The 72,089-nt window shown below is 45.9% G+C and overlaps 1 protein-coding gene across 1 annotated transcript; it reads left to right on the top strand.

Moving 5' to 3' along the window:
* Positions 1-19,310: 19,310 nt before the first annotated feature.
* Positions 19,311-64,226, top strand: CDK8 (cyclin dependent kinase 8). Its single transcript, XM_040426187.1, has 13 exons — positions 19,311-19,597; positions 29,247-29,322; positions 31,943-32,053; positions 40,571-40,711; positions 52,415-52,472; positions 54,729-54,860; positions 56,720-56,863; positions 57,852-57,921; positions 58,208-58,280; positions 59,792-59,889; positions 60,610-60,688; positions 62,335-62,493; positions 62,961-64,226. Exons 1-13 carry the CDS (start codon positions 19,470-19,472, stop codon positions 63,084-63,086), a joined length of 1,395 nt encoding a protein of 464 aa, XP_040282121.1. The 5' UTR covers positions 19,311-19,469; the 3' UTR covers positions 63,087-64,226.
* The last annotated feature ends 7,863 nt before the right edge of the window (positions 64,227-72,089 follow it).

The raw sequence follows: 72,089 nt of genomic DNA, 5'->3' as shown, positions 1-72,089 counted from the left end.
ATGGCTGACATAAGGGGCTGATGGCTGACATAAGGGGCTGATGGCTGACATAAGGGGCTGATGGCTGACATAAGGGGCTGATGGCTGACATGGGGGGCTGATATGGGGGGCTTATGGCTGACATGGGGGGCTTATGGCTGACATAAGGGGCTTATGGTTGACATAGGGGGCTTATGGTTGACATAGGGGGCTGATGGCTGACATAAGGGGCTGATGGCTGACATAAGTGGCTGATGGCTGACATAAGGGGCTGATGGCTGACATAAGGGGCTTATGGCTGACATAAGGGGCTGATGGCTGACATAAGGGGCTGATGGCTGACATAAGGGGCTGATGGCTGACATGGGGGGGCTGATGGCTGACATGGGGGGCTGATGGCTGACATGGGGGGCTGATGGCTGACATGGGGGCTGATGGCTGACATGGGGGGCTGATATTGGGGGCTGATGGCTGACATAAGGGGCTGATGGCTGACATAAGGGGCTGATGGCTGACATAAGGGGCTGATGGCTGACATGGGGGGGCTGATGGCTGACATGGGGGGCTGATGGCTGACATGGGGGGCTGATGGCTGACATGGGGGGCTGATGGCTGACATGGGGGGCTGATATTGGGGGCTGATGGCTGACATGGGGGGCTGATGGCTGACAATGGGGGCTGATGGCTGACATAAGGGGCTGATAGATGGCTAAAGGTTGGGGGGTTGATCTGAGGCATTGGGGGGGGGGGGCTGATCTGAGGTCTGATTAACATTGGGGGTCTGATTGCTGGTCTGACCTGAGGTGTAATGAAAAATATTTTTTCTTATTGTTCTACTCTAAAACCTAGGTGCGTCTTATAGGGCGAAAAATATGGTACAGTGCAGCAGAGACAAGGTGCAGCAGAGACCATAGTCAGTTTATATAGTTGTTATATAGTGTTATATATTTTAATATGCACCTTGTGATTTGTTATGCGCGTGAATAAGTCAGCGCCGACTAGCACCCCTAAGCACCGCCTACCCCCTAAGCAGGCGATGGTGATGATTCTGGTGACAGATTCCCTTCAAAGTAGCTCCAAACCAGAGCTTCCCTTTACACCCCAAGCCTGTCGTACAGTTATGCAAGACAAGTAATTTCCAATGTTATTCCAGAACAAGATCAAACAGAATCATCTTGTACGGTAAAAAGTACGGCTTTTTTTTTTTTTTTGGAACCAATTTATATTGTGGACTTGTACAGAGCCTCCTTTGTAGGAGCTTCACTATAGCAGATAACAGCGCACCTGTGGCTTTCTTCTCTGCAAAAAAGACATTTGGACTAAAACATAAAAGAACGAAGGAATCCTACAGCGGAGGCATCGAGGCAACTGATCTATGATTTATAAAATAGCTTTGTTCATGATGTATTATCCAGACCTCATGCTTTTAAGACAAAATAGCTGGATACCTCAATGAAGTAACATCTGGCAAGGCGTGGCGTCAGGTCAAAGCACAACAGGATTAAAGTGCTGAAAGGTATTTTTTAACATCAACCAAGATGAACGTCTACAATGTGACAACTCAAACAGGAGCAATTCACTTCTGTGTTCTTTGACACCATTTTAGTTTACATACAGGGCCGGACTGGGCACTTGAAAGTTAATCCACACTCTCTCAGCCCCCTCTCTCATTGTAACGGGCAGTGTGTGTAGACCCACTGTACCAACCAACCCATTTGGCTTTGGGTTATCGCTAACAGCGTTATATTGGTTTTCACCCTTTAACCCCTATACAGGGATCTGGTCTTTACTGCAGGGGAGTCACCAGGCAGCTACCTCTTTAGATAGTCCTGGTGTAGTTAGCGCTGACCCACGGGGGTCAGTGACACTGATGCAAAGCACTGAGGTATCAGGCAATATTCGTAGTCAGGAGACAGGTTGAGGCCGGGGCTGGCAGAGTTCAAATGTATCTGGGAAACAAGTCAGAGGTCAGAACAGGGGGCAGTGGGTCAATACGAGAAACAGGCTAAGGTAAGGGCAGTTAGCTGAGAATCAGAGTTTGGTTATCAGGCAGGAGTTGGGTAAATGGGCAATCACACAGGATAACCCAGCTTCACCGGTTACCTAGAAACTAGGAATCTAAAGCTCAGGCACCCTCCCAATTAAGGCGAGAGTAAGCGCATGCACCCTAATAGATAGGCCAGAAGTCCTTGCAGAGAAGTTCAAAACCATAGCTCAAAAACACAATCTTTAACATTTTTTTGGCAATGTAGCTAAAAAAGGGATAATTTTTTGCAGGGTAAGTTGTGTTTTTCAATGGCACTATTTTGAGGTATATATAACTTTTAGATTTCACTAACCCTTACTGGAAAGGGATGGAAAACAAACATCAATTCCTCCTAGGGAAAGGAACTTGAATGAAGTATAATAACTTTCTCAGGGACATTTACGGCTTTAACGCTACACAGAAAACACAAAGGAATAAGCCTGACTAGAGTTGTGGAGAAACCCATAGTGTGGGCCATACCATCAAGCATTAGGGCTCACGCTCATGAACGTATTTTTCTTCTGTTTCCATACCGTTTTTTTACAGGTCCGTATACGGAACCATTCACTTCAATGGGTCCACAAAAAAATGGAAATTACTCAGTGAGCATTCCGTTTCCATGTCCGTCCCGCAAAAAAAATAGAACGTGTCCTATTCTTGCCCGTTTTGTGGACAAGCATTGTTACAATGGATTCGCGGGAAAAACGGATGCAATACGGATGTCAACAATTTTTTTTTATTTGCGGATCCGTGTTTTGCGCAAAATACATACGGTCGTGTGTATGACTACGAACTATTATGTTGGAGCGTGTCAACTGCTGTATGGTGAAAGGATGAGCCCCTGTGTGTTATGGTAAATAAAGATAAAGAAACACAACTTTATTTAAAGTGCTGGAACTTCTCTTTTTATTCGGTCATGTGCATGAGCCCTTAGTCCTAATGACACCTGATTGTAGAGATGCAAGTGACAACTGTGTGGTTTATGGTTTTGCGTTTGTGGTATGTTGGCCCCCCTTTAATAATTTCACCTGTAGTGCCTGTACCAAGGCTGTGATCATAAACCTTGCTGCACACGTTAGGGTCTGTTCACATGAGTGATATTCACAGCGCACACCCTACCCTACCCACACCCAGTATAGACCAATTCACACTGGCTTGGTACAGGCACTACAGGGGAAATTATTAAAGGGATTGTCCCATGAAAAATATTCTACAGTTTTCAAACCAGTCCTGGATCTGAATACTTTTGTAATTGCATGTAATTAAAAATTTAGCATAGCCACAGAGTTATTCAATAAAATCTATCTGCTACTTATTATTTTCCTTATTTTTCCGTCCATCTTGCTGAGGTGGTTGCACATGCTCAGTTCTATCCTTCAACGCCGTGGGCCCTATCTACTGTTAGAGGCTGTGACAGTTACAAGGAGAGAGCTGCAGAAACCCTTTTAAATCTGTTGGGCTCTGTAGACCCCACATTATGAGCATAATACAGCAAAAAGTCACTTTTTTGCTCAAAGTCCCATTTTCTGGCTCAGAGGGCTTGATAAATTCCACCCCCACTAAGTCTCTAAGGCCAATCTTTTGTTGGTCACATTTGACTTTCAAATACAAAAGCTGGTGTTCAGTCACACTGAATATAAAAAGAAGTATGACAAGATATACGTTCTTCCGCCAGTGATATGGTCCTGACCTTAACCCCTTAAGGACACGGCCATATTTCACCTTAAGGACCAGGCCATTTTTTGCAAATCTGACCAGTGTCACTTTATGTGTGAATAACTTTAAAACGCTTTTACTTATCCAGGCCATTCTAAAATAGTTTTTTCCTCACATGTTGTACTTCATGACACTGGTAAAATGGTGTAAAAAAAATAATAATTTTTATTTATAACAAAAATACCAAATGTACCAAAATTTTTTAAAAATTAGAACATTTCCAAGTTTCAATTTCGCTACTTCTATAATACATAGTAATACATCAAAAAAAAAGTTATTACTTTACATTCCCCATACATCTACTTCATGTTTGGATCATTTTGGGAATGACATTTTATTTTTTGGGGATGTTACAAGGCTTAGAAGTTTAGAAGCAAATCTTGAAATTTTTCAGAAATTTTCAAAAACCCACTTTTTAAGGACCAGTTCAGGTCTGAAGTCACTTTCTGAGGCTTACATAATAGAAACCACCCAAAAGGTATTCCCCATTCTAGAAACTGCACCCCTCAAGGTATTCAAAACAGATACAAACGTTGTTAACCCTTTAGGTGTTCCACAAGAGTTATTGGCAAATGGAGATGAAATTTCAGAATTTAAATTTTTTGCCAAATTTTCCATTTTAATCCATTTTTTCCAGTAACAAAGCAAGGGTTAACAGCCAAACAAAACTCTATATTTATTGCCCTGATTCTGTAGTTTGCAGAAACACCCCATATGTGGCCGTAAACTACTGTGCGGGCACACGGTAGGGCATAGAGGGAAAGGTGCGCTGTGTGGTTTTTGGAAGGCAGATTTTGTTGGATTGGATTATTTACACCATGTCCCATTTGAAGCCCCCTGATGCACCCCTAGAGTACAAACTCCATAAAAGTGACCCCATCTAAGAAACTACACCCCTCAAGGTATTCAAAACGGATTTTACAAACGTCGTTAACCCTTTAGGTGTTCCACAAGAGTTATTGGCAAATGGAGATATTGGCAGTTTACGACCACATATGGGGTGTTTCTGTAAACTGCAGAATCAGGGTAATAAATATAAAGTTTTGTTTGGCTGTTAACCCTTGCTTTGTTACTGGAAAAAACGGATTAAAATGGAAAATTTGCCCAAAAATAGCTGTTTTGGCACTGTTTTTATTTTATTTTTTTGACCGTGTTCATCTGAGGGGTTAGGTCATGGGGTATTTTTATAGAGCAGATTCTTACAGACGCGGCGATACCTAATATGTCTACTTTTTTAAATTTATTTATGTTTTACACTATATTATCCTTTTTTAAACAAAAAAAAATAACATTTTATTATCTCCATAGTCTAAGGCTAGGTCTACATGACGACATTTGTTGCGCGACATTTTGTTGCACCAATGTCGCGCGACAATTTTTATAATGGCAGTCTATGGTATCGCACTGCAACATGCGACTGTCGCAGAAAATCCATTCGAGATGGATTTTTCTGCGACTGTCGCATCGCAGCATGTTGCATGTTGCAGTGCGACACCATAGACTGCCATTATAAAAATTGTCGCGCGACATTGGTGCAACAAAATGACGCGCGACAAATAGGGCACAACTACACTGCAACATTTGTTTCACCAATCTGTCACGCAACAAATGTCGTCGTGTAGACCTAGCCTAAGAGTCCGTTTTTTTTTTGTTTTTAGCTGATTATCTTAGGTAGGGGCTCATTTTTTGCGGGATGAGAGGACCGTTTTATTGGCACTATTTTGGGGGGCATATGACTTTTTGATCGCTTGCTGTTACATTTTTTTTTATGTAAGGTGACCAAAAAATAATAATTTTGCCACAGTTTTTATTTTTTTGACCGTGTTCATCTGAGGGGTTAGGTCATGGGGTATTTTTATAGCGCAGATTCTTACGGACGTGGCGATACCTAATATGTCTACCTTTTTTATTTATTTTAGTTTTACCAAAAAAAAATTGTTTTAGTGTCTCAAGTTTGAGAACCATATTTTTTTTTTCGATTGTCAGTGGCTAAATGGAATTAAAATTGGGGAAGGGGATTATAAATTTAGTACTCCATGGAAGTGTGGTACTCTCTGAAGCAACCAATAATGCAGAGGCCCAAATGATCAGGGCACGTGTCACACTGAGTGGTGGTGTCCTTTCGTATCCCCCTCCTGTGACACACTCTGCACCTTTTTTGGGTCCGTCCCTTCTTTCTAGTATGGGGGACCACACCTGCAAAGTGTTGGCTAGGGACGATCCGGGCGCCTCCAGTTCCCGAGGTACTTCGGCCTGGTCTTTCCCGGTCAGAAAAGATCAGGGACTTGAGGACTGCCTCATAGAACTGAAGGAATTTCCCTGTGTTGCCAGCACTCCGGGACAGCACAAAAGTGTTGTACAAGGCAACCTGTACCAAGTAGACCGCAACTTTTTTGTACCATCCCTGGTTTATCACGACCGGCGTGCCGATCACATACGTGATGCAAAGGGAGGGAAAAGGGAAGGCCCTTCCCAAGGGAGAGGAAAAGGTGGTGACCCCTAACTCACCTTGAGGCTGGCACCTGACTGCCCTGACGTCCCTAGACGGGTTTCTCACCCGTACGCCGATCACGTGCCTAAACCCTGGCTTTCCCTAAGATGAGCCCTAAGTAGTGAATAGGGCGGTGGGGACACTAATCCTCACCACTAACACTAAAGGAAAACACCAAGGAGAGGACAGACAAAACATATAATCCCAAGTGGGCGACAACAGCGGACAACAAAAGCCCAACAGGGATCCGGAGGGTAACGCTCTGGAACGACAACCAGGAATCACAGCTACACAGCTCCAGTGGGTCAGTATAAAAGTCCAGGCAGGAGCTCTATATCTGGCAACCAGAGAAGTGGGAGATGGGAATATAAGGAGGTTGGGAGTGACGGACAAGAAACAGCTGAGGAGAAGAAGCTACGGATCCCTGAGTGAGACAAAAAGGATTGCAAGGCAAACACAGAAGCTATCATTAAGAAGCAGTGCGATCTTTAGACATAGAGCGCGCAGCCACCCGCTGCGACTTCCTGACCCCTCGTGACAGTACCCCCCTTTCCACGAGGGGCCTCCGGACACTCAGGACCAGGTCTCCCAGGATGAGAGGCATGGTAAGCCTGAACTAACCTGTTGGCGTTTACCTCTGACGCTGGAACCCACATTCTTTCCTCGGGACCGTAACCCCCCTAATGCACCAGATATTGAAGAGAGCGGCGGACCCGACGAGAATCAACAATTTTGGATATTTGAAACTCCAGATTACCATCAACAATAGCAGGAGGGGGTGGCAGCGGTGACAGTTCTAGAGGTGGAACATACTTTTTGAGTAACGACTTATGGAAGACGTTATGGATTTTAAAAGTCTGAGGTAGCTCCAGGCGAAAAGCCACGGGGTTAATGATGGCTACTATTTTTTAAGGTCCAATGAACCTAGGACCCAGTTTCCAAGAGGGAACCTTTAACTTAATATTCCTAGTAGATAACCACACAGTCATTCACTCCTAGGTCCGGACCTGGCGACCGTTTCTTATCAGCCATGCATTTATATTTACCTCCCATATTTCTCAAGTTAGCTTGCACCTTCTGCCATACAGATGAAAGAGATGACGAAAACCGTTCCTCTTCGGGAACCCCTGATGACCCCCCTTCTTTGAAAGTACAGAATTGGGGATGAAAACCATATGCACCGAGAAATGGTGACTTGCCAGTAGATTCCTGACGTCGATTATTTATAGCAAACTCAGCTAACGGTAAATATGATGACCACACCTCTTGGTTTTCAGACACAAAACACCTTAGGTATGTCTCAAGGTTTTGGTTGGTACGCTCAGTCTGTCCATTCGACTGAGGATGGAAAGCTGAGGAAAAGGACAAGTGTACCCCCAAACGGGAACAAAAAGCTTTCCAAAACTTTGAAATAAACTGGGTTCCTCGATCCGAAACAACATCGGAAGGGACCCCGTGAAGCTTCACGATTTCACTGATGAACACCTGAGCAAGAGTCTTAGCATTAGGTAGTGCGGGTAACGCAATACAGTGTACCATTTTGCTAAACCTGTCTATTACTACCAAGATAACTGTTTTACCCGCAGACAAAGGTAAGTCAGTGATGAAATCCATTAATAGATGTGTCCATGGCCTATTGGGAATGACAAGTGGCAATAAAGACCCTGCTGGACGTGTATGAGAGACTTTCGCGCGTGCACAAGTAGAACAAGTAGACACAAAATCCATTACATCCTGACACAACCTTGGCCACCAAAAACGACGAGACAATAGCTCCAAGGTTGCTTTACTACCCGGGTGCCCAGCAAGTGCCGAATTATGATGTTCCTTTAATAATTCGAGACGCAGGTTTAACGGTACAAACAATTTCTCTGAGGGGCACGAGACCGGGACGTCCCCCTGGGCCTCTAACACCTTCCCCTCCAGAACAGAGTGTACAGCCGAGACAACCACTCCTCTTTGTAAAATGGGTACCGGATCACCCACATTACTCCCTCCAGGGAAACTACGAGATAATGCATCTGCCTTGGTATTTTTTGCCCCAGGACGATAGGTGATGAAAAAGTTAAACCTGGTAAAAAATAGCAACCACCTAGCTTGTCTAGGGGTGAGACACTTAGCTGATTAAAGGTACAGAAGGTTTTTGTGGTCCGTAATCACCGTGACGGGGTGGATTGCCCCCTCTAAAAAGTGACGCCATTCTTCAAACGCTAGTTTATTAGCTAATAGTTCCCTATTGCCAATATCATAGTTCTTCTCCGCTGCAGATAGTTTTATAGAAAAGAAAGCGCAAGGACGCCATTTGCCAGGAGACGGACCCTGAGACAGTACAGCCCCCACTCCCACCTCTGACGCATCTACTTCAACAATAAAAGGCTGGGAGACATCAGGTTGGATTAGTACCGGTGCCGAGGTAAACCTCTCTTTTAGAGAGGAAAATGCCATTTTGGCGGCGTCAGACCATTTAGAAAAATCAGTCCCCTTCCTAGTCATGTCAGTAAGGGGTTTGACAATCACAGAATCATTTTTTATGAACTTTCTATAGAAATTTGCGAAACCCAAGAACCGTTGCAGTGCTTTAAGGTTCTCAGGAAAATCCCAATCTAAAATTGCCTGGACCTTCCTAGGATCCATACGGAAACCTGAAGCAGATAATAGATATCCCAGGAACTGTATTTCCTGAACGGTGAAGACACACTTTTCAATTTTCGCATATAATTTATTCGTCCGTAGGACCTGCAGTACCTGTCTGACATGTACCTCATGTGTTTTCAGATCAGACGAATAAATTAAAATATCATCTAGGTATATCACCACAAACCTGCCGATAAGATGACTAAAAATATCATTAGCGAAATGTTGAAAGACGGCAGGAGCATTGGTCAGACCGAAAGGCATGACTAGATTTTCATAATGCCCCTCAGGGGTGTTAAAGGCTGTCTTCCACTCATCCCCTTCCTTGATACGAATCAGATTGTAGGCCCCCTAAGATCAAGTTTGGAGAACCACCTTGCACCCGCAATCTGATTAAACAGGTCAGGAATGAGAGGAAGAGGGTATGGGTCTCGGATGGTTATCCGGTTTAGTTCGCGGAAATCTAGACAAGGACGCAGGCCCCCATCTTTCTTTTTAACAAAGAAAACTCCCTGCAGCCACGGGTGAAAAAGAGGGTCTGATGTGTCCCTTAGACAGACTCTAGGAGATATAATCTTTCATGGCTTGTCTCTCGGGACCCGAAAGATTATATAACCTGGTCTTGGGTAATTTTGCACCGGGAATCAGGTTAACCGGGCAATCATAAGGACGGTGAGGTGGTAACTTCTGACAACCCTTTTTAGAAAAAACGTCCTCAAAGTCCGAAACAAATGTAGGTAGAGTAGCTATGGAGGCAACTAAGCAATTGCTATTTAAGCAATTTTCTCTGCAATGCTCACTCCACTCCAATATCTCCCTGGCCTGCTAATCCACCACTGGATTGTGCGCTACCAACCAAGGAAGACCCAATACCACAGGAGAGGGAATGCCCTCCAGAACGTAACATGAAAGACATTCGTTATGGTGGTCCCCTACCCGAAGGTGTAAGTTATGGACAATGTGAGTGAGGTTTCTCTGAGACAGAGGAGCAGAATAAATGGTGAATATAGGAATAGGTCTCTGTAGCGTACAGAGAGACAAACCCATAGTGCGGGCAAAATGGGCATCTATCAAATTTACCCCTGCTCCACTGTCTAGAAAGAAAGAAATAGTCTTAGTCTTAACACCAAAAACAACAACCGCTGGCAACACAAATTGCGATGTTCGTATGGAGGAAACGTATACCCCCCGACTGACATCCTCCACACAGCCTGGGGTTAGTAGTTTTCCGACGGTCTTTTTGTTTTTGAGTAAGGAAGGACAGACAATAATGAAATGACCCCTCCCCCCACAGAAAAAACAAACCTTACGCCTACGGCGAGCCTCAGGAGGACGGACCTGACGAGTAGTTCCTCCTAGCTGCATAGGCTCGTCTAAGTCCGTACAGACTAACTGCTGCTTGGAAGGGGTTACCAATTGCTCAGGATTTTTCAATCTGTCCCTAAGACGTCTATCTATTCTGATAGAAAGGGACATAACAGCATCCAGGGAAAAGGGAGTCTCATACAGCGCAAGCGCATCCTTAATCTTTTCGGATAACCCAGAGCAGAACTGACTCCTGAGAGCCGGGTCGTTCCACTGGGTATCCGTAGCCCACCTACGGAACTCTGAGCAATACTCTGCTGGCCGCTCTCCCTGTAGGAGTCTCCGTAACTTCGTCTCAGCCAGGGCGACTCGGTCAGGGTCATCATATATGAGACCCAAAAAATTCATCCACTGACCGGAGAGCCTGGGAATCAGTGGGTAAAGAGAAATCCCAAGATTGCGGGTCCCCCTGAAGCAGGGAAATAACAATCCACACCCGCTTTTCTTCATTACCAGAGGAGTAAGGGCTCAGCTTAAAATATAACTTACAGGCCTCACGGAACGTCACAAATTTGTCCCTTCCCCCAGAAAATCTGTCAGGAAGAACAACCTTGGGTTCCGCAGCAACCTGGTTACCCATAGCAACTGCTGGGCTTGCGGTCTGCTGCAATTGCTGGAGGACTGACGCCTTCAATCCTGCCACCTCCAAAGACAGGCCTTGAAGTTGCTTTGTCAAAGCAGCAATAGGATCCATACTGGATTCTAAATAGGAAGAAAGAAAAAGTAATTTTTTTTCTTTCTACCTACACAAAATAAGGGCCAGATATAATATCACGACCGGCGTGCTGATCACATACATGACGCAAAGGGAGGGAAATGGGAAGGCCCTGCCAAGGGAGAGGGAAAGGTGGTGACCCCTGACTCCCCTTGAGGCTGGCACCTGACTGCCCTGATGTCCCTAGATGGGTTCCTCACCCATACGCCGATCACGTGCCTAAACCCTGGCTTTCCCTAAGATGAGCCCTAAGTAGTGAATAGGGCGGTGGGAACACTAGTCCTCACCACTGACACTAAAGGAAAACACCAAGGAGAGGACAGACAATACTGACAAAACATATAATCCCAGGTGGGCGACAACAGCGGACAACAAAAGCCCAACAGGGATCCGGAGGGTAACGCTCTGGAACGACAACCAGGAATCACAGCTACAGTGGGTCAGTATAGAAGTCCAGGCAGGAAGCTCTATATCTGGCAACCAGAGAAGTGGGAGAGGGGAATATAAGGAGGTTGGGAGTGACGGACAAGAAACAGCTGAGGAGAAGAAGCTACGGATCCCTGAGTGAGACAAAAAGGATTGCAAGGCAAACACAGGAAGCTATCATTAAGAAGCAGTGCGATCTTTAGACATAGAGCGGGCAGCCACCCGCTGGGACTTCCTGACCCCGGGTATAACGGAGTCAGACGTGGCTCTTGACATGGTTTTGCACATGGCATTATATGCCTTGGGGACTTGATCAGAGAGATTAACTCCTCCCATATACCGATTGTAGTTGACGATACAATCGGGCTTGAGGACCGTTGCCACGGTACCTCGCACAGGGACAGGGGTGATGTGGACAGTACAAGAACATCCCTCTTGTCCTTAAATCTGATCAGCAACAGGTTTCCACTGGTAAGGGCATGGGTCTCACCCCTGGGGATAGGTACCTGGAGGGGGTGGGCAGGGAGGCCGCATTGATTTTTCCGCATGGTCCCACAAGCGGACGTGGATCTGGCAGCGAGGGACTGGAACAAGGGGATACTAGTATAAAAGTTATCCATGTACAGGTAGTAACCTTTTTCTAGCAGTTGGTGCATAAGGTCCTACACAAGTTTCCCGCTAACGCCCAGAGTGGGGGGACATTCTGGTGGTTGAATACGGGAATCTCGCCCCTCGTACACACAAAACTTTGTACTGTAAGTGTACCCTGAGGTACTCTCACAAAGTTTGTACAGCTTCACGCCATACCTCGCCCGCTTAGAGGGAACATATTGGCGGAAAATCAGTCTCCCCTTGTAAGCAATGAGAGACTCATCAACCACGACCTCCCTTCCAGGTACATAGGCCTCCAAAAATTTGGCCCCAAAGTGATCGATGACCGGCCTGATTTTGTACAGGCGGTCATAGGCAGGATCACCTTGGGGGGGACATGCTGCATTATCTGCATAATGCAGGCATTTCCAGATGGCCTCAAACCGGGTACGTGTCATGGCCGTACTGTAAAGTGGGGTTTGGTAGAGGACGTCCCCACTCCAGTAATGCCTGAAACTGTTTTTTTTTACTAGGCTTATGTGAAGTACGAGGCCCCAAAAAGTCCTCATCTCGGCTGCACTGACCGAAGTCCAGCCACCGGCCCTAGCCAAGAAGGAGCCCGGGTGTTGAGCAATGAACTGTTGGGCGTACAGGTTCGCTTGCTCCACCATCAGATTCACAAAGTGGTCACTGAAAAAAAGACTAAAATAGTCATATTCAGTGAAGCGCACTGTGGAAATCTGGATTCCTGGTTGGCCAACAAAATCACGGGCTCATAACGCTCTGGGGTATACCAGACAAGTTCACCGGTAGGGGGCTCCGTTGGACTTAACTGGTGGGCCAGAAAACTAGTACGAGCCCCAGAGCTGCTCGTATTAGTCCCCTTGTTCCGCCTGATGGCATCTCCGCCGCCTTGGGGGCTCATCATCATCGTTAGATGATGAGGATGACGCGGATGACAAAAGGAAAGTGGGGTCATCCTCGTCCTCACTGGGACTCTCGGAGTCGGAGGCAAGCTGGGCGTATATGCCTCCTCGGCCGAGAACATCCGGCGGGCCATAGGGGAGTGTGTGCGTGCGTGTGTGGAAATCTTTATTTAGTGTGCGTGTGTGTGGGGGCACGGGTGTTTGCGTAATTATTCCTCCAACTAACAAAAAAAAACTACATAAAAAAAAAGCCCCCCCAAAAGAAAAAAAAAAGATTCAAACTCGCTGATCAGCCGTCCGAAGATGATCAGCGGTGGGGTGTGCGATGTGCTAATAGTGTCGGCCACAGTCAGCGTACGAAAAAAAACTGCTTGCACCCCAAAAACTGTGTGTGTGGGGGGGGGGGGGGGGGGGGAAGCAAGCTGCAGCACCCCTAGGGGTCTAGGGTCACACAGACACCCGATTAGGGTGATGCAACAATCAAACATTCCCCCCCCCCCCCCTAAACTTTCCCTGAATATCCCTGCCTAACCTAACCTTTCCCTAAGTACCTTTTACTGCCAGATGGCATTGTGGAGGGTCAGAAGGGGGTACTGGGCACAGATGGGGGGTTGCTGGGCACAGATCCGATGCAGGCTCCTCTCTCCTGGACACAGAAAAGAGGAGAGGAGAGCTGCAGCAAGTTAAACCTCCCCCCCGTGCAGCCAATCAGAAGCGATCCTGAGAGGTGATGTCACCATCACCTCTCAGGATCGCAGGATGGTGATTGGTGGTGTATTATCACACCACCGATCACCATCCTGTTCCGGGTTATCGGGTCACCAGAGACCCGAATAACCCAGAAACGCAGGGGGGGGGGGGGGGTGTCACAGGACCCCCCGCGCATTGTCCCAGGGTGCCTGCTGATTGATTTCAGCAGGCACCCAGTTCCTATCACTGCCCGCCGCGCGGCGGTCATCGGAAATACACATGATGTACCGGTACGTCATGTGCCCCCAACAAGTTAAAGGGATTGTCTCATCTGGGACATTGATGACATATCACTAGTATATACCATCAAAGTCAGATAGTTGTGGGTCCTACTGTCACGGTCACTCCCAGGCTAGGTGTCAGAAGGTCGGAGAGGCTGTCTGCACGTGATGTCATCTGACAGAATCTTTTCATTTCACTTTGTTGTTGATGGTAATGACCACACCTCTAGTCAGGTGCAGAATAGTGGTCATTGCTATTTACTGTAAGTCTGGCTACTCCCTTCCCTCCTTGTGGTGTATAGCTTAATTTGCAAGTGGAAGAGCTGGTGTGTGGTTCCCCTCCGGTGTTTCTGCTCTTTCTTCTACTTCAGAAGTTAAGTGTCTCATTCCTTTGTATTGTGTTGTTTCTTCTGCCTTCTGGTATCTGGTCTGAGTCAAAACCCCTGTTCCTTCACTTCAGCTTAAGGAACAGGTCGTCTTTGGGCCCTATCACTACCTCAGGGTTATCAGGCTTTAGGTTCCAGTGAATGAACATGACCTTTTCCTCTCCCTAGCTTCTAGGCCAGATGCCTAATCCCCCCCCCCCCCCCCCCCCCGTGTTTGGTGTGGTGTTCCCTCACACACCTCGCTGTGACACCTACCTCTCTGACCGACTCCTATTTAGAGAACTGGGCCCCCCAAAGTGAAGGAGCACATGCGCAGCGTGCTCTTAGCTCATTGCTATGGGAGTACAGAAAATAACGTGACTATGATGCAAGCATGGCCACCTCTCCAGCACTATAGGACTGCCGGTAATAGACGAGCCAGCACTTGTCTACTTTTTGACCTCCCATAGCGGAGGGTGGCCCCGCATGCACGGCTGCTCTGATTTCTTTGGGGGCCCTGTTCTGGAGCTAGTAGTGACTCCCAGAGGTGGGACCTGCACCTGACATTGATAGTATATCCTAGCGATATGCCATTACTGTCCAAGGTGGGGTCTTCTCCGGGCTTTTTAATATTGATGACCTATCTTCAGGATAGGTCATAAATATCAGATCGGCGGCAGTCCGACATCGGCGCCCCCCGCCGATCAGCTGTTTGAGGAGACGGCGCGTGCTGTCTCCCTTCTCTTTTCCTGCTCTGCTGTTCCAGACATACAGGGAGTGCAGAATTATTAGGCAAGTTGTATTTTTGAGGATTAATTTTATTATTGAACAACAACCATGTTCTCAATGAACCCAAAAAACTCATTAATATCAAAGCTGAATATTTTTGGAAGTAGTTTTTAGTTTGTTTTTAGTTTTAGCTATTTTAGGGGGATATCTGTGTGTGCAGGAGACTATTACTGTGCATAATTATTAGGCAACTTAACAAAAAACAAATATATACCCATTTCAATTATTTATTTTTACCAGTGAAATCAATATAACATCTCAACATTCACAAATATACATTTCTGACATTCAAAAACAAAACAAAAACAAATCAGTGACCAATATAGCCACCTTTCTTTGCAAGGACACTCAAAAGCCTGCCATCCATGGATTCTGTCAGTGTTTTGATCTGTTCACCATCAACATTGTGTGCAGCAGCAACCACAGCCTCCCAGACACTGTTCAGAGAGGTGTACTGTTTTCCCTCCTTGTAAATCTCACATTTGATGATGGACCACAGGTTCTCAATGGGGTTCAGATCAGGTGAACATGGAGGCCATGCCATTAGATTTTCTTCTTTTATACCCTTTCTTGCCAGCCACGCTGTGGAGTACTTGGACGTGTGTGATGGAGCATTGTCCTGCATGAAAATCATGTTTTTCTTGAAGGATGCAGACTTCTTCCTGTACCACTGCTTGAAGAAGGTGTCTTCCAGAAACTGGCAGTAGGACTGGGAGTTGAGCTTGACTCCATCCTCAACCCGAAAAGGCCCCACAAGCTCATCTTTGATGATACCAGCCCAAACCAGTACTCCACCTCCACCTTGCTGGCGTCTGAGTCGGACTGGAGCTCTCTGCCCTTTACCAATCCAGCCACGGGCCCATCCATCTGGCCAATCAAGACTCACTCTCATTTCATCAGTCCATAAAACCTTAGAAAAATCAGTCTTGAGCTATTTCTTGGCCCAGTCTTGACGTTTCAGCTTGTGTGTCTTGTTCAGTGGTGGTCGTCTTTCAGCCTTTCTTACCTTGGCCATGTCTCTGAGTATTGCACACCTTGTGCTTTTGGGCACTCCAGTGATGTTGCAGCTCTGAAATATGGCCAAACTGGTGGCAAGTGGCATCTTGGCAGCTGCACGCTTGACTTTTCTCAGTTCATGGGCAGTTATTTTGCACCTTGGTTTTTCCACACGCTTCTTGCGACCCTGTCGACTATTTTGAATGAAACGCTTGATTGTTCGATGATCACGCTTCAGAAGCTTTGCAATTTTAAGAGTGCTGCATCCCTCTGCAAGATATCTCACTATTTTTGACTTTTCTGAGCCTGTCAAGTCCTTCTTTTGACCCATTTTGCCAAAGGAAAGGAAGTTGCCTAATAATTATGCACACCTAATATAGGGTGTTGATGTCATTAGACCACACCCCTTCTCATTACAGAGATACACATCACCTAATATGCTTAATTGGTAGTAGGCTTTCGAGCCTATACAGCTTGGAGTAAGACAACATACATAAAGAGGATGATGTGGTCAAAATACTCATTTGCCTAATAATTCTGCACACAGTGTACAGCAGCGGACAGGAAGACAGAAGGGAGACGGCACGTGTGCACTGCGCACCTCGTCTCCTCATAGAATTGATCGCGGAGGTGCCGAGTGTTGCCCCCCCCCGCCGATCTGATATTGATCACCTATCCTGAGGATAGGTAATCCATATGAAAAAGCCCGGAGAACCCCTTTAATATCCAGTACAAGTGAGGGCTCATGCACACAAACGTATTTTCTTTCCGTGTCCGTTCCGTTTTTTTGCGGACTGTATACAGAACCATTCATTTCAATGGGTCCGCAAAAAAAAACGGGTTACTCTGTGTGCATTCCATTTCCTTATCGCAAAAAATAGAACATGTCCTATTATTGTCCGCATTACAGACAAGGATAGTGCTGTTCTATTGGGTGCTGGCTGTTCCATTCCGCAAAATACGGAATGCACACGGACGTCATCCGTATTTTTTGCGGACCGCAAAATACATACGGTCATGTGCATGAGCCCTAATACTGTGACATCCATGGCACCACTAGGGCACTGTGGTGTCTGCTGCGGCCAACAGCTAGGGGCCCCATGTGCCACCTAAACCAGTGTATACAATCCATGCATGTGCCTACATTCCCACCTTCACCGGCACTGCCGTCCTGCTGTACAAGCGGAATGAGAAAATGGACCCTAAGGGCGTATTCACACGAGCAGTGTAACAGTCACCCATGTGTGGTATCAGTATTGTGCCCTCCGAGTTCCGTTTGTCCTCCTTTCCGTCACTAGGGCATCATCCGGTTTGCACGTCTGTTCAAGGGGTTTTATGAGACTTTTCTACTGATGATCTTTTCTCTGGATAGGTCATGAGTATCTGATCGGTGGGGGTCTGACACCCGGGACCCCCACCGATCAGCTGTTTGAGAAGCCAGTGGCGCTCGCAGTAGTGCTGTGGCCTTCTCACTGCGTCACAACTATGTACACGGCCTGGACGCAGCTCAGCCCCATAGATGTGAGCGCCGGTGCCTCCTCAGATTGCTGATCGGTGGGGGTCCCGGGATCCAGAAGATAAGTCATCAGTAGAAACGTCTCAGAAAACTCCTTTAAAAAAAGAATGCTTACACCTTTTCAACATTTGCTAGGAACCATCGTTGACAAAGCAGACCGCACATGGATGGCGTCCGCGTTCATACGGGGTCTAGCACCAGAATCAGACCAAAGAAGTGCCCGCCGCCATTTTCTCTGCAGAGACCAATAGGCTGTGCAGAAACTGCCCGTGTGAATTGGTCCATGGACTATACTGGGGTCAGGGTAGGGGGTGCGCTGTGAATATCACTCATGTGAACAGACCCTAACAGGTGCAGCAAGGTGTATGATCACAGCCTTGAGGGTAATTGTATTATTTGAGGAAGGGGCGCTTTGAGAAATCCTAGTCTATGGTACTAAAATCGATTGTCTGCAGACTAAAAACTTCTACCTTAAAGGGGTTTTCTGAGACTTAAAGGGAATGGTCAATCTCACACATATAGGTGGCATATTGCCACCAATGTCAGATAGGTGCAGGTCCCAGAGGTGGGAGCCGCACCTATCTCTAGAACAGGACCTCCAAAGTGGAACGCGCTTGCGCAGCGTCCTCTCCATTCACTTCTATGGGAGTTCCAGAGCCGGCGATGACTTTTTTCAGCAGTCCCATGGAAGTTCTGAATAGCGGTATCTTGGAACCGAACCCGAGTTTTTTTACAGTACAAATTACTTTATGAAGCAATAACTTTGGCTCACCGGAGCCAATACTTTCTAATACTGTACAGAGCTCCTGTGGATGTGTCATCTGAAGTCGCTTTGCTCATCCCTAGTTATGAATGAATTGCTAGCAGTTTACAAGAAGGTCCTGATGGGTGTTACCAGTATAGGTGGGGTTCGGATGTCTGACTCTGATTGGATAATGTCAGACCGGGCAGGGACACGCCCACAACTAGTAACACCCAGCTGGACCTTTACTGCAAGCTGCTGGCAATAAATTCTTATCTTCTAGCAGGAATAATAAAGGAACGGCACAAAGTAGTCATAAGAATACGTCAGGAGGGGGGAAAGGTCCTCTTTAACCCTTCACAGGGGATCGGAGCGTACGCCCTCATCCGTACAGAACAGGTATACGTCTCTTTATAGGAATTTCATCAAACTGGTAACTGTTATCGGTACACGCACCAGACGTATCGGATAACCGTAGATATGGCGCCCTGTGCCGCTCAGCCAAGAACGTACGCCAAGAACCGTTACTGCGGTTTTTGGCCACGTGCCTCAGACTGAAATGGGTTTCCAGGAACATCGGGGTCATTTATGGTGCAACCCATAGGATACAGACCCTAGAGGTAAGTGACCAGCTACAAAGTGATCTCTAAGGTAGGTAGCCTCCTGTTAAACCCTGGGGGCCCCTTGCTTTAGGAGCTCTCAGAGCCTAGGCCCACCGCAGGGCGCTATACAATAACGTCTGGGCCTCGGTTTCGCCCTCCATAGTAAAAAGATCGCATGTTGAGCTGGCTAGACGCTAGTGGCCGCCTACTGGACGTCGGCAGATCCGATCGATTGTTTCAGCACTAATCGCAACAATCGCGCCGGGTTATCACAGGTCCCTCCATCCGCTTCCGCGCAGGGCAGTGGGCGGAGCTTAAGCACTGACGCTCGGTCAAGACAGTGATGGGCGGAGTCACTCGCTCACCAGGCGGAGCCTGAGAGCGGCGTCGCGCGCCGCCATTCGCTGAGCACGCTTGGGGTGGGCGTGGCCTGATCCGGGACAGGCGGGGCCGTCCGTCTTTACGACAGTGTTTTGCGGCAGCGGCGTCTGCTGTGTGCGTGAGGGAGGGAGACCGGCTGCTTCTGCTTCGAGCGAGAAGAAGCTTTGAGGGCTGCGGACCGTGCGGCAGCCTCTCCCCGCCCGGGTGCCAGAATAACGCTACATGTTCCCACCTCAAGATGGACTATGACTTCAAGGTGAAGCTGACAGGCGAGCGGGAGCGGGTGGAGGACCTGTTTGAATACGAGGGCTGCAAAGTTGGAAGAGGCACATACGGTCATGTGTTCAAAGCCAAGAGAAAAGATGGGTGAGTGGTGTGAGGGCCCCTGGGGGTGGCGGGGCCCCCAGCGGTGTGATGTGGCGGCCGGGAGGCTGAGCCTATAGGGTACACAATGTCCTCCAGCCCTCTGTCATCCACAGCTGCCGGGAGGTCCTATTGTCGGGGGGATGTCTGTCCGACCTGTCACAGACCTGCCCTGTGCACCTTAGGGATTATTTTTCACTTGATTGTTTTACATTTTTAAGACCTTTTTTTTTATGTCGATGGTCAATTTCCAATGGTTTAATTTTCAGGTGAGAAGATGTCACTATCCGATCAGCAGCCCAGAGTTTATTCTGTCTGCAGCTTGAGATGTGAATGGAGTAGAAAAAAAAAGTTTCCTGTGTCGCGTGTAATCGTACAGAATATATATTCATTTCAAGGGAGTCGCCAAGAAATTCATGGATAAAGCAGACACATGGGGGTCATTTACGATTGGCTATACACCAGTTTTTGGTGTAAATAAATAATGGGCTCTCACAAGCGGTTCCAAAACGGATCAGTTTTGCCCTAATGCATCCTGAATGGATAAGGATCCGCTCAGAATGCATCAGTTTTCCTCCGATCAGTCTCCATTCCGCTCTGGAGGCGGACACCAAAACGCTGACGAAACTGAGCCAAACGGATCTATTCTGACACACAATGTTAGTCAATGGGGACGGATCCATTTTCACTGACACAATAGAAAACGGATCTGTCTCCCATTGACTTTTTCAGTGGTGTTCATGACTGATCCGTCTTGGCAATGTTACAGATAATACAAACGGATCCGTTCATGATGGATGCATGCGGTTGTATTATTGTAATGGATTCATTTTTTGCAGATCCATGACGGATCCACCTGTGAAAGTGGCCTTACCCTGCTCCCTAGCACCTGCGTCACATCTGACTCCCGCACAGCCGCCGCTGCATCTCCCCATCGTGTGGCTCAAAACATCCGGCGACAGGGGGGCAGCCAATAGGAGGCTGTGATGGGGACAAGCCTTCCCCCCCCCCCCCCCAAGCGTCACCCGCGATGCCACGGAGGCTTGTTCCCGTCGTGGGGGAGATTCAGTGGCATCAGGAGCTATGCGGATGCCGGGGAGTGGGGCGAGTATAACTTATCGGAGGGGCCCCGGCATTGGGGTGGGGGCATTATAGGAGTTGGATAACCCCTTTAACATTTATGCCTCGAAATGGAAGTAAATGTTGATGAAAACTTCCCCTGTCGGCCTGAAATAGGTGCATCCTTCTAGTATATAGCGAAGAAGGACCGGCACTCGCTTTCTTGATATGAAGAGACGTTTATTCAAGGCATAATAGCATCATCAGTGACTGCAGTTTGGAAAAGGCTCCGGCTTGAGCAGAAACCAGTCACTGATGATGTCATTGTGCCTTGAATAAACGTCTCATCATATCCTCAAGAAAGTGAGTGCCGCTCCTTCTTCGCTAGGTACTAGTGGGACGCCTTCCCTGGACGCGTGAACCACATGCAAACCGCAGTGCCGACCCGTCGCCTTCAAATACTCATCGAGGCGCATCCTTCATCAACACGGGGGGGCGCGCATCAAAAACTTTTTTTTTTTTTTTTTTTTTTTTTTTTTTTTTTGCGCAGACCCATTGACCTGTGCATGAGCCCTTAGGGATGAGCGAACCCGTGGAACTTTGGGTTCAGCCGAACTTCAGGTCAAAGTTCGGGTTTGGGACCCGAACTTGACCCTGAACCCATGCCCCATTGATGTCAATGGGGACCCGAGCTTCACTTTATTATTTTCCGTTATAACATGGTTATAGTGGAAAATATGGCAATTTAGGGGTTAAAAAGAAAAAAACTCTCCTCATCCACTTGGTCGCGCTGCCGCAGTGTCTTCTATCTTTATTCAGCAGGACCTGCCAAAGGATCTGTGATGACGTCACTGTGCTCACCACATGGTGAGTGTAGTGATGTCATCGCAGGTCCTGCTGAATGAAGATGGTCGCGCTGCCGCAGTGTCTTCTAAGTGGATGAGGTGAGTGTGTTTTTTTTTTTTTTTTTTTCCCCTAAATTGGCATATTCTTTTGCATTCTGTCTTAATGCTGCTATTATTTTCCGCTATAACAAAGATATAATGGAAAATAATAAAATGGCCCAAACCCTGACTTCAGTGAAAAAGTGTTAGCTCATCCCTGGTCACTATACAATGTCAGTATAAAACCCACCTACATACAGCAGTGGTGGGAGCCTTCCTGGCTCCGGGGGCCGCATGGTCGATTACGATGGCAGTTTGGCCGTGTCCATTCACTGCTCAGACGAATGATCTTTACCTGTAGAGAACTGGATCTTATGGGTTAGTTCCGATGTGCAGATATTTCTCTTCGCTTTTTGACTGTGGCCTGGAGTTCACTAGGATCCATAGTCTGATATGAGGATTGCGCCACATAGTGGTAGTTGACAGAACTTCACTTCATATTTTATACCTTTTTTTTTTTATTATGGCTTGTATGTCATACAGATGGTACATGTTCTGCCCTATAGTAATAGCTTTGGTTATGTAAGTTTGCAAGGTCACATCCCTGCAGGGTCACGTGCCACTTTAGGACACATCGCCACTGAGGAAATAAAAAAAAAATATATATATATATATTTTTTATGGGTACCACACTATGCCAGGGAAAGTTAAAACCCCACAGGCTGGACAGACCCTTTAAGAACTGCACATTGGGCCTCTGGTGAACCCGGTGGTGATTGAACGCAGGATGGGAGCAGTATTGTATGTTATATATATCTAGTGGGTGCTGTGGGGGGGACACAGTGGATGCTTCATCATAGGTACAAAACTGCTGACAGATGCCCTTGAGCTACTGTTGGGTACTGCTGTGAGGGGAGACATTACATTTTCTCCGCTGGCTCTTGGACCTGGGTACGATGAGTCCAGGCCTGTCCATATTGGCATGGTGGACCTGATGAAAACTGGAAGGAAGTAACAGCGGAGCATCTACGTCCTCGGCTTTGCAGTGCGGTACGCTTTGTTAAATGTAATCTTGAGGGCACAGTAGGACCGTTGAGGTGAGTGCGGCCCCGACGTGTCTCCAGGCTGACTTCAGACCAATCTGCCTGGCATCTTCTGGGCAGGAAGTTTGTGGGATAGAGATGTCTGGTCTGTTAATACACCGGTCCCTGCAGATTATCGCAGCTTTTCAGCGCTGCAGAGCGATTTACATCTTGCCTTCAGATCCCTTTGCCTTCTGTTAGTAATAAGGAGACTTTTAGGAAAGGATGTCTCCGCCGCGGAGGCTCTGATGTCTATTTTTACTGCCCCCCTTTCATGACTTTTAATAGCAGCCGTTCTGGGTGGGTTTGGATGGCTTTGACGCAGGAAGATGAAGCAGTGAAGATCTTGTCTCTCTGCCAGGTAGCACTAGAAAAGAATGTAAATTGCTTCAGGTTCCCTCTCCGTAGCCTCAGATGTATAAAGGCGGTAACGCAGAGAATTCAGATTGATTTAAAGCAGGGATGCCCAACCTGCGGCCCTCCAGCTGTTGCAAAACTATAACTTCCAGCATGCCCGGACAGCCTACAGTTATAGGGCATGTTGGGAGTTGTAGTTTTGCAACAGCTGGAGGGCTGCAGTTGGGCATCCCTGATTTTAAGGGATTCTCCAATTTGGGCAGTCACTTCTTATTTAGAAGAAAGCTGGTCAGTGTCCCTCTGCTGACATCCATAGGACTCTGCAGTAGTCCATAGAGGAACCTGTCTTCAGTTTCTGTGCAGCGCCACCACAGGAAAGATGGAGCTTTACAAATGCCCATTCAAATCAATAATTCACTGAACTGCAGGACAGGCCCTCCAGAGATGCCCTTTGTAATCGCCCCCCACTTGGGCTGAGATCAGGATCCCTCCCCCCTCTATGAAATAGGATTTGTTGAGTAATTTACTAGGCGACCCCTTTAAAGGGTTTTTCAGGACTTAAAGGGATATTCCCATCTCTGACCTTATGCCATCAATGGCTCAGATCGGAGTACTTCTTTAAAAGGGTTGTCCAATGCTTTATAAGTGAGTGCCTCTCCTCCAGATAGGCCGTCACTATCTGGTCAGTGGGGGTCTGACTCACCGCACCCCATGCTCATCGGCTGTTCTGCATTAGATCTGGCAACAGAATGGCCCCCGTTTTGCAGTGGACTGAACTGGTTACTGCAGCACTGCTTCCATTGTCCAACCAGCTCCATCCACCATACAATGGATGGTTCTCAGTACTTCCAGTGCCAGACTTCTGAACAGCTTACCGGCGTGTCGGACCCCTGTCAATCAGATAGTGACCGCCAGTCTTGAAGATAGCCCATCACTTGTAAAGAAATGGACACCCCCTTTTAATATCTGATTGGAGGGGGTCTGACTCCTGGCAATCCCTACAATCATCTGTCTTCAGGAGCTGCAGTGCATTGGCACAGCACCATTGGCTGTGTAGTGGCCACTCCTGGTTACTGCAGCTCAGTGCTATTCAAGTGAATGGGTGCAGCAACTATACGGTGTCTGGTTCCTCTAAACGGAGGGGGTACTGGGAATGAGATCCCTATTGATCTGGCATTGATAACTCATCCTATGCATAGGTCAGCAATATTAAAGGGTTATTGCAGTTAGAACAAATTATTCCTTAAACACTTACTCTTACTACCGGCAGCCCCACAGACGGTGAGAACGAGACCCTGCACTGCCCTCTTCACTGACCACGGCAGTGCTGTGCCAACATTGTGGTGTTAGAGGACCATGATATATATATTGTGGCAACCCCTTTAACAAGTGTAGGGTTGTGTGGGGAGCGGATAAGTAAAAAATGAATGTATTGTGTGTGATCGGAGCTACTGTGTGAGGCTGTCAGGCTCTGCTGGTTTAGATAAGGGGTGAAGCCCTTGAACGTGACTTATGACCATTCACTCTGCACTAACCAGCTCCGACCAATACACAATAGCTGATCAGTGCGGGGGCCAGGAGTTGGACCCCCACCAGACTCGTATTCATGACCGGTCCTAAGAAGTAGTCCTGCAGAACCTCTTTGGTATTACGGCACTATCTTGCTGTTTATGTGCGGCAGCACAATAGGTAATACGTCTGAGGGTTTACTATGTCCTGCTCCAATAAAAGCCATAAATAAACCATAGTAGAGCTGTGAGGGTCATCGAAACCTGCGTTTTTCCAAGTGGCTGGATTATTGAAATGCCGTAGGTGGCAGCTTGTCCATTTACAATGCTATAGGCCTATGCTCCGGATTTGTCCGTCCTTACCTTTCCTTAAAGGGGTATTCCGGTTACACAGGAAAGGGGATAACTATTAAAGCGGTGGGCATCCTACCACTGGGACGCCCACAGATCATGAGAACGGGGGCCCCGTACCCCCTGAAAGGAACAGTGCAACTGCTCTATTCGTTTCTATGGGAATTCCGAAGGCAGCAGATAACTGAATATAACCGGAATACCCCTTTATAGAAAGGTAAGGAGTGACAAATCTGGTGCAGAGGCCTATAGCATTGTAAATGAAACGACCACCTATCGCAGGCATTTCAGTAAGGGCGGGTTCACATCACCGGTATGGATTCCATTTATGTTTTCCGTTATAACAGAAAATAACGGAATCCATAAGACGGAAGCCGTTAAGAGGCATTCCGTTTTGATCCTCCATAATACAAGTCTATGGGCAGCATTACGGATCCGTCCGGTTTCTTATGGATTCCGTTATTTTCTTATAGCAATGTTATAATGGAATGCATAACGGTGATGTGAACTGCCCTAATCCAGCCACTTGGAAAAGGCAAGTTTCGATGCCTCTTCAGTTGTTTATGGCTTCTATTGCAGCAGCAGATAACCGTTAACTATATAGGCCTCTTTCACACTTGCGTTGTTGGGATCCGGCATGCACTTCCGTTGCCGGAGGTGCCTGCCGGATCCGGAAAAACGCAAGTGTACTGAAAGCATTTGGAAGACGGAACCGTCTTCCAAATGCTTTCAGTGTTACTATGGCACCCAGGACGCTATTAAAGTCCTGGTTGCCATAGTAGGAGCGGGGAGCGGGGGAGAGGTATACTTACAGTCCGTGCGGCTCCCGGGGCGCTCCAGAATGACGTCAGAGCGCCCCATGCGCATGGATGACGTGATCACATGGATCACGTGATCCATGCGCCTGGGGCGCCCTGACGTCACTCTGGAGCGCCCGGGGAGCCGCACGGACGGTGAGTACACTGCTCCCCCGTTCCCCGCTACACTTACCATGGCTGTCAGGACTTTAGTGTCCCGGCAGCCATGGTAACCACTCTGAAAAAGCTAAATGTCGGCTCCGGCAATGCGCCGAAACGACGTTTAGCTTAAGGCCGGATCCGGATCAATGCCTTCCAATGGGCATTAATTCCGGATCCGGCCTTGCGGCAAGTGTTCCGGATTTTTGGCCGGAGCAAAAAGCGCAGCATGCTGCGGTATTTTCTCCGGCCAACAAACGTTCCGTACCGGAACTGAAGACATCCTGATGCATCCTGAACGGATTACTCTCCATTCAGAATGCATTAGGATAATCCTGATCAGGATTCTTCCGGCATAGAGCCCCGACAACGGAACTCTATGCCGGAAGACAATAACGCAGGTGTGAAAGAGCCCATGCCAAAAGTAAACCTTCACACATGTTGCCTATTCTGCTGCACATAAGTCCTGTACATGGGACCCTCACCGATCTAATACTTAACCCCATCCACAGGATAGGGGATAACTTAACTTAAAACGGTTTTCCAAGACTTTAATCCTCAGGATAGGTCATCTGTATCTGATCGGTGGGGGTCTGACACCGAGGACCCTCGCTGTTCAGCTGTTTGAAAAGGCATCGGCACGGAGGCCTTCTCTCAGCTCACCAAGCACAGCGCCATACATTGTATAGTGGCTGTGCTTGGTATCGCAGCCCAGACCCTTTCACGTCAATGGGGTTGAGCTGCGCCTATGCCACGTGACCGATGAACATGACATCACTGGCCTGTGGAAAAGCAGTGAGAAGCCCACTGTGCTACTGCGAACGATGGTGCCCTCCTAAACAGCTGATCGGCGGGGGTCCCGGGTGTCGGGCTTACATTGATCAGATACTGATGACCTGATAGGTCATTAGTCTTAGTTTTGGAAAACCCCTTTAATGTGACTGGAATACCCCTTTAAGATTTCCTAAGTTGTATTGGCACTAGATGACCAACTTAGAGTAATGCAGAATGTTTTCTTTTCTATTGGGCGTTGTTCAGGCTACGTGTCTTATCTATATGCACCGTGGATGATGAGAGATTAGCAGAGTTCTGCCTGTGAGACCGGGTGCCCTGGAGCTGAGGACACGCCCCCTGCCGCTTGATTGACAGGGTTTCACATCTCAGCCGATCCTGACAATCTTGCGCCTGCGCCACTGCACCGAGTTCTGTCTGCATCCATGCAGTTTTTCTGCAAACCATAGAACATGACCGTGTTTTTTTTTTTTTTGCGGACAAGAATAGGCAGTTTATTATGACCATGAGGGATGCAGACGGCCAGTGTCCGTATTTTGCAGATTTGTGGTTGGTGGACCGTAAAATACCATATTTTTAACCCTATAAGACGCATTTGCCCATAAGATGCACCTAGGTTTTAGAGAAGAAAAATAAAAAAATATTTATAGTTTTTCATCAGACCATGGGAGCCCCAATGTTAATAAGGCCCCTATTCAGACCTTACATCATACTCCCAAGCTGCGTTCAGCGCTCCTCCTGTACTAATGAGCTCTTCAATTAGTATTCGCCCCGTAACAGACACTGACCTTTTCCCCTACTTTGGGAGGTGGGAAGATGTCTTACAGGGCGCAAAATATGGTACATACGGTTTTGTGCATGAGGCCTTATAAGAAAAGTGTTATCTGGTGTGTCCTAGTCTGCCCATACGTATGGATGAGGAGGGTTACATGGTGTTTGAGGTTTCCGTTCAGCACATAGGCCTGTTAACTCTCGACGTGTAAAACGTATCCATACATATAATGGACCGGACGTGTCCCAAAAGCTTTTTTTTTTTTTTTTTTTGTCTGTCTACAAGTATATCCAATTGTAGTTGACTATTCTCCCCAGTGAATGGGGTTTCCCTATACAACCAAATAAAGGGAAACGTGGCGTCTGTAAATCCTCAGTCATTGCGTATTTCCAGCTCTGAGGTCCTCTAGGTAGAGGGGTGTGTGTGTATATGTGTGTATGTGTGTGTGTATATATATATATATATATATATTCACTTGTAGATTTTAATTTTTTTTTTTTTTTTTCCCTTTTAAATGAATGCAGAGCACTTTGCAGCAGGACCTGTACAACACGGCAGTAGTCTGCTGAGAATTGGGTTATTGCCATGGTTTCTTGTGCAGTCTGAAAGGCTTTATTGGTTTTATGCAGAAAGGAAATGTGCAGTAAATGGCGCTGATTGGTTCTCTTTGATTTTGTAGAAACTTCAGAGGCTAAAACTGTAATGGATTTGCCGGCCTCTGAGTAAATCCAGTTTAGCTTCCCCTGACTACTTCCAGTATGCTTCATGCGTCCCCCATCTACACCGTCCTCTTCTTCTCTGGTTATTTAACCGCTCAGATCAGGTTATAGACTCTTTGACCCTCATTACAATGTTATTACCTTTTGTTTTCTGTGTCCCTCGTCCAGATATTGAAACACTTTTTAAACATATGCAAATGAGCTTCTTAAGGTGCCCAGGGGCGGTGTTACTGGGCAACATGCCCAGAAAAACTCCTCTTTCAGCCCTCTGGCCCGCCCTTCTGTCCTATTACCTCCTCCTCTGCCTCCAGCCGGCGGACGTCACGAGCAGCAGGAGAAGTCAGGCTGGGAACTGGCCCGCACCTGCGCACTGCTCTGCCCATTATGGGCAGAGGAACAGCTTTTCATATTGCGCATGCGCCGGCCAACTAAAGACAGCCGACCGGCGCATGCGCAATATGAAAATCTGTTCCTCTGCCCATAATGGGCAGAGCAGTGCGCAGGTGCGGGCCAGTTCCCAGCCTGACTTCTCTTGCTGCTCGTGACGTCCGCTGGCTGGAGGCAGAGGAGGAGGTAATAGGACAGAAGGGCGGTCTGTGGTTTAGCATTTTCCAACCTCTGCAATCCAGATAATCCTAAGAATAAAGGGGTCACAGCAGTACTCCATCATTGCCTCCCTGTCACGTTTTTTCCAGCCATGACCACCCACTGTACAGGTTGAAATAAGTTAGAAAGTGCATCTCCTATGGGTAAGTCATAAGTGTCCAGGTGGGACAACCCCTTTAACCTGATTGTCTCCAGTAGCGCTCTCCAGAAAAATGGCGCAGCTGTAGATAGGTCCTGGAACTTAGGTTTGGATGATGGCGGATGCTAGTGCTGGGTCATTGGCGGAACAAAAAGCATTTGTTATATCTAGCTGTACAGCGGCGATCACAAGGAATATAGCTTAATAGGATGAAAGGATGGCTGATGGCGTTTCGATTTTTACACTTGTCTACAATCTACAGCATGTAGTAGGCGTTCATACTAACCTTACCGTCACTAATCTTACCAATCACTCGTGGTTGGTCTTTTTTGTGTTATTTATACGGAAGGCAGCATGTGTTTGATACGGATATGGCGGAACAGGATGGAAGTGCAGCTCTAATTCTGTCTCTTTTACCTTGTCTTAGGAAAGATGACCGAGATTATGCTCTGAAACAAATAGAAGGTACTGGAATTTCTATGTCTGCATGCAGAGAGATTGCTGTAAGTACAATTCTGTGCTGTACACATTATAAACCGTTATAAGGAAGCCTGCATGGTGATTGAGTCATTCTGGTCTCTGTCCTGACCAAACGCATCCTTCGTATCCTGCCATTATGGCGTATCTGTAGCATATGTCATAAAACTTGGGTGGGGGACCCCTTACTTTTTGTATCAAGAGCCTCCTCCTATCGGACATTTCTGATGTCTTATTGTGAATATGCCGTAAAAATCTATGGTTGAAATTCGACTTTAAAGTGGAGCTGTGTTTTTTTTTTTTTTGTTTTTTTTTTAAGGGGTCTTCTTTTCACAAGCCTGGGGATGGCCTGTCTCCCCCAGTGCCATGCACTTAGATAGGAGAGTCAGGGAGCATCCATTAAGACTCCTCTTAGCCAATTCATTTGGTTTCTGTAACAATCTTTGGCAAAACAGTTCTCAAAAATACAGTATTTTCAGGATTAAGAGACTCACTTTTTAGGGTACTTTCACACTAGTGTTATTCTTTTCCGGCATTAAGTTCCGTCCTAGGGGCTGAATACAAGAAAAGAACTGATCAGTTTTATCCCCATGCATTCTGAATGGAGAGCAGTCCGCTCAGGACGCATCAGGATGTCTTCAGTTCAGTCTTTTTGACTGTTCAGGACGGAGGTAATACCGCAGCATGCTACGGTTTTATCTCCGGCCATCCTGGAACAATTGCCAGAATGCCGGATACGGCATTTTTTCCCATTGATGTGCATTAGTGCTGGATCCGGCCCCGAGTGTTCTGGCAAAAGGATCAGTTTTTTCGGTCTGCGCATGCTCAGACCGCAAAAAATGTGAAAACAATAAATGCTGGATTCGTTTTTCCGGATGACACCGGAGAGACGGATCCGGAATTTCAATGCATTTGGCCTCATGCACACGACCGTTGTTGGGTTCCGTGTCCGTTGTTCCTTGATTTTCTGCGGACCCATTGACTTTCAATGGGTCCGTTGAAAACTCGGAAAATGCACCGTTTGTCATCCGCGTCCATGATCCGTGTTTCCAGTCCGTGAAAAAAATAGGACCTGTCCTATTTTTTTTCACGGACAACGGTTCGCGGACCCATTCAAGTCAATGGGTCCGTGAAAAAACACGGAGGCACACAAGATTGTCATCCGCATCCGTTTTTTTCCTACAATTTTCAATGCAAACTTGACTTAGATTTTTTTTTTCACTTTTCATGTCTGGTGAGCCTCCAAAAATCAAGGAGGACACATGGAAAAAGAAACGGAACAACGGAACCCCGTTTTGCGGACCGTGAAAAAATACTGTCGTGTGCGTGAGGCCTTAGTCAGACGGATCAGGATCCTGATCCGTCTGACAAATGCCATCAGTTTTGACGTATCCGGCAGGCAGTTCCGGCGACGGAATTGCTTGCCAGATCACTCTGCCCAAAGTGTGAAAGTAGCCTTAGTAGGAATAAATCTTGCTGTGTCTTAGTCTGCAGTCAGGGTGGGGTCCAGCAGTGTCAGACCTCACTGACTGCTTCCTTAGGCTACTTTCACACTGGCGTTTTGACTTTCCGTTTGCGATCCGTTCAGGGCTCTCACAAGCGGTCCAAAACGGATCAGTTTTCGGCCTAATGCATTCTGAATGGATAAGGATTCCGCTCAGAATGCTTCAGTTTGCCTCCGATCAGTCTCCATTCCGCTCTGGAGGCGGACACCAAAACGCAGCTTGACTGATCCGTTTTCACAGACACAATAGAGAACGGATCCGTCCTCCATTGACTTTCAGTGGTGTTCAAGACGGATCCGTCTTGGCTATGTTAAAGATAATACAAACGGATCCGTTCTGAACGGATGCAGACGTTTGTATTATCGGTGCGGATCCGTCTGTGCAGATCCATGACTGATCCGCACCAAACGCGAGTGTGAAAGTTGCCTTAAAAGGGTTTTCCAAGATTTTATATTATTTATTTATTTTTTTCACTAAAGTTACTGGATAGGCCATCAGTATTTGATTGGCGGGGGTCCCCAGTGTCGGACCTCCACCGATCGGCTATTCTCGCAGCTTACCAAGCACAGCGCCGTCCATTGTATAGCGGCTGTGCTTGATATTGTCGCTCAGCTCCGTTTACTTGAATGGGGCTGAGCTGCTTCTAGGCCCTGAGATCAATGAACGTGCCTAGGCCAAGCAGAGAGAAGGCCACGGCGCTCACATGTTTCAGGGCAGACTCCCTGGAATCGCACAGTTGTACACTTTCGAAAAACTAATGTTGTGTTAGTGTAAGGATATTCATGCCCCAGCGTCCTTGTCTTCCAGATGGCACCGTCCACTGCCAGACGAGGACTTTGTGGACAAAAAAAGGCTTTTTTGGCTATTAGCAGTGGTGTGTGACTAGCTGCTGTATAAATGCATGTTCTGAGAAGGTACCTTCCAGCAGTTGAACCCTGGTCCACTCTGGGGCAGATGTGTATAAGCCCCCACTCGAAGCCTCGGAGGTATATGGACAGTGTCAGTACAACCCCTTGCAGTTGTCATCATAAGTTTCTTCTAGTTGGTTGAAAGGTTGCACCTATTTCTTACATGGTTTGTGTGATCGTTCTGTTTGCAGAAGTGGTCATTGATACTAATCTCTTCTTGCTTTCATTTGTAGCTTCTACGGGAGCTGAAACACCCGAATGTTATTTCTCTACAAAAAGTGTTCCTCTCCCACGCGGATAGAAAGGTGTATCTTCTGTTTGATTTTGCAGAGCACGACCTGTGGGTAAGAGCCTGTTTTTTGTCAATGCAACATGCAGCCATTGGGGGGGGGGGTCAGGTCTATCAAAACTAGTGCAAAGCTTAGCAACCAAGCATCCTTTTTATTTTTTTATTGGAAAATTAAAGCAGCATCTGTTTGCCTGGGGACAGTTTTGATAAATGTTCTCAATTTTATATGGATGAAATGAATATAAGGCTGGCACAGCAATCAGCTGATCGCTGCAGGTCCGACTTCTAAAATCCCCAGCGATCAGCTGATGACACCCCTGAGGCTGGGCACAGATCGGGGGCTGTCAGATAGGGGGGCTACTCCTTGCTCTCACTATTAAGGCTGGATCCCTATTGCACAGCTGCCTTTTATAATTTACTTGTTGCCATTGGAAACGGGCAAGCAGTCTATCGCCATCCTGCTATCTGATGTGATATAACTGATTATTTGTAACTCTGCGTGTCAGTTGAGTTGCTACATCAGGGAAATTGGAAAAAAAAAATTTTTTTTAAATTTTTATGAAAAATGTCGGATACATGGCACCACACCACTCATCTGTTTTGTGCAGCAGTGGCTATACAGCTTCCTGAGTGAAAGCAGAAGGTTTCATCCACTATGTAGTTTCCGGCACTGTCATACTGCAGCTCAGTTCCCCGGCACGGCCACTACACAGTCTACGGATTCTTGGACGCAGTTCAGCTCTGACGTTACCGAGCACGGCCGTTATACAATGGACGGTGCTGTGCTTGGTGAGCTGAGAAGGCTACGGCGCTGCTGCCTTTTCAAACAGCTGAACCGTTGGGGTCCCCGGTGTAGGATCAGACACTGATGACCTAAGTATAAAAGTATCAGAAAATCCCCCTTTAAGACTAAACCGAGGTGACCAGTGTAAACAAAGCAAAAATGCAAAATCTACCCAACAGACCCTTTTCAGATAAAATTCACACATCCATTTTAAAAAAAAACAAAAATTTTTAAGGCCATGAGTTGAATTACTAGAAAGGCTTGTACGTCTTCTCCGTTTTCTAGCGCAGAAACTGTTCATATAAATGCAGTCTTAGAGTATATTGACGGATTTTGCAGAAATGAATGTAACTCCATCCATGTAGAGCAGAAATCCATGCACGTGCTGCAGTCATGACCCCACTAATATAAAACTGATTTTTTTCAGTTGCAGAAATTTCTGCTACACATGGGCCCTGTGTGAATATACCCTTATCTGCGAGACAGGCGTAGACTGCCATGGATGCAGTCATTCCATAGAGATTAGAAGCGTGCTTCCAGCAGGTGACGGTGTACCTCTTGCAGCATGTTTGCATACTGTATTACTTCTCGCCCCTGATGCCTTGGAAAAGTGCAAATGTCAAAATGTGCTGATACTCGGCAGCCTGCGCTATAACTCCTGTAGGGCCCGCAGCCCGCATCCTGGTGTATCATGTTGCTGCCATAGCAGAAGGGCAAGGCTGTTACGTTGAACTTGGTTGCTCTAAATTGGGCGTCTAATCAGATTTCTTTTTTAAATCCCTTCCGGATGCTGCGCTCCTTGGTGTGAGAAGTGCGTGACCTGAGTGACAGCTCTTCGTTACGTGTGCGAGGCCTTGACCGTGTTATTACAGGTGTCCCTATAATGGAGAATCACGGCAAGTGCCCGGTCTTTTTTTGTTTGAATTGCAGATTTTAATGCAGTTTCCATTTAGTCGTAGGAAGGGTTTTTCTCTTTTTGGCTCGGCCTTCATTGGCTTTTTCCAGTTAGTTGTTTTCCTTTGCTCTGGATAAACATACCAAAGAAAAGATAGGAGAACGGGCCATAGAGGGAGCTCAATGGGCAATGCTCCCCTTTCAGCCAGGCATACTTGAAGCCCTGTCTGACAGTATCGGATGCTGCGGCCAAGCTTCCGGACCTGGCTCACATTCTTAGAAAAGGGATTTTGAAAGTGCACTTCAGAGCCGGCACCATTCCAGCATCTCTCCTTTCATCGGCCTCGGAGCGGATTCACTTTGCTGGTTCTGACTCTTAAATGCATTCTTTTGTGTTCATGCACGATCAGGTGTCCGGTTCATGAACTGTACATTTCAGATATTCTAGGCCACGTTCGTACTGAGACCAAAAAATTGCTTTTTTTTTTTCCTGAAAGTATGTAGAATTTTTATATTGCAATAGATTTTCAGATTTTCCATCTTTCTATTTCTGCATTATTACACACAGCTGCTTTTCTAAATTTTTCTAGTTGCCCTTGGATACAGACAGCCATATTGCTCTACCCTGTTGTCAGACGTGTGACCCAATGGTTTAGCTTTAAAGGGGTTATCAAAGACTAAAAAATGTCCCCCATATACCCGTGTCCCTTACACTGAATATACTTGCGCCGCTGCTGCTTCTCCCTGTGCGCAGATGATTTTCATCCGTGCACAGGGAGAAGTGGCGGTGCGGGAGCCAGGTACGTATATTCAGTGTGGCGAGCCCGGGCATATGGTGGACATTTTTTGTCTCGGATAACCCCTTTAAGGCTACTTTCACACTTCCATTGTTAATTCTGGTATTGAGATCTGGCAGAAATTAACACAGATCTGTCACTGAAAGTCAATGGGTGACTGATCCGTTTTTTAGGCTACTAAAAAAAAAAAAACTGATCCGTCACCATTGACTTACATTGTTTTCAATGTTAGATCTGTTTTTTTTTCCCTTTTGTTTTTATGACCAGACACCAAACCGTAACTTGCAGCGGTTTTGTGTCCATTTGCAAAATGGAAAAAAGACGGAACGGAAGACATCCTGATGCATCCTGAACAGATCTCTTTCCAGATCTTAGAAAGCATGAGAGCTAAACGGAAACGTTTTTTTTTTTTCCCCCCGGTTTTGAGATCCTCTGCCAGATCTCAATACCGGAAAACAACAACGCAAGTGTGAAAGTAGCCTAACTCTCTCTAACCACCCGCAATGCCCTGCTCTCTGGTAAGGCCTCATACACACGACAGCATTATTTTCACATCCCATCCACATTTATTTTACGGATCAGATGTGGACCCAATTTTATTTCGGTGAGGCAACAAAAAATGTGGACAGCACACCGTGTTCTGTCAGCATCTGTATGTCTGTCCCGCAATTTTTTTTTTTATTAAATAGAACATGTCCTAGTCTTGGCCATTTTGCAGACAAGATTAGGCGTTTTGACAATGGGGCCCACAGAAATTGTGGGATGCACACAGCTTGGATCCATGGTTTGCGGGAACCATAAAAAAATAAAAATGTACCTGTTAGTTTTGCACTTCCGTACAATATAAAGAAAGTAAAGTATTTACGTGTTCTGTAGACTTTAACTATGGGTTGTTGGAAATTGTTCAAACCCCGTGTGTGTTCCTGCAAGTAACTTTTAGGACTTGTTTACACAGTGGATTTTCCAGTGTAAAATCTGCAGCAGAATCCGGGGCAGAAATCCAACCGCTAATCCACCTGCTAACACCCGTTAAGTTTCCAATGATTTCCATGTGGAAACTGCGCCAAGATGCAGATTTGTAAAGTCCACAGCCTTATGAATGGCAGTGTGAATTCCCAATGGAAACTGATGTAGATTTCAGTGCTGAAATTCGTGTGAAGAAAATGCAGTGTGAACAAGCCTTTAGTGGGTTTGTAGAAGCACCCCTTATTCTAAAACATTCAGGTCAAGAGATTCTTTTGGAACTAGCTTCAAAAGCCTTTATTACAAAGCCTGTCTCATGTCCACATAGAAAGCTGAGTAACTGAATAGATTATCTTTGGCTGATCCTGAGTTTCTGGATGTATCATAATTCAGAGCTGCATTCTCAATTCTGCAGGTTAGTATTGGAAACAAGCTCGTTTAAAGACGCTGCAGGACAGTTTTCCTTACATTCCTTTACTTGCAGCCTGATGTAAAGATGACCATTCCCAGAATAGAAATTACCATAGTGCCCGTTACCTCCAAATTCCCCATGGTCAGCTAGATCTTTAGGAGAGAGGTTGACCTTCGATAAGTGACAATATGCCATGGAGGGGGTCCCACCTTTGAACCAAAATGTACTGCAGCACTGCAACTAGGACCTGATTTACAACAGTTGCGATGTCCAAAGCAATTTTATTTGAATGTGCTGACAACAAAATCACACAAAAATAAAAAAATGGAAATCAAATTTTTCAACCCATAGAGGTCTGGATTTGGAGTCACACTCAAAAATAAAGTGGAAAAACACACTACAAGCTGATCCAACTTTGATGTAATGTCCTTAAAACAATTTAAAATGAGGCTCAGTAGTGTGTGTGGCCTCCACGTGTCTGTATGACCTCCCTACAATGCCTGTGCATGCTCCTGATGAGGTGGCAGACGGTCTCCTGAGGGATCTCCTCCCAGACCTGGACTAAAGCATCTGCCAACTCCTGGACTGTCTGTGGTGCAACGTGACGTTGGCGGATAGAGCGAGACATGATGATGTCTCAGATGTGCTCAATTGGATTCAGGTCTGGGGAACGGGCGGACCAGTCCATAGCATCAATGCCTTAGTCTTGCAGGAACTGCTGACACACTCCAGCCACATGAGGTCTAGCATTGTCTTGCATTAGGAGGAACCCAGGGCCAACCGCACCAGCGTATGGTCTCACAAGGGGTCTGAGGATCTCATCTCGGTACCTAATGGCAGTCAGGCTACCTCTGGCGAGCCCATGGAGGGCTGTGCGGCCCTCCAAAGAAATGCCACCCCACACCATTACTGACCCAATGCCAAACCGGTCATGCTGGAGGATGTTGCAGGCAGCAGAACGTTCTCCACGGCGTCTCCAGACTCTGTCACGTCTGTCACATGTGCTCAGTGTGAACCTGCTTTCATCTGTGAAGAGCACAGGGCGCCAGTTGCGAATTTGCCAATCTTGGTGTTCTCTGGCAAATGCCAAACGTCCTGCACAGTGTTGGGCTGTAAGCACAACCCCCACCTGTGGACGTCGGGCCCTCATATCACCCTCATGGAGTCTGTTTCTGACCGTTTGAGCAGACACATGCACATTTGTGGCCTGCTGGAGGTCATTTTGCAGGGCTCTGGCAGTGCTCCTCCTGTTCCTCCTTGCACAAAGGCGGAGGTAGCGGTCCTGCTGCTGGGTTGTTGCCCTCCTATGGCGTCCTCCACGTCTCCTGATGTACTGGCCTGTCTCCTGGTAGCGCCTCCATGCTCTGGACACTACGCTGACAGACACAGCAAACCTTCTTGCCACAGCTCGCATTGATGTGCCATCCTGGATAAGCTGCACTACCTGAGCCACTTGTGTGGGTTGTAGACTCCGTCTCATGCTACCACTAGAGTGAAAGCACCGCCAGCATTCAAAAGTGACCAAAACATAAGCCAGGAAGCATAGGAACTGAGAAGTGGTCTGTGATCACCACCTGCAGAACCACTCCTTTATTGGGGGTGTCTTGCTAATTGCCTATAATTTCCACCTGTTGTCTATCCCATTTGCACAACAGCATGTGGAATTGATTGTCACTCAGTGTTGCTTCCTAAGTGGACAGTTTGATTTCACAGAAGTGTGATTGACTTGGAGTTACATTGTGTTGTTTAAGTGTTCCCTTTATTTTTTTGAGCAGTGTATATCTCCTGATCAAAAGTTTAAGACCACTTGGAAAAATGGCAAAAAATCATATTTTACATTGTTGGATCTTAACAAGGTTCCAAGTAGAGCTTCAACATGCAACAAGAAGAAATGGGAGTGAGATAAAAATAATTTTGAGCATTCAATTTAATGAAAATAACGAATAAACTGAAACAGGCTGTTTTTCAGCTGATCAAAATTTTAGGACCACATGCGTTTAAAAGGCCAAATCTGTGCAAAGATGTGGATTTACATGTTGTGATGGCAAAGGCCAAAAAACTCTCCCTTTTTGAACGTGGTCGGGTTGTTGAACTGCATAAGCAGGATCTCTCACAGCGCACCATCGCTGCTGAGGTGGGACGCAGTAAGACGGTCATTTGGAATTTCTTAAATGATCCTGAGGGTTATGGAACAAAAAAGTCAAGTGGAAGACCCAAAAAAATGTCATCAGCACTGACCCAGAGGATCCAATTGGCTGTCCGTCAAGATACTGGACGATCCTCGACCCAAATTAAGGCCCTTACTGGTGCTGACTGCAGCCCCATAACCATCAGACGGCATCTGAGACTGAAGGGCCACAGAACTGCTCGTTTGGACTTTGCAAGAGAGAACCAAACATGGGACATTCAAAGGTCAAAGAAAGTTTTATTCTCTGAGAAAAAATTTAACCTTGATGGTCCTGATGGTTTCCAACGTTACTGGCATGACAAGCAGATCCCACCTGAGATGTTTTCTACGCGCCATAATGGTCTGGGGTGCTTTTTCCTTCAGTGGAACAATGGAGCTTCAGGAAGTGCAGGGGCGTCAAACGGCCGCTGGCTATGTCCAGATGTTGCAGAGAGCATTCCTCATGACTGAGGGCCCTCGTCTGTGTGGTAACGACTGGGTTTTTCAACAGGACACCGCTACAGTACACAATGCCCGCAGGACAAGGGACTTCTTCCAGGAGAATAACATCACTCTTTTGGCCCATCCTGCGTGTTCCTCTGATCTAAATCCACTTGAGAACCTTTTGGGGATGGATGGAAAGGGAAGTTTACAAAATTGGACAACAGTTCCAGACAGTAGATGGCCTTCGTGCGGCCATCTTCACCACTTGGAGAAATGTTCCCACTCACCTCATGGAAACGCTTGCATCAAGCATGCTGAAACGAAGTTTTGAAGTGATAAACAATAACGGCGGAGCTATTCATTACTGAGTTCATGTTTGGAAGTTGGATTTCTGTTTTGGGGGGTTTAGGTTTTTTTGGGAGGTGTGGTCCTAAACTTTTGATCAGCTGAAAAACAGCCTGTTTCAGTTTATTCGTTGTTTTCATTAAATTGAATGCTCAAAAAATGTTTTCTCACTCTTATTTCTTCTTGTGGCATGTTGAAGCTCTACTTGGAACCTTGTTAAGATCCGGCCATCCTAAATAGGATTTTTTTGCCATTTTTCAAGTGGTCTTAAACTTTTGATCAGGACTGTGTGTGTGTGTGTGTGTGTGTGTGTGTGTGTGTGATATATTTTTTTATTTATTTTTGAGTTCTTTTAATATACTTCAGTGAGTATTTACAGTTTTCTATAAAAAAAAGTTTCTATAAAGTGTCCCCTTTAGCAGCTGTCGACAGAACACTGAGTTAACTCCGGCATGCCTCTTCTCTCCCTGTTCCCACAAGTGTTTGATATATTTTTCTAACTTTCTTGCCTATTTGAGTTGTAGCCAGCGCTGATCACTACAGCCCTGCTTTCCTCTATCTGCCCATGGATACGCTGGGCAGATACAGGAGAGCAGGGTCAGGAGCAAGTCAGCTAGGCAGGAAACTTAATAAAATGCATATTTTATTTTTTATTTTTAGTAAACCATATTATAGATACTGGTCGGGGCAAGGAGAGCAGAGGCAGAGTGAGAATCCTGCCTCTGCATGTTACAGTAGCCGTATTCAGCATTCTGTAGAACACTGGCAATGGATTCTTTGTAGCAACGCTCATTTAGAGTTACCAAGGGGACATTTTACATGCAATATTCTAAAATGTTTCCATAATTCATTAATAAAGTATATTGAAAAAAAAAAAAAAACACAAATCAGTGTCCCTATACATAAAGTGACATGATAGTCCACTTCAGTTTAAGTCTACTTTTACACTCGCTTTTTGGCTTTCCGTTAGTGAGAACCGTTCAGGGCTCTCACAAGCGGTCCAAAACGGATCAGTATGCATTCTGAATGGAAAAGGATCCGCTCAGTTTGCATCAGTTCTGTCTCCATTCCGCTTTGGACACTGACGCCAAAACGCTGCTTGCCAAAAGGATCCGTCCTGACACACAATGTAAGTCAATGGGGACGGATCGGTTTTCTGACACAATCTTGCACAATAGAAAACGGATCCGTCCTCCATTGACTTTCAATGGTGTTCAAGACTCATCCGTCTTGGCTAGGTTACAGATAATACAAACGGCTCCGTTCTGAACGGGTGCAGATGTTTGTATTAACTGAACGGATCAGTCGATGGATCCGCACAAAACACAAGTGTGAAAGTAGCCTAAAATCTCACATTCCATATTTACACGTAATAAGCTCTGGAGGTACTGGTTCTCGGCCATATTTGCATGCTACAAAAGACAGTTATAACATGGGAAATGTGCAAAAATTGTTAGCTGTAAAAGCCCACCCCGCGCCTCAGGCCTTTTGTGCTGTACTTAGAATAAAGCAGGAATAACGGGATCATGTCTTTATTCGTCATTGTACTTATCCTTTTGTAACTTTGCGGCTTCCTGTAGGTTTGCTATCGTTCCCCTGGCCGGCAGTGTAGACTGTCATAGTTTCCTTCATATTCATGCTATCTGACCTTCAGCCGCAGGTTCATGGAATGAGGCTTCCAGGAAAAAGCGGAGACTGCACAAGTGAATGGAAATAACCTTTCTCATGTCTCGTCTCATTGCCAAATGTGTTTTTGCTTCTTTCAGCACATAATCAAATTTCATCGAGCGTCTAAAGCCAACAAGAAACCAGTGCAGTTACCTCGAGGAATGGTGAAGTCACTGCTGTATCAGATTCTAGACGGGATTCACTACCTGCACGCCAACTGGGTGTTGCATAGAGATTTGGTAAGTTGATCCGAGCCAAATGGAAGAAAGCTTGTTAAATGTTGCGATCGTTCGTTCTTTATTATCCAAAGTGAAAACTCGCATCTGTTCACCAATCTTTAGAGAGCACCCACTTCTTCTCCTCGAAATCCTTATACAGTATCTGAAGCCCTGTGACGGCACCCTCTCGCTACAGGTTCTGTCCTTGACTACGAGGATCTGTGTACAAATTTGTAGAAGAGTTTGAGTACTGTCTTAAAGGGGATGTCTTGCCTCCAACATTGGTGGCATATCGCAAGGATATGTCACCAATGTCAGATAAGTGCAGGTCCCACCTCTGGGACCTGCGCTGATGAACAGAGCTCCTAAAGTGAGCACTAGCACGGCCGTTCTCCGTTCATTTCTATGGGAGTGTTGAAAATAACTGAGCGGCAAGTTCTGGTGTTTTCAGGAGTCCCATAGAAATGAATGGAGAGCACACCGAGCAAGCGCGGCCACCGCCCTATTCACTTCTATGGAGCTGCCGGTAATAGCAGAGCTCCGCTATTTTAGGCAGTCCCATAGAAATGAATTGAGGGCGGCCATACATGTGCAGTGCACTCCTTTTCACTTTGGGAGTTCCACCCTAGAGACCTCTGGGACCCGCACCTATGTGACATTGGTGGCCTATCCTGGCAATATGCCACCAATGTTGGAGGTTGGAGAACTTCAAGTGAATGCACATTTTTCCTGCCAGAAATAGCCAAGCTTGTATTTACCTGGGTCCCATATGGGTCCAGATTCCTCTTGCTGTTGTATACCTTTTTTGTCAGCTGTTTGGCAATGAAAAAAAACTCAAATTAATGGGGTTAGAAAACCCCTTTAATGTATACTGTGTAAGCTGATCCTACTTTACAAGTACCTCTCACATATAAACCTTGCACAATTCCCAATGCTGCTGCAGCAAGAATGCAGATGTGCAAATAGTGTGCCCCCTAGTGGCTGCAACGTCTTGGGAAAATTCTATAGTTTGACCCTTTAAGCATTTACAACACAAAGTGCTCTGTCCCCTTCACCATTTATCGGCTCTGCTTGGCTTTTCGAGCACGTGGGGTCTGGATCAATATAAATTGTATGGGATCCATGCTCTACCCACTTTAAAGAGTACTGCCACCGGCCCCCGACATGTCTGTTTTTAGTAAATACTCGTATTCTTCACCAATTAATAATTCTAGAGAGTATTTTATTACAACGCTACACTGTGCTGTTCCTTTGTTATACCTCCTGAAAATGTTATATATAAATAAGCAACGTGGGTGGTGGTCCCCTTGTCAAAGGGGCGAGTTTCTACAGTCTGGCACTCCCAATACTGATTGTACAGAGTCGGACTGTATGGACACCCTTCCAAATGGTAACACCCACTTGTCATTTTCTTCCATGACATTCTAGAAGGAATAATAGAGGAATGGCTCAGTGTAGAGATAGAAGGGGAAATGTTCCAGGTGAACTGACAGACCCTCCCTCCAGAATAGAATAAAATAATAATTGGTTATGCTGAATTGTAAATAGGATTTTTAAATAAAATAAGCTTCTCTGAGGCTTTTCCTAAATCACAGATCTTCAAACATTTTAAGTGTTCCTGGGCATTCAAGTACCTGGGGAAAGTCCTTGACACGATAGGAATGGAATCCTTGACGTTAAAATCTTGTGGGACAGTCAAGTAGGGCAGAAAAACAAGCATTGGCAAGCCTGCTGGTCCTCACCCCAAGTAGTAGTCTACAAGTAGTACTCAAGATCCTGTGAAAGTGGCAGAGGAGATGTGACCTGCTCTGCCCCCACTTCCAGCCAAAAATGTCACCTGGTCACTAGAGAGCAGATACCCCAGTCCCTGCACTTTCCAGCTGTTATAGGGAGATGTGTGAATGGGTTGAGCAATGCATGAACGGTGGGAGGGTCCCCACGAACCCCCACAATCTAACACAGATCACCGATCCAGTAGAGATGATTAATTCTTCCGACTGGAATAACCCACTGAAATGGATCTGTAAATGTCTTTTAGTAGATGCTTCATTTTCTAAACGTAATAACTATTGTTACAACTCGGCTTTGTGCCGTTCCTCTATTATTCCTCTCAAACATTTTAAAGGGATTATCTGGGAATCTGATATCGACGGCCTGTCCTCAGGATAGGACATCAATTTCAAATTGGCAGGGGTCCGACTCCCGAGACCCCTGCTGATCAGCTGTTGGTAGAGTCCACGGCGCTCTGGGCCAGTGATGTCACCATACATCGATCACATGGCCTAGGGAGGTGGAGCAGAGACCTATTCAAGTGAATGGGGTCTAGCTGCAATACCAAGCGCTGCCACTATCCAATGTAAGGCTCTGTGCTTGGTAACCTGTGAAGAGACTGAAGCACTCCCCAGAGCAACAGTAAGCGGAGCAGCCTCTTCAAACAGCTGGTCAGTGGGGGTGCTGGGAGTCTGCCGCCCCGCAGAGGATAGGCCATCAGTATGGAATTCCTGGGTTACCCCATTAAGAATAAATTGATAACTAAGTGCTACCTGTCACCTTGTCAAAAGGATGTGTCCCTATTAGTATTGATTGGACACACTCCCCCCAACAGTTAACAACCCAGTTAGTTTATTCATAACATTTCTAGTAGGAATAACATTGGAACAGTACAACAACACTTTTGTGAGTTGTAAGAATAGATGCTGCAGATTTGTCATTTCATGGGGAATACTATTTCTGAAAACATGTTATTGTGCTGCAAGCAGACATGGCTGCAACGCTTCCAGTGCACGGTGTAGCGGTCTAAGATGTTCCTGCAATGGCCTGTGGGAACAGGGACGGGTCCTAGACTTCCTAAGCACAGTGTGCATTGGGTAACCTGAGAAGTGTTGCCACCATGTTGGGGGAGGGCGGGTAGCAGAGAGACCTAAGGATCGGTGACACAGTACAAAAAGGTAGTCACCGGGTCAGTTGTTTTGTCCTCATTTTCTCAGGTGTAATACTGCCCTCTATTGGCTAGCTTTTGAGCAGCAGCTCTTCGTGTGCTTTTAAAAAAATAAAAATAAACCCACATTATTTTTCTCTGCTTTGTAGTATAGTATATTGATGACGGCACTGAAGCAACACACACTGCATGATGGAAGGGTTCGCACCCGTTCTTTGTTTTTGACGCCGTCATTGAAACATTAGGGATTGCAGGTCTGTTTTGCATGAACCAACGACCAAAAACTCCACACGGCACACCAACTTTTCCACAGATCTGTCATTAGGAAATAGACCAGGACAATTTAGACCATCATCCAAAATGTGGTTCCCAGAGATCCCCCTTTAAAGGGATGTCTATCTGGGTCACCTATTTTCTAACTGAGGATCAGCTGAGGGGGAACCTGCCCCCCAGTACATTTTCGGCAACTATTAGGAAAATGTGATGTCACATGGTGCAAGTTTTACCCTTTTAAAGGCCTTGTCTCACTTCAGTTAAATGGCATTTATCAAGTAGAGAAAGTTAATACAAGGCACCTACTAATGTATTGTGATTGTCCATATTGCCTCCTTTGCTGGCTGGATTCATTTTTCCATCACCTTATACACCGCTCTCATCCAGGGCACATACAAGGTGGCTGAGACGAGAGCTGTTGCACATGCATGCCTATGTGTGCTCCCACGGTCTTTGCCACCAGAGAGGCCGGAGCCTTTTCCTACAGTGTGCAAGCACGACCACCGCTGCTAGATTGCAGGGTGGTCGTAACCCTTGGAAATGATGGAAAAATGAATCCAGCCAGCAGAGGAAGCAATATGGACAATCACAATACAGTAGTAAGTGCCTTGTATTAACTTTCTCTACATGATAAATGCCACTATCTGAAGTGAGACACCCCTTTAAGGTCTTAATTTCCTCTTTTGCCTCAGTTACACCTGTCTTCTTGCTTGTGGCTCTCCATCTGTTCCAAAACGTCAAGTAGTTTTGCAGAAGTTGGAGATCGGTGCTATAAGCCTTACATCGTCAATCCCCACTTAAAGAACCCCACTTAATAAATTCCTCTGGTTTTTGTGCAAATCTGTATGCAGATTGGTAATCCAGACGCTGTATTAAAGGGAACCTGTCACCAGGAAATTCACTAATATACCCGGCACAGTGCCTTGTGGGGCTCGCTCAGCTGAATGTAATGATACCTTTCACTTGGTGATCCGCTGCTTCATTCTGGAGAAAAGGTAGCTTTAATCCATATGCAAATGAGCAGTTAAGTGCAGCGAGGGTGGGCCCAAGCCACTCTGTGCACCCTTACTCCTGCTTCCCTTTCCTTGATTGAATATGGATGAAAAGTATCATCACATGCAGCTGAGCGAGCCCTACAAGGCATTGTGCCTGCTGTAAGAGTGCAGGTTCCCTTTAAGGAGAACAGGAAGAGTAAACTCGCTGATTAGACCCTCGTCGCCTGTCTTCCGATTTTTTTCTTTTGCAGCTTTCTGCCCTGAATTAGATCCAATCAGCCATATTTACAGCTCCTTCCTTGTCATTATGGACGCTTTAGCGACAGATCACGTTGTGCCGTGTCCCAGTTTACAAAGCTACAATCAATATCTCCCCACTGTCACTAGATTACAGCAAACAAGCCGGGCCCTCCGTGCGCCATGTGTACATCAGGTGCCTTAATCAGCCCCTGTCCTTGTTAAGTGGAAGCCCCCGCCGTTCCTTGTATGGAGACCACCCAGCTGGTCGTCCTCTTAACCTTTCATGCTCATCCTCCCTGTAGTTCTTTTTTTTTTTTTTTTGGGCTGTTTAACCACATGTACCGTGCAGATCTTCAGTCTGTGTGTGGTTTGTGTCTGTAGCCTCCGGTAAGTGGCGGTTTTCTCTGCTGCCCGAAACTGTGGCAAAGGTTTGACTTTCTCCCTTACAGTGCAGCTCTTCTTCTGAGACATCTTGATATGTACAGGCGGCCTGTGACTCCCCAGAAAGGATCAGAGGTGATTTCTTTTTATCTCAGGTGTTCAGAATTAATGGGAATTGTTCCAGACAAAAGCAAGGTGCGGACAAGGCAAACCCGGCTTATCGAGGTTTAGATTGAAGGTCCTAGACATCCAGTTAGTGGCGGCAGTGCCAGTCAATTACGTCTTTCCTACGCTTCCTTTTAGCATTATTTTTCCATATTATACTAAGAAATTAAAAAATATATTTAATTTTTTTCACTAGTAAAGTTGAAATTATCATTTTTATAACTTTTTTTTTTTTTTTGTGCCATGCCCAATAAGGGGTATTCCTATTCTGGTAAAAATAAGTTCCTGCAGCATGGCCTCTGATTCATACATACCTGCTGCGGTCCTCTACACTGCCCCGATTTCTCCATCGTTAGGTTCTGGCACTGTTTAGATCCGGCCTGCTCTGGTCACATGCATCGGTCCGGCCAATGACTTGTTTTAGCAGTGATGTGGCCATAAGCGGCATGTCACCGCGGGAGCAGTGCATGTGACCACATACATAGCCAGCCAGATATCGGAAGATGGAGAGAGCTGGAGTTCATAACGTAGAGATCCTGGTCTGAGTAAATGTGGCCCCCAGTGTCTTAAATAGGTTGTCTTACTTCAGTAAGTGGCATTTATCATGTAGAGGAAATATTGACAAGCCACTTACTAATGTATTGTGATTGTCCATATTGCCTCCTTTCTTGGCTGGATTCATTTTTCCATCACATTATACACTGCTCGTATCCATGGTTATGACCACCCTGCAATCCATCAGCGGTGGTCGTGCTTGCACACTATAGGAAAAAGAGCCGGCCTCTCTAGTAGCCAGGACTCTGGTAGCGCACATAGGCTGGCGCTTTTTCCTATAGTGTGCTAGCACAACCACCACTTATGGATTGCAGGGTGGTCGTAACCATGGAAGCGAGCAGTGTATAAGGTGATGAAAAGGAAGCGATATGGATAATTTAAAATAGATTAGCAAGTGGCTTGTAATAACTTCCTCAACCTCAGGGATGCTCAATCTGCGGCCCTCCAGCTGTAGCAAAACTATAACTCCAAGCATGCCCTAATAGCTGTAGGCTGCCCAGGCATGCTGGGACTTGTAGTTTTGCAACAGCTGAAGGGCCGCAGGTTTCCATTTGCTGAAGGCTTATTGCACATGTGCGCTCCGTGGCCGTATTGCGGACCGCGTTTGCGGATCTGCAATGCACCGTTCTGTGTGCATTCCACGGATGCGGACCCATTCACTTCAATTGGTCTGCAAATGTGGAGATGCAGAACGGAAGCACTACGGAGTTATTCCGTGGGGTTTCGTCCCGGACTTCTGTTCCGCAAAAAGATAGAACATGTCCCATCTTTTTGCGGAACGGCTGGATCGCGGACCCATTAAAGTGAATGGGTCCGCGATCCGCTGCGGCTGCCCCACGGTGGGTGTTCATGCATTGCAGCCCGCAATTTGCGGGCCGCAGCATGGCCACGGGGTGCGCACGTTCGTGTGCAAGAGTCCGAAGGGAGACAACCCCTTTAAACCATCCAGTTTAGAGGTCGATGGGCATAGCAGCTCACACCTCAGATTTTTCAGAGGGGGTCCACACTTCATATTGTTCAATCCGTTTAGGCAGTCTGGCATGATCAGCTTCTCCGCATTCCTGTGGAATGGTAATTTGTAGAAAATTCCAAAAAAATGAGATCATTTAGAGCGGCGGACCTTGAGAGAAGTGTCAGCCATAGCCTATTGGGAGAAGAAGTGGGGGCATCAGAGGGGCCTTTTATTCATTAGGCATTTGTATGGACGGTATATAATGGAGACATTGAGGGCCTGTCTTGTATTACCCTGTAGGTTACAGTCCAATGTGTTGGCGGTAAGAATTTTCCGCTGGAACATATACACACTAATGCAATGTCTTCCAGCAGTTATTCACCCAAAGAGAGAGAACCTAAATCATTTCTGGGTTTTTAGAAAGGTGTTTTTTATTTATTTTTTCTCTTGTAAGGTCTTAGCTGGGACCCCTGCTGAGGCGGCCACCCATGTAAAGTCTCTTTCATGCTGAAATGGAAGAAATTTACATAAACCCACAAGTGCTCTCAATGCTCTTCACTCCCATTTATCTGAATGACGCTGATGAGAGGCCACCAAAGCATTGAAAATGAGAAGGAAGCGACTAGCATTGGGGGTCGCCGGGGCCCCAAGCAAGTTATATCCTCAAGTCCCATCTTCCTCACCTGTTTATAAAGGGATACGTTTGTTCATTGCATTCTGTCAGCTTCTTATACATTTCTGGAGCCTGACACACATTTCTATCTCTGCCACAAAAAAAATGCTGCATTTGGATTGTCCTCCATAGTAAAATAAGTGGGGAAAAAGTTGTGGCTGCCTTCCAGAAAAGTACATCTAAGGTTTGGTGGAGGAGGGATCATGCTGTGGGGGTATTTTTCAGGGGTTGGCCTCAGCCCCTTGGCTCCAGTGAAGGAAAATCTTAATGCTTTGGGGGAAGACCCTTTTCTGCTCCATGACTGTGCCCCACTGCACTTGGCAAAGTCCATAAAGGCATGGTCCGAGTGAGTGTGGTAGAACTTGACTGGACCCACAGAGCCCTGACCTCCACCCTATTGAAAACATTTGAGGTTGTGACCCATTCCTTCTCATCCAACATGGGGAAAAAAATCCTGCACACTCCAAAATCTTGTAGGAAGCCTACCATGAAGAGTGGAAGCTGTTTTACCTGCAAAAGGGGGGGTCTTTTTTTTTTGCTCATTGATCAGGCCTTTGATTGGAGACTGTGTGGTATTTAGTAAGGATACCCTACCAGTCCACCATACCGTTGCACCTTCTGCTTCTTACGGTTTGGCATTTGTACAGCAACACAAGATTTATTTCAAGGCCTTGAAAGGCAAAAATATTCTTCTTGCGTAGATACTCTATGGCCACCCATCACTACTACGTATGTACAGAGCAGGCTGAACTGGACTCCAAGCAGTGCAGACCTATACTGGGATAACATGCTGGCCACGCTGTGGTGTAGACAACCTGCTTTATTCTACTGGTTTTTAGATTGAAAGAGATTAGAGGCTCTGAGAAGCTTTTCGCCTCCAGTAAAGGCTCCTGGAATAGCTGGGCCTGCGGTTGGATATTGTCGTCCAGGGCTCAGCACTTCAGCAGCACCTGCGGTTCACTTCAGGTCATACTTTTGTTTGCCTAGAAAACAGCAATTTATTTTTATGCACATGGCACGTTGGCAGTTTTATTAAAGCCGTGTATTCAGCAGGCTTTACTAGTGTAGCAACAAGACAAGCTTGGGTTAACCTCTTCAGTACCAGATGGTGTACCCCCATCCTTCAGCAAGGAGCTTATTTTGGCGGGCTTTGTTTCGGTGCCGCAGTCAGAGCCAAACAGTTGTTGTTTTCACGGGGGACTTGTATTTTGTGATGGCACTATTTTAGAGCACATCATTTATTGATTATTGTATTTTTCGCACTATAAGACACATCTGCCCATAAGATGCACCTATGGTTTAGATTAGGAAAATAAGACCTTACATTAGACCCTCAGTGTTGGGGACCAGTCACACAACTGTATGAATTGGTCCACAAATGTTCTGCAATTTTGCGGAACAGGGTGCAGACCCATTCATTTCAATGGGTCAGCAAAAGATGTAGACAGCACACAATGCATCTGTAGTTCCGTTCCCCGCAAAAATAGAGCATGTCCTATTCTTGTCTGCAATCACAGACAAAATAGGAATTTTCTATATAGCATCGGCCATGTGCGGTCCACAAAATGAGGACCGCAAAACACGGCTGTGTAAATGTAGCTTTAATCAGATCCCCAACTTTGTTTAAAACTTTGGATTAATACTGTACGGAGATCTGTCTTTGTACAGTATTAAAATATATGGGCTCTGATGAGCCAGTTATTTGCGAAGTTGGGCGTGACTTCGTTGAATAACTTCGGTAGTTGATTTGAGGTTCTAGTCAGGGCCGAAGCAGAGTCCGGTTTCAGGTTTTAAAGTGGTTTTCCACTTTAGAAATCAATTACCGAAGTTATTCAACTAAGTCATGCGCGACTTCGCGAATAACAGACTTTGGCTCATCGGAGCCCATACATTCTAATACTGTATGGAGACTGATTTCCGTACAGTATTAATCAGAAGTTTTGAACGACTAGTGACTATTTTGGAGGCGACAATAGAAAAGAACAGCAATTCTATATTTTTTTTTTGCCTTTTTAAACATGTGGCTTTTTCCGGTGGCATATACTGTATAACCTTTAGCTGATTATGGCGATATCAGATGTGTAGGGGTCCCATTAGACAGGAAGATATATTTTATTTAACGAGCAGCAAGCGACGATTTAGCAGTTTGTGTTCATACATGAAACAGTTGTTAAATATGTTCTGCTTCTCGCTCATTACTGAGATCGTTGCTCGTTTGCCCCTAGAGCATTTATGCCGCTAACGACTGGCAGATTTCTGTTCGAACAAGGGGGGTTTGGTGCCGGCTAATGATCATCTTTGTCAGGCATGTTTGTCTGGTCCACGGAAATTGAACAATTTATCATTCGTCCGCTGCATGCTATTACAGGCGATGATCTGAGAAAATTTTGTTTTGTTCAGTCATTGGGACAGGAAACAGAAATCACCAGATGTCATATTCTGAACATCACCTGACGGATCAGATTGATTATAATGGCGTTTGTCAGGTTCTGCTGCATGCATCCAATATTTTGTCTGTAGATCGCTGGAATCTGCGACTGAGGCGTCTGCTGCGATCTCCACCACAGATGTGAACCTAGCCTGTTTGACGTAATACTTTTGCACAGTAATAGCACATCTCCTCATCTTCGTTCCAAGAGCCATAACGTTTTACATTTTACCATCTGTATAGCCCCTGGTTAGTATACTGTATCTTTCACGTTAGAAGACGCACCTAGGTTTTAGAGGAGCAAAATCGGGGAATTTTTTATTTTTTTTCATTACACCTCAGATCAGACCCCCTCCCCAATCTGACCCTCATTCTTCACCAGACCACTGATCAGAGCTCCCCCCAGTCTGACAATCATCTTTCTTTAGACATCAGATCAGACCCTCAGTCCTCATCAGACCTCGGACCATACATAAAATATATAAATGAACTTGCTCTCCTGCTTTGGAAGGTGCATTCTTCCTGCAGTCGTTGCTCCCTAGTCGTCATCCAGGCCCCTCGTTGTGCTGTAACCGGACGTTTAACAGTGTCGGGTCATAGTGCACGCCTACATGTACTTTGTTCTTGATTCTGCACCCTGTCTGGACACAGCACAGTGGGCTCTCGGAAAAAGACCAGGGAGTGGTGAATACTGCTGGCGCTACACTCCCCACTCTTCCTGTTTACTAGTGCGTGCTTTCATAATGGATGCACTCCATTAATTTTTGCTTTATCACTTTATAAGATGCACTGCCAACCCCCCCCCCCCCACACACACGCTTTTTGGGGGGGGCGGCGGACGAGTGAGTCTTAAGCGAAAAAACTTTTTGTCAATATGAAATAGTGTAGTAGATTACTCTTTACTATTAGGCCTCTTTCACACGGGCGTCAGTTTTTTTTTTTTTTGGCCCGGATAAGATGCGGGTGCAAAACATAGGTAATGCATTTTGCACGCGCGTGAGAAAAATCGGCATGTTTGGTACCCAGACCCGAACCCGGACTTCTTCACAGAAGTTCGGGTTTGGGATCGGTGTTGTGTAGATTTTATTATTTTCCCTTAACATGGTTATAAGGGAAAATAATAGCATTCTTATTACAGAATGCATAGTACACTAGGGCTGGAGGGATTAAAAAAAATAAATTAAATTTAACTCTCCTTAATCCACTTGTTCGCACAGCCGGCATCTCTTCTGTCTTCTTCTTTGAGGAATAGGACCTTTTTGTTGACGTCACTGCGCTCATCACATGGTCTATCACATGATCTTTTACTATGGTGATGGATCATGTGACAGACCATGTGATGAGCGTAGTGACGTCACCACAGGTCCTTTTCCTGTGCACAGCAAAGATGAAGACAGAAGAGATGCCGGCTGCGCGAACAAGTGGATTAAGGCGAGTTAAATATTATTATTTTTTAACCCCTCCAGCGCTATTGTACTATGCATTCTGGATTAAGAATGCTTTTTTCCCTTATAACCATGTTATAAGGGAAAATGGTAATGATCGGGTCTCCATCCCGATCGTCTCCTAGCAACCATGCGTGAAAATTGCACCGCATCCGCACTTGCTTGCGGATGCTTGCAATTTTCACGCAGCCCCATTCACTTCTATGGGGCCTGCGTTGTGTGGAAAACGCACAAAATAGAGCATGCTGCGATTTTCACGCAACGCACAAGTGATGCGTGAAAATCACCACTCATCTGCACAGCCCCATAGAAATGAATGGGTCCGGATTCAGTGCCGGTGCAATGCTTTCAACTCGCGCATCGCATCCGCGCAGAAATCTCGCCCGTGTGAAAGGGGCCTTAGCCTCTCAGAAAATCTAGTAACACAAGACCTATTACACACACACACATCTTTTATTATTCACACCAACTATTGGTCTGATTGGACAGGAATTGGTCAGATAATCTGTTTGGTGTAAATGCACCCTATATCTCGCCTCGCTGTCCTGTGCCTTTTATTTGCAGGCTTGGAAGCGATAAGTATTCCAGTGAACTCCATGTGACTGTTTGTAACTTGCGATCTTCTGTCTGTAAGCCTGTAACCTCGCCTGTAACACCTTCTTCTCCATCTCTTAAACAGAAACCCGCTAACATTTTAGTCATGGGTGAAGGTCCAGAACGAGGACGAGTAAAAATAGGTTTGTACAAAAAACATCACATCCTTGTTTCCTATCTGTATGTAAGCGTTCTGTGAAGCCAAGGAGACTTCATGTAGTAAGTGGATTCCCCGCGTCCCCTGCCTATCCAGTTATCAGATTACAGATCTCCTAGACACTGGTAGCAAACTGCTGGTCTCCGCTATTAATAACTGGATTACCAGCGGACATGAGTGTCGGGATATAGGATTTACAAAGGGCACGGCCTGGATTTTTGCTGCAGTTTTTTCCCTGGTCATTGACCGGTTGCCTTAGTTCCATGCTCTGTGTATTGCTCCGGTTATATTTATCTGGGATGGCCTATTGTGTACAACTGTGCTGGGTAGTTAGTGCAGGATTAGAAACCCAAAACAGCACCGCACCTGTCCACAGGTTGGGCTTGGTATTGCAAATTTAGATTAGCAGCAATACCAACCTGTGGGCAGGTGTGGCGCTGTTTTGAGAAGAAAGCAGACTCTCATACCACACACATCACCTGGACAGTTGTAGCAGCCATGTTTTTCTACTCCTGGACAAGCTCTTTAAAGGGCATCTGTCAGCAGTTTTGACATGCCCTTTATCCCCTTCCCTCTGTCTGCATTTTGGTGTCTTAGCGACCAAGCAATTTTTTTCATTGTCTTATTTTTCTGTCGATGTAGCCATATGAGACAAGTTGTATTTTATTTTTTTTGCACCACTTTGGGGTATACTGACTAACTGGTTACATTTTATTAACGGTTTCGAGGGGGGGGGGTTTGGGCAATGGGGGGGGGGGGGGGGGGAAATGCAATACCACCACTGAGTTTTTGTAAGTTTTGCAAGATTTTTCCTGCTACATAGAGAGATTTTACTAAAAAAAAATATAAAAATAATGGTTGCATTGCTGCATCCCATAACTTGCAAGGCCACTTGTAGTTTACGCCGTTCATCATGCAGGATATATTACATGATGATTATTATATAGTATAGGTCAGTGATGGTGAACCTTTTAGAGACCGAGTGTCCAAACTGCAACCAAATACCCACTTATTTATCGCAAAGTGCCAAAACGGCAATTTAACCTGAATACCAATATAGTATATCTTCCATGTACGTAATCATTTAGCTATAATAGCTTAATAGCCTACATTCAGTGAGCTGCCTGTGCTGTTCATAGTGCATCCTGTGCTGATGAGTGGCAGGAAAAGTCTAAAGCATATTGGTACACCATAGACTTTTTCCAAGGCGCGGGTGCCCACAGAGAGGGCTCTGAGTGCCGCCTCTGGCACCCGTGCTATAGGTTCGCCATCACTGGTATAGGTCTTTAGGGACGCCTTGATACCAAATATGTGGAGTGGGTTTTATTTTTGCTATTTCTTAGTCCCACAAGGCGACTGACAGGCGATCTTCTGATAACTTCTATAATACACTGTACTGCTTATGCAGTAAAGTATATTATACTGTCAGGACAATTCGGACAGGCACTTGGCAGAGCTGTCATACTGAGACATTGGCACCCAACGATCAGACTCGCGGGATACTAATGCCTTACAAGATCCCTCCCTCTAAACTACTTGCTAGTTGCTATTGACCACAGCTAAGGAGTTAAATGGCCCGGATCTGCTGCTGACTTGGGCGGTTAGAGCAGGAGCCGAGCTCCAGCTTTCTGCTGCATGGGAGACTCATGCAGTACGTATTCTAGGCCATCGTAAAAAAAGGCTGCTGCCTAGAATAAGGCCCTTTTTAAAGGCCGCAGTAAATGCAGATAAACGCATCCATGAGCATTAAGGGGTTAAAGAAGAGCTCTGCCAGAGCCATGAAACTCAAGCACCACTCCTACCATCATAAATCACCACCAAGACTAATCCTGCCATATTACTCACTGGTTAGCATCATGTACTGCATACCCACTGCGCTGAGAAGTAAGAGCCTGGAGGGAGATGATTTGGCTGGGGTCCGATATCTGACAGTAGTGGTTTCACAGGATCATGGAGATCAGCTGTTGTCACTCGATCCATACATGGACCATTGCTGTGCAACAGTCCAGGCGGGTTCTGACAGATACTGTATCGAGCATGCTCAGGCCTTAGACATGTCAGGTCATATGAGAAATGCCCCGAGCTCCTATACAGACTGTTTGGTAGAAGGGTCCTGGAAAGATACCTCGGGGGTCACTAGACAAGCTGCTCTCTTCAGGGTACATTACAAAATCCACAAGCTGATGGTTGTCACCTACCTGCCTCTCACCCCGTGTATGTTTTTCTTTTCTGTCTCTTGCAGCGGACATGGGATTCGCCCGGTTATTTAATTCACCTTTAAAGCCTTTAGCTGATTTAGATCCTGTAGTTGTTACATTCTGGTATCGAGCTCCAGAGCTGCTCCTAGGGGCCCGACATTATACCAAAGCTATTGGTGAGTACAGAAGGTGAAGACCACTCGCATAATACATGTCATCCACTGCGTCCAATGCAGCAGTTTACATCCGTTTTATTTTAGAGTTTTAAGCCATGTAATTTTTAAAGTTGTGTTTTTTTTTGTTTTTTTTTTATCATTGGTGGTGCAGTGGCCACAGGTGCCCCCCTGCCCATTGTTAAATTCATTGGTGGCAGTGGCCACAGGGTCCCCTCCCTTCCTTCTCATTGGTGGTGCAGAGGCAGCTTCTGATCGGAGCCCCAGCAGTGTAATCGTGGGGCTCCGGTCAGTTACCATGGCAGCCAGGACGCTACTGAAGCCCTGGCTGCCATGGTAACATTTCTGCTGCTGTGTGCACAAAGCCAGGGCAGCAGGGAGAGTGTGAAGTCCTATTCACCCTAATAGAGCTCTATTGGGGTGAATAGGACAAGGGATTAAAAGATCCCAGGTTCTAGCCCCTAAGGGGGCTGATGGTAAGTAAAAAAAAAAGTTTAAATTGCCCCCTTTCCCAATTTTACATGTAAAATATATATATATATATATATATATATATATATATATATATATATATATATATATATATATTAAACCTACATATCGCCATGCCTGAAAAAGTATGAAATATTAAATATCTCCTATGCGGTGAATGCCGTAACAGAAAAAAATAAATAAAAATTTTTTTGTCACCTTGTCGTCATCTCCCCCACTTCTCAAAAAAATAGGATAGGACTGTTCTATTATGGGCAGGACGTTCCGTAAAATGCGAAAGGCACGCTGCTTTTTTGGGGTGTGATTCTTTTCGCGTGGTATCTAAATCGAATCAAAATTTTGGTATCGTGACAACCCTTGTACATGGACACTTAAAATCGGCTTTAGAAGAAAATTCTGACTTTAGGTCATCAATATAAGATAGTCAGGGGTCTGACTCCCTGCACCCCTGCCGATCAGCTGTTTAAAGAGGCCGATGAGTGCTGCAGTCTCTTCACACTTACCCAGCACAGCGCCATACACTGTATAGAGGAAGTGCTTGGTATTGCAGTTTAGCCCCATTCACTTCAATGGGACTGATGTATGGTGACATCACCGACCTGGGAAGAGGCCTGAGTGCTGTAGCCTCTTCAATAGCTAATCTGTGCGGGTAGCCGAGCCCAGCTGATCTGATATGGATGGCATAGCCTGAAGATGGGTCATCAATGTCAAATTCCCGGATAATCCCTTTAAGGTTTATTAATAACAGTATTCTTGATTTGCTAATTATTTTTATTTTTTATTTTTACACCCAATTATCTCAAGCAAAAAAAGTTCAGGAGAATCCTTTCATCCTTTTTTTTTTTATTTAATTTTTCCTCGGGAATTTCATCTTTGATTCTTAGAGGGTACCTGCGTCTTCACACAAAGCACAAAGCATGCTGAGTTTAGATCCCAAAGACTTTCTATGGATCCATACCCTCCGCATGCTGCAAGAGCAGAGCCGATGCAAGTGGAAGCTGTGGTTGGTTGAGAAGCGCCGCTGCACCTTCTGTGCTTGGAGTGAAGTTTCACGTACCCTTTTAATTATCACATCCTCTGAAATGTCAAACTGTGCAAATTGTAAAAGTCTCATTTCACGAATATTACATTTAATAGGATATCTTTTAGTCTTTTAAGTCATCTGATTTATTTTGAAGATTTATCATGGGGTCAGCAGGAGCCCCAGAGGCTGGACCCCCCCCCCCCCGTGATCTTCATGTAATGGCGTATCTTGACAATATGCCATAGGATTACACGAAGGGATAATGGTGAGCCGTGGTCTTTACACCAATTTTATTGGCATGAATTATTCTGACTTGTGTTTTTTTTTTTGTTTTTTTTCCCCCCAGATATATGGGCTATCGGATGTATATTTGCAGAGCTTCTAACGTCTGAGCCAATTTTCCACTGTCGGCAAGAAGACATAAAGACTAGTAATCCTTATCACCACGACCAACTAGATAGAATATTTAATGTCATGGGGTTTCCTGCAGGTGCGTTATCTACGAGGACGGGAAGGTGCTCAGTGTGAGGTTACAGCTGGGTGCATGCAAGACGCAGAACAACGGATGCGGACAGCACATGGTGTGCTATCTGCATCCTTTGCGGCCCCTTTGAAATCAATGGGTCTGCACCCATTCCACAAGATTGCAGAACGGATGTGGACTCATTCGTACAGTCATGTGAATGAGCCCTTAGGGTGATACTGGTGATGCTTGATTGGGAATCAGTTCTGACCTGGTGCCTGATATTTATAATGACTGCTTCTCTGGTGCACCTTTTATACCGTATCAGGCTACTCAGCCATGATGGCATATCGTAGGCAGCATTGTCTCATTACGGTCTAGTGTAGTGAAGCCCCGCCCCCCCCCCCAGCGAGCGCTCCGTACAGTATTGGCTCCTATGAGCCGAAGTTATTACTTGGAACCAAACCCGGGAAATGGTTTTTTTACAGTAGAAATTGATTTATAAACTTGCAGTCCCCCTGAAGAGCCCGGTACGTCATTGGAATTCCAAAAAAATGCCTTAGCCCTGTGCGATTCAGCATAGGGCAAAGGAAAGCATAGGACCATGAAATGCTCTGATGCTCATCTCATAGAGGGCTGCCTGGGTGAAAATGGGGATATGTCTGGGTTCAGCTCCGACAACCCCTTTAAGTGTGTGTACATAGATAGTTGTCAGTTACTGATAACGCCTCCCCTGTGAACAATGCAGTCAGAGCAGAGAGCACAGCATTTCTTTGTGGAAGGTCCTCTTAAAGTTCTCTTGAATATAGAGGAGGCTCCTTGCAGCCCATTAAATTCCTTATTTTCTGTCTGTGCTCTGTGTACATTCATTTCCAGGACTTGTACATTTTTGGTAATCTGCCGTTATGTAGAACCTGCCATAAGTATTCAGTAAATTAGCCATCGGAAGGGTTAGAACTGTGTTGAGCTCTTAATTCCGTTCAGACAAGTGGATGATTTTTTTTTTTCTTGGCAGATAAAGACTGGGAAGACATCAAGAAAATGCCTGAGCATTCTACACTCATGAAGGATTTCCGCAGAAATACGTAAGTCGGGAGACGGTCTTTTCTTTTCCTTATGTCAGGCATAGAGTTACAGAAGAACCCATGCTCCTGTATGGATGTCCTATAGAGCTGTAATATAGTCGCATGTATGCAGCCAGTTGGGATAGTAGGAGTCTCCCTTTCCTCTCTGAGAAGCCTCTTCAGCCACCCCCCTGTACGCAGGTTGTTCTGAGAGATGTGTGCGCCTGTAGTTACTAGTGACATTTCTGCGGATATTTCCTTGCGGTGCACTGCTTCCGTTATTTTACACCACTTTTATGTTTTATAGTTATACCAACTGCAGCCTTATTAAATACATGGAGAAGCATAAAGTAAAACCAGACAGCAAAACATTCCACTTGGTAAGTGCTGGTTTTGAAAGACACTCTTTTAAAGCTTCCATTGCAGATCTCCCACCTCTGGAACTCGCACCTGTGTCGAGACGTATCATGCATTTATCATGTGTGGATTTTGCCTCTACATTGAAGGCGGTGAAAATCTTCTAAAAGAATAGACATGCTGGGAATTTAAAGGGGTTATCTCATCTGAGACAATGGGGGCATAGCGCTAGGATATGCCCCCATTATCTGATGGGTGCGGGTCACAGCGGTGGGACCCGCACCTATCTTCTAAAAGCAGCCCCAAAAGTGTTGGAGGTCGCACTGCGCATGCGCAGCCGCCCTTTTTTCATTTCTGTGGGGCTGCTGAAAATAGCCGATTGCTGGCTCTGCTATTTCCATCCAGGTTATAAAAGTGAATGGGAGCGGGGGCCGGCCATGCGTGGTGCGCTCTCATTCACTTCTATGGGCAGGGCGCTTGGTGGTGGCTGGACCTGAGTCCTCCAGCCACTACTTTGGCCCGCTCCGTTCTTGATAGATGCAGGTCTCACCTCTGGAACTCGCACCTATATCAGACAATGGGGGCATATCCTAGCGATATGCCACCATTGTCTCAGATTATTTATTTTTTTATACTGTGGTGTGTGTGCATGATATTTGTTAATCTCATCCACTTTGCTGCTACTGTAAGACGCTGCACGAATCTGTACAGAATCTGCAGCGTATCTACCAGGCTTCAACATACCTTTTTATTCTCTAGGACGTTTTTATTGGAATTCACCTAGATTGATGGACAAGGTTTATGAGGGAATAGTTGGATCAGTTGATGAACTGTTGGTGATCAAGTCACCATGTGTATAAGACCTTATGCACACGATTGTGTCCAGCTTGTGGTTCACAAAAAACAGATCTGCAAAACATGGATGATGTCCTTGTTGTGTGTTTTTTTTTTTTTTTTTTTTTTTTTGCTGCGGACCCATAGAAATGTATAGGTCCGTGTGCATTCTGCAAAATATGCGGATCAGACATGGATACAAACTATTGTTGTGTACATGAGGCCTAGGGAGTTGTCTGACATCCAGGGTGGGAAGATGCGGTTGCATGCTGGATGGGACTGAAAGGCCCGGGAAGTATCATTCACTTGGCCTATTCATTAAAATAGAACATTGGACAGTTGTTTCGGCAGCTGCCCTGCCTGGAGTGCAGCAGCGTTTCGCCACACCTGATCAGTGAGAGGAGCTAGACAACCTCTTAATGGCTGGATTCGCATGTGAGATTAGTGCAGTGGCTGGAAACCGCTACCTGAAGTGTACTAATTCTCATGGCGTCGCTGCAGTTTTCGGATGTCGCTTCTATTGGAAACTGCTTTTGTAGTCCTGTGGACTTCCTTATTCTGTGCATTTTCTCAAAGGGAGCAGAACACAAGACAAAATATCATGGCGCAGAATACGGACAGGTTTACAGGTTGATGGTTGATCAATGAACACACTGCTAACAGTTGAATTATTATTTTTATTTTTTCCTTCCTTGCACAGCTTCAGAAACTGCTGACAATGGACCCAATAAAAAGAATTTCCTCTGAGCAAGCTATGCAGGATCCATATTTTTTAGAAGACCCACTTCCCACATCAGAGTAAGTGAAGCACCAGAATCGTGAGTTTACGTATAGTACATGCGTTCGTCTAGGTTGGATAATAGCAGCAAGAACACAAAAACCCCTTAACTGACTATCCACTGACCAGGGAGGGTACGGCCCAGCTGTGTGGCTGGCTGCACGCTGCCAAGCCCATTCGCAGTATCCAATGAATGACCGTGTGATTTTTTTATTTTTTATTTTTTTTTTACCTCAAAATTGTGCAGCTGCCGTGGGTCACCATGGTGGCTTGACGAGCTGCACCGCCAGGTCCTACTCTAAATCATCTCCGCCTTTAATCTGGTCTCCAAAAGTCTAGTTCTTTGCTAATATACAGAAGGGAATCAAAGGTTGTGCCATAAATGTCCAGTAGGTGCAGGTCCCATCTCTGGAAGCCGCACAGATCTTGAGGAGGAGGCCCCCTCTTACCACTTGAAATAGAGAGGTGCAGCTCCTTTCATTCAATTCTATGGCAGTTCCAGAAATAAGCAAGACTCAGGCTTTCGCTGTAGTATCAGATGACATCCATTCAGATGAAGGAACATTTATGTATAAAATGCAAAGGTGGAGTCCGCCAAAAGGAGAGCTAGAATTTCTGATGTCTCAGACGTAACATAGAGGGGATCCCAATTTTGGGACCTGCTCAATGAAGCCCATGTGCCCTTACATTTGGACTGGTGTTATCATGGATGTTTGTCGTGACCAGTGCTTTTGCTGCAGTGTGTTTGCAGGATGCCAGATTCCTTACCCAAAGAGGGAGTTCCTCACCGAAGAGGAGCCTGATGATAAAGGGGACAAGGTACGTCCGGATATACACCCTCCGTAAACACACAGATGATTTGATGCAACTCATCGTTGGCTTTTTTTTAATTTATTTTTTATGGTGGTCATACAGTTATGTTACTAGCCATTTTATAATTTTAATCAAGACAAAAACCATGTGTTTTGGACCAATTTGTTCAAACAGTTTTTGCCTGTAAACTAAAGATTTTAGGCGCAATGTGTACAAGGGTCTTCGTTATAGATGTGGCTTCCACTTATGAACTCCCACACAGCAGATATGATGCCAAATTGTCTGTGACTGTCTAATTTATTTAAATGGGGCTTGCAAAACCCCATGCACATGCTCCAGAAGCACATCATTCACATGTATGGAGCAGATTTTCAGTCACAGAAATTTCTGTATTAAATCCTTCATGTGGATTTACCCTTTTGGTGATAACATGTCTGGTCCACATCAGATGTCAGTCAGGGAAGTGATAGCTCACAGCTTTCTCCTTTATACTATCAGATTTTACTCTGTGGATCCGTTTTCTGTCAATATATTAGTTACACAGCAGCTTTTTAGGGACTCGTCAATTACAAAGTGCTTTTTAAAAAAAAAAAAAAAATTAAGGCTACTTTCACACTTGCGTTCGGAGCGGATCCGTCTGGTGTCTGCACAGACGGATCCGCTCCTATAATGCAAACGATGGTATACGTTCAGAACGGATCCGTCTGCATTATATTTCACAAAAAATCACAAAAAAAAAAGTGTGAAAGTTAGTCAGACGGATCCGTCCAGACTTAGCATTGAAAGTCCATGGGGGACGGATCCGTTTGCAATTGCACCATATTGTGTCAACTTCAAACGGATCCGTCCCCATTGACTTACATTGTAAGTCTGGACTGATCCGTTTGGCTCCGCATGCCCAGGCGGACACCCGAACGCTGCAAGCTGCGTTCGGATGTCCGCCTGCTGAGCGGAACTGAGGCCAAGCGGAGCCATCCTGATCCATTCTGAGCCGATCCGCATCCACTCAGAATGCATTGGGGCTGGACGGATGCGTTCAGGGCCGCTTGTGAGAGCCTTCAAACGGAGCTCACAAGTGGAAAATGTTTTGTTTTTTTCATTTCAGTGGTATTTTACCATTGAAAATGAACTAAAAATATTGTCTTCCTGTAGCGGACAGCACTGAGTTAAAACTCCCATATAGGCAGAAAAATCCATTCAGTTTTCTGCTGCAGTCAGGGGAAAATGTAATTTGAAGGGTAATCCTTATTATAATATTAGCTGTAGAATTGGCATAACACTATGATTGCTCGATTTTGTTTTGTTGTTGGGCCTAGATAAAGATGGCCACAGAAGAGCATTGCATTGATTAGTGTAATTTGTGATGCTCTACAGGGAGGAGAGGGTTCTCTCTCTGGTCACAGTGATGGTCTGACTGAGCGAGTTAAGAGACTATTTGCTGTGCTAAACGTCCAAACAAAGGGAAAGTAAAAGAGCAAGGAGAGGAAGTAGAATACATAGTGTGAATTATCGAAAACTGTCAGTTTTTTTGTAAAGAAATTACTATAGAATATTCATAGGTTGTAATTTAACAAAAGTTACAAAATTGTCTCTAAAGAATATTTTTTTATTTTTCCCTTTTTAAAATATTTTTCTCTTTTAAATCACTAAAGAAAAATCAACAGCAGCAGCAAGGCAATAATCATACTAATGGCACCGGGCACCCAGGAAACCAAGATAACAGCCACGCACAAGGGCCACCACTGAAGAAAGTGAGGGTTGTTCCCCCTACCACTACCTCAGGTGGACTCATCATGACCTCAGACTATCAGGTAAAGACCATTCAACTCTCTTGGGGTTTTCCTATCTCAACCTTTCATGGCCAGAATGGGAATGACCCACATTACGTGCTGTCCCGTAGAGGCGGAGTTATGGACACAGTCGAGGATGGTGCTCCACTGTTTGTGTAACCCCCATAAACAGTGAATGAGAGCTACACAAGCAGCATAGCACAGCAGGCTATATTTTTCCATAACTCTGGACCCACAGGAACAATATAGCAGGTTGTGTTGTACTGTTTGCGTAACGCTTATACACTACTATGGGAATTACGGAAATGGCAGAGCATCAGCTATTTCTGTAACTGCCGGTAAGGAAACTCTACGATGGGATAACCCCTTTATGGCCAAATAACGGGAACAAACATTCTTTCACAACAATAACTCACCAATGTAAATATCCTGGCGATCAGTGTTCTTAATTTATTTTTTTATTTTTTTTCCCCTCTCCGTTTTTGTAGCGTTCCAATCCACATGCTGCCTATCCAAACCCTGGACCAAGCACATCACAACCTCAGAGCAGCATGGGGTATTCGACTACCTCCCAGCAGCCTCCACAATACTCCCATCAGACTCACAGGTACTGAGCTGTACCCAGAGACCAGGAAACGTCAATGCACTGTTGCTTGGGCTACAGGACTGCGCTTGTAGCCGCCTGCCTGGAGCCTGGCTTTGGAATGTACTGTACAACCACACCTTGAAAATGTCCAAAAGCCAAGTTACACAACATTTCACAGAATGTAGATCCCACGCGGAGGTTTTGACGAGAGAGAGAGAGAGAGCGCGCAAATCTTTAGCACAGTCGATATTGTGAATTTGCTACTTCCATAGTATACTTGAAAATGGTTTAAATCGACCAATGCATTTATTTCGGTGATGCTAGCAGTTGAAGCTGTGAAGTATGCTTGGAACAAACAGTTTTTCGTTATAGTACGTGGTGAGTTCTTACCGTTAGAATATTTTCTGATCAATATTTTTTCTTTTTAATTATGATCTTTACCATCATCATCGCACAAGGCTGGAACGAACCTATCCAGATCATTATGGTACCTTTTTTTATTTTGCATTGTATACTTTTGCGTGATGTAGATCCATCACAGCAATCAGTATTTTTATTTTTTTTTCCTTACAATTTTATTACCATCATTAAACCTCTTCATTTTTCAGTATCAACCTCCCAAAGATTATAACCTGAATTTTTGAATAACTTGACTGGTATTAAAGCTGCTATAACGATAGTAAATGTCTGAAACTGATTTGAATCCGTTTGCTCCAGCAAACAAGCAAAAAAAAAGAATAATTAAAAAAAAAAATAATGAAAAAAAAATGGTCCTATTTTATTTTTTCCTCCTTGATGTTGCTGACTTGTGAGCATGCTATAGAGTTTTTACAAAGCAAAAACAATGAGCATGAGAGTTGCTCGTCGTCAGACGCTGCGTCTTTACGGATCTTTCTAAGCTGGCTTGGTGTAGTGGATTTCAAATCAGTTCCTATTTTTATTTTTTATTTGGTCGGCACCTTACTTTAGGGTGGATATTGTTACAGCAGAGGACATGGGGTAGGAAAGCCTTAGAATTTCCCAGGAGAACAGAAACTGTAACATGCAATGTACTGTATCAAACTATTTTACATGAATGACAAGTATTCTGACTAAAAGATGACAAAAAATAATTCAACATTGTTAAGGCAAGGTGTTAAGTAATAAATTTATTTTTCATAAAACAAAAGGATAATTTGTGTGTTTTTGTCACAAAGAAATAACTGCCTGTACAGGACTGCAGAATAAACTGGCACTGCAACAGAGAATGCGGTCCCATCAGTCCCTGTATCTTCTGTAGGACTCGCAGGCTAAGATTCAATATCTAGGAAAACTTTCCGGGGAGTGTCTTAAAAGTAATACTGGCCTTGTTGTCCATATCTAAGAATCAAGGCTTGCCTTTCATTTCTTAAAGGGGTTTTCCGAGACTCTTGTACTGATGACCTATCCTCAGGATGGGTCATCAGTATCTGATTGGAGGGGGTCTGACACCCCCCTCCGATCAGCTGTCTGAGAGGGCACCTCCACTCGCAGTAGTGCCGCGGCCTTCTCATGGCTTAGCCTAAGCCAGGCGACGTCAGGTTCATCAGTCACATGGCCTAGGCGCGGGTCAGCCTCATAGAAGTGAATGGGGCTGAGCTGCAATACCAACCACAGCTGCTATACAGAAGGGTGTGGCACTGTGAGCACCGCTACCTTCTCAAACAGCAGATCGGTATGGGTCCTGGATGTAGGATCCCCACTGATCACATACTGTTGACTTACCCAGAGTATGGGTCATTGGTATAAAAATCTCATAAAACCCATTTAAGCTGCTCTGGAAATATGAAAGCTGTTCTGTGAGTGGCTGCTATGGGCCGCAAGCTGTTTTACTTTTAGGCAGTTTTGATACAGCTGCCCCATTCTGTTTGTTGTATCCAAGACAAATTTTCTTGTGCTATAGGCACATAGACATGTCCATTTAGCGTGCACACTAGTGTTGATCGAGCACTATAGTGCTCGGCCCGAACGCATCAGGATGCTTGGGTGCACTTCCGAGCACCTGAGTATAATCGAAGTCAATGGGAGAACCTGAGCATTAAACCAGGCACCCCCTGCTCTGAAGAGGGGATGGTGCCTGGTTCATAGGAAAAGGTCAGAAATTGATGGAAACACCACTGAAATGGTTCGGGAACAGCATGGGGACGATGTCTGGATGCATCTTGGACTCCCAGGTCGCTGCTGGGAACGATGTTGTCCGAGTAGTACGCCACTTTTACAGACTGACAATAATACGCACCAAACCGAAGATAAAATCGATTTTAGAGGAAAAATTGTTAGGAAACATTCTTTCCTGTATATTTACTTGTATATAAAGTGCAAGTGCTGTCAAAAATTACAAGGAAGAGGCACTCCGATACAACCTGTATATCACATAAAGGAGGGCCTCATTCACATTGTGGTACAATTGTTCAGGTAGTGGGACTCCTACACTCATAAAGCCTATACACTAAGTGAAAGGGCTGCCAAAAATTACAAGGAATCGGCACTCCAATACACCCTTTGTTACACATACAGGAGGGCATCATACACAGCCTTGAAAAATTGATTGATGGCCTGCTGGTGACCCTGAAACATTTTGAGCAAGGGCCTGCTGATCTGACCATCTAAAACATTATGGGTGAGAGCCTGCTGCCGCTTTAGGGACTCTAGAGAACCTGGGGCCGATCACGCGTCCCCGTGATGGCGACGATCCAATCAGATGTCTGGCCTATCAACTTTCAATGTTATTGTCAGCGCAAACCATGGTGACTACGGCGAATCAGAGTTCGATTCCGGAGAGGGAGCCTGAGAAACGGCTACCACATCCAAGCAAGGCAGCATGCGTGCAAATTACCTATTGGGTATAATTAGGTGAGGGCCTGCGGGTGATCTGACCCTGTAAAAGATTTTAGGTGAAGGCCTGTTGGTGAGCTGACCCTGTAAAAAATTATATGCGAGGGCCTGCTGGTGAGCTGACCCTCTAAAAGGTTGTTAGGTGAGTGCCTGCAGGTGAGCGGACCCTGTAAAAAAATAATAAAAATAAAATTATATGCGATGAATAAGCATGTTGATGTGATGGAAGAGGAGGATGAGAAAAGAAAGATTCAACATATACCCTTGTTTGTGGTGGAAGGGGTGCATGGGAATACAGTGTATTCAGTACATTATAAACAACACATTTAAAGTGCTCTTATGTTCATCCGCTTTCCTCTGGTGGAGTCGAAGTCATGTCAATCCATGCCTTGTTCATTTTTATAATAGTCAACCTGTCATTTGACAGGCAGATACGCTTATCTAATGCTACCAGCAGCACTAAATACCCACTCTGACAAAACGCTGGCGGCAAGGCAGGCTAGCACCTCCAAGGCGTAGAGCGCCTGGGTGTCCAGCTTGGACACCCAGTAGTTCATTGAGGACGCTGACACGTTCTGCCATATACTCCTTTTACCATCTTCCAAAAATTTTCCCTCCTTGTGACACTAGGCCGCACGTCAGGGTGAGGGTGCTGGTGGGGTGTCATGAAACTGTCCCAGGCTTTGGAGAGTGTTGCCCTGCCTCTGTTGGAACTGCTGTGTGTTTCCCTTGTCTCTCATCCTCGCTTGGCCAAGGAACTACGGACTCTGCCGCCAGCGTTGTCAAATGGAAATTTTTCAACAAGGATCTTCTGGTATTGCACAGTTTTGTTCGTCCTCTCCACCATAGCAATGTGAGATGAGACGTTCTCTTTGTAGCGAGGGTCGAGAAGGGTAAACAACCAGTAATCCGTGTTATCTGAAATGCGTATAACGCGCGGGTCGCGGCAAAGGCAGTCTAACATGAAGTCAGCCAGAGTACCAACAGGCAAGACTTTGCTGTTGTCATCAGGCGGATCACGCTTAATCTCCTCATCCTCTTCTGCCCACCCACGCTGAACAGATGGAATTAAACTTTCATGGGTACTACCCTCTGTAGCGGAGGCAACAGTCTCCTGCTCCTCCTCTTCATCGTCCAATTCGAACTGAGGGTGGTCTGGCTATCACCCTGTGTAATGTCTTCCCCCATTTCCACCTCTTCCACATGCAAAGCGTCGTCCTTTAATTGTGAGCAGCGAGTGTTTGAGTAGACACAGAAGTGGAATGGTTACACTGATGATAGCGTTATCGCCGCTCACCATCTGTGTTAATTTCTCAGTTTCTTAAAACCTCACAGATCAGACAGCCATGGCCACTCCTTGCTTGTGAATAGCGGAAGTTGACTGGAAAGGCTATGACCATGTTGCAGCTGGTATTCCACTACTGCCCTCTGCTGCTCACAAAGCCTGGCCAACATGTGGAACGTGGAGTTCCAGCTCATGCTCACGTCACACAACAGCCGGTGAGGTGGCAATTTCAAGCTGAAGCTGTTGATGACTTGCTCAGGCAAATTGAACCACAAGGTTGAACACGTCGGCTAGGCATGGGATGTGTCTGAGCTTGCCGAGCTCCAAAGCCGCCACCAAGTTAAGGCCATTATCAGACACAACCATGCCTTGTTGTAGGTTGAGTGGCGAGAGCCACACCTCAGTCTGGTCTCTTATCCCCTGCCACAGCTCTCCCCTAAGCATATCCGCTTCAGCACGGCCCGTTGCCACTTCCCCACTGCAGTGCTACACTGCTTCCAGCTACCAACTGAGGACTGGTGCTGCACGCGGATAAATCGGAAGTGGAGGTGAAGTGGGGTTTGGAGCCACTAACCAAGGCGCTGGCGGAAACCCTGATCGACGTAGGGCCTGCAATCCTTGGCGTCGGTAGCAGTTGTGCCGTCCCAGGGTGCGACTCTCTCCCGGCCTCCACAATGTTCACCCAGTGTGCCGTCAGGGAAATGTAGCGTCCCTGGCCGAATGCACTTGTCCATGTGTCCGGGGTTAAATCTGTCATCGGGTTTTAGCATATTAAGCCCTTACCATTGCAATGTACAATAAACTACCTTCTTTCCAGCAAAGGTCTTTTCTTTTTTTCATGTTGTCATTTAGATAAAAAAGCGATATTTTTTTTTTTTTTTTTTCCCAGTTCTGCTAATGAACCTTCAAGGTGCCCAGAGGGGCGTTATTCCTCTCCTCTAGAGCCCAGTAACGCCCTACTGCAGTGCCCAGCCTGCCTTAATTTCAAGCCCAGCACGCCTCCTCATAAATAAATTTCCTCCCACAGCCGAGCTGAACGGCGCCGCCCCCTCCGCTACATCATATAATATATTCAACATACGAATCTTGCTTCATCCTTTCTTGCGCATGAACTCTCGCGCAGCCGCAGTATCGCCGACTGCCTCGCCTGTCCGATCCTACGGCTCCTGAGGCAACAGCGCTCTGATTACGTCACTGGGCTCGGCGCATGCCCAGTAACACTATATTGATGCTGTTGCCCTCAGGAGCCGTAGGATCGGACAGGCAGTCAGCGATACTGCGGCTGCGCGAGATTTTATGCGCAAGAAAGGATGAAGCAAGGTTCGTATGTTAAATATATTATGATGTAGCGGAGGGGGCGGTGCTGTTCAGCCCTGCTGTGGGTGGAAATTTATTTGAGGAGGCGTGCTGGGCTTGAAATTAAGGTGGGCTGGGCACTGCAGGGGGGCGTTACTGGGCTCTAGAGGAGAGGAATAACGCCCCTCTGGGCTCCTTGAAGGTTCATTAGCATAAGGTTTTTATCTAAATGACAACATGAAAAAAAGAAGACCTTTGCTGGAAAGAAGAAACAGATTCCCTTTAAGTGGACCTTCCCAGTAATTGCGTTGGTCAGGACACGTGTGATGTTACAGGACACATGTTGGTGTAAGGCGGGCTAGGCACACCTTGAAAAATAGTGGCGGCTGGGGACTGCGTAACGCGGGACGGCCGCTGTTATCAGGCTGCGGAAGGCCTCAGTGTCCACAACCCTAAATGGCAACATTTCCAGGACCAGTAATTTTTAAAGCTGCGCATTTAGTGCTATGACCTGTGGGTGGCTGGGTCTTTTCACTTGCATTCAAAGGCCTGGGGTAAGGACATTAGCACGCTGCGCTGGGACACTGAAGTGGATGTGGTCGCTGATGGTGCTTGTGAAGGTCCAGGTGCAGGACTAGAGGCATCCTGGCCTGCGCCTTCGACAGGGGATTGGCCAGCACGAAACATAGGGGAAGAGGAGGCAGTGGTGTGACCTGCAGAAACAGATTGTGGACCCAGGAGTTCGTCCCACTTATTACGGTGCTTGGCTGCCATTTGGCGGATCATGCTGGTGGTGGTGAGGTTGCTAGTGTTCACGCCCCGGCTCATTTTCGTATGGCACCGGTTGCAAACTACTATTCTTTTGTCGTCCGCACTTTCCTCAAAAAAGTGCCATACTGCGGAACATCTACCCCTTGGCAAGGGAGATTTCCGAAAGGGGGTGCTCCGTGAAACAGTTGCGCCTTCTCTCTTTTGCCACCCAACTGCCTCTTCTAGCCTGTTACGGTGCTGCAGATCTCTCCTCCTCTGTACTGCTGTCCTCGCTCTGCTTTCCACCTTCTCAGGTTGGGTCAGTGATCTCATCGTCCACCACCTCCTCTTCCACTTCCTCACTCTGATCATCCTCCTGATTGGTTGGTTGACCTAACCACAACCTCAGTAATTGACAACTGTGTCTCCTCCTCTTCATCAACCTCTTGAGACAGTAATTGCGGTTGACTCATTGGCAACTGTGTCTCATCATCATCCACCTCATTAAACACTAATTGCCATTCCCCACCGTCATGTTGGCTGTCTGATCAGTTTGGGAATCAGGGCACAAGATCTCATGTTCCTCTTCAAGCGTGCTTGGCGAGAGGGCCAAATCAAGTAATGGCGATGAGAAGAGGTCCTTGCAATATCCGAGTGTGGGATCACTTGTTTGGCCAGACTGTACATGGTGGGAGAAAGGAGGATCAGGGTGAGGATTGTGTTGACCAGACTTCTGGCTACTGAGACTGGACTTTGTGGAAGACAGGGTGGTTCTTAACCGACTGGAAGCATTATGTGCTGCAATCTAACCGACCACCTGGTCGCCCAGGTCTGGCTTGAAGAGTGGTGTCTTGCGCTGCCCTGCAAACTGGGACATGAAGCTAGGTATTGCATTATTTGTTTTTCTTGTGCTCTGGCAGCAGGCACAGTTTCTTCGCACCGAGGGCCACGGCATCTGTGTGCTAATCAGCATCACGGCCACTTCCCCCTTCCCTTACTGCTCGCCTTCTTCATTTTAATTGTGATATATGCTTGAAAATGTCACATGTACAGTAGCGTAGGATTTGGAAGTGTATGTGCAAAAAAACTTACAAAGGTATTTGTGATTAGGAAACGTTATACAGGACAGGTACCACAGGTAATGTCACTGTTTGCAGTGTCTATGGAAGAAGGTACACTGGATGTCACTGATATTTTAGGGATGCGCTCACTTTACACAGGAGATGTGGCGCGAGTAATTTAACTGTCCGCAGCGGCTTATTACACTGTATTTTGCGCAGGATGCACTAAAAAATATATATTGCTGCTGTCACACACAATCGTCCTTAAAAGGACTTTTGGGTCTCTGAAAGGTTTTGTATAAAAATCTTCCTATTACACTCCCTACACTGTCTGTCCCTTCCTATGCACAGCTCTCCCTAACACGGAGCAATTTAGAGCAGGTTGCGCTACAAACATACTCCCCTAAAGAATTATTAGGAACACCATACTAATATGGTGTTGGACCCCCTTTTGCCTTCAGAACTGCCTTAACCGCTTTACGTCCGCCCATAGGATATAAACGTCCTATGGGTGGACGTCTATTTCTGAAAGCACATTTTAAAACGTCCTTTCAGAAATAGCAGCTGCACGCTAATCGTGCAGCTGCTGATCGGGTTGCCCGCTGTCAGTGACAGCAGGGCAACCCTAAGACAAGGCAGGGACAGTGCCCAGGTGTCCCTGCCTTCCGGATCGCTGCATACACAGCGCTCACCGAGCGCTGTGTATGCAGAGAAGGAAGCTCTATGCGCTTCCTGTTCCGGCCCGGTGGTCATGTGACCGCCGTGACCGGAGCGTGCAGGAGCTGTGTGAGGTCTCTGAGACCTCGAACAGCCCTGCTCTGAGGCTGTACAGCGCTGGATTGCTGCTGTACAGCCTCTCTAGGGGTGCATTTGTCCTGTAACTGGGGCTACTATGTCAGCCCCAGTTACAGGAGAAATCAACAGTGAAAAAAAAAAAAAAAAGTGAAGTAAATGTCCCCCAGAGGTCTTGTATGACCTTATGGGGGCCGAAAAGTGTAAAATAAAAAAAAAAGTTAAAAATAGAAAAAATAAAAAAAAGTATACATATTTAGGTATTGCCGCGTCCGTAAAAAACAGCTCTATAAAAATATCACATGACCTAACCCCTCGGGTGAACACCGTAAAAAAAAAAAAAAAGTGTCAAAACAAGCAATTTTTGTCACCTTGCATCACAAAAGGTGCAACACCAAGTGATCAAAAACACGTATGTCCCACAAAATGGTACCAATAAAACCGTCGCCTCATCCCGCAAAAAATGAGCCCCTACATAAGAAAATCTCTCAAAAAATAAAAAAAACTATAGCTTTCAGAACATGGACACATTAAAACATAATTTTTTGGTTTCAAAAATGCTATTATTGTGTAAAACTTTAATAAATGAGAAAAAGTATACATATTGGGTATCGCCACGTCCGTAACAATCTGCTCTATAAAAATGTCACTTGACTGAACCCCTCAGGTGAACGCTGTAAAAATAAATAAATAGAAACTGTGCTAAAACAACCAATTTTTTGGTCACCTTGCCCCATAAAGTGTTATAATGAATGATCAAAAAAATCATATGTGCCCAAAAATAGTACTAATAAAACTGCCACCTTATCCCCTAGTTTCCAAAATGGGGTCACTTCTTGGGAGTTTCTACTGTAAGGGTGCATCAGGGGGCTTCAAATGGGACATGGCATCTAAAAACCATGTGGAGTTCCTTTTCTTCTGCGCCCTGCCGTGTGCCCATACAGCAGTTTATGACCACATGTGGGGTGTTTCTGTAAACCGCAGAATCTGGGTA

This window comes from Bufo bufo, chromosome 3 (genome assembly GCF_905171765.1).
Source record: "Bufo bufo chromosome 3, aBufBuf1.1, whole genome shotgun sequence".
NCBI classification, from domain to species: Eukaryota; Metazoa; Chordata; class Amphibia; order Anura; family Bufonidae; genus Bufo; species Bufo bufo.
Note: the sequence above shows the minus strand (reverse complement) of the source record. Positions and strands in the feature narration are given on the sequence as shown.

Bases quoted from the DNA above. Each gene is read 5' to 3' on its own strand.
- CDK8 (XM_040426187.1), top strand. From the start codon at position 19,470: ATGGACTATGACTTCAAGGTGAAGCTGACAGGCGAGCGGGAGCGGGTG. The intron at 40,712-52,414 runs GTAAGTTGATCC...TCTCTTAAACAG, and splicing joins GGGTGTTGCATAGAGATTTG to AAACCCGCTAACATTTTAGT. The intron at 59,890-60,609 runs GTAAGTGAAGCA...CTTTTGCTGCAG, and splicing joins GACCCACTTCCCACATCAGA to TGTGTTTGCAGGATGCCAGA.